The sequence below is a fragment of the Alnus glutinosa genome, chromosome 3 (assembly GCF_958979055.1).
Source record: "Alnus glutinosa chromosome 3, dhAlnGlut1.1, whole genome shotgun sequence".
In the NCBI taxonomy this organism is placed as follows: Eukaryota; Viridiplantae; Streptophyta; class Magnoliopsida; order Fagales; family Betulaceae; genus Alnus; species Alnus glutinosa.
In genome coordinates this window covers 10,740,865-10,812,953 of record NC_084888.1, presented here as the reverse complement: position 1 = coordinate 10,812,953, position 72,089 = coordinate 10,740,865, and the positions used below count along the sequence as shown (strand labels likewise).

Sequence of the window (72,089 nt, the reverse complement as noted above, 5' to 3'; positions counted from 1 at the left end):
AACAACACTAGCCAGTAAATAGCACTGGGAGTCGTCTGTGACGGCGCGTGTAGACCACACGCCTTCACCAGAGGACCCCTCACCATCAGATGAACCACCAAATCTCCCGGGATCCACCGAACGCAAACTAGAGGAGATGAAGAGAAACCATGTGCCGGTGAGGGAGGAGCACTTGCTGGCGCGTGCACACCACGCTCTAGTGTATGGACAGCTGAGGAAAACACACCTGGTTACAACAGAGTCGGAGGATGACGATGAAGACCCTGGAGGGGTGCATGACATTTATAGAACGACGGGAAATCATAGATCTAGCTTCAAAAAACAACCTGAAAACCAAGCTTGACACCTTACCTAGATCAACCCAATAGTAGATTGAAGCCCACAAACTCCAAATCCTCAGATGGATTAGAGAAAATCACCTTCACTTCTTGGTTTCACAGCAAGCCACCGAGAGGAAAGAAAACTAGCAGCCTACGACTCAGTACCTGGCCAAAACAAAACAATAACAGAAAGCAAAGAATAAAATCAAAAAAACAAAAGATAAGATCATTAGCGATGACAAAATGTCACAGTTAAAAGTCTTATTGTCGCCGTTATTGATCAATAGCAACGACGACACGTTGACGCTAATGTGGTTGATCCTAATAATCCAACGCTAATGATCATTAGCGACAACTTCTATGTCAATGCTAATGATCCCTCAACAAAGGCGACATTAGTTGCTGCTACTAATATATTTTAGGGGTAATTACCTTTTCCCCCCATGAACTACCAAAAAATGCGCGATGCCCCCATAAACTACCAACTCGACCAAAATAGAGCATTCAACTACCAAAGATAACCATTTTCCCCCATTCCGTCAGTCACACGCCGTTTTACCCTCATTTTCTTCCTCTTTTCCCCCTATGAACTACCACTATCTTCCTCTTTTCCCCCCATGAACTACCATCATCTTCCAACATGCCCCCATATAAAACGGCACATGACCCGTTGACCGTTTGTTTTAACCCCTTTGACTGATGGAAGGGGGGAAAATGGTTGTCTTTGGTAGTTGAATGCTCTATTTTGGTCGAGTTGGTAGTTCATGGGGGCATTGCGCATTTTTTGGTAGTTCATGGGGGAAAAAGATAATTACCCCTATATTTTATTTAAATTTTTCTCTATTTTATTAAAATAATATTTATTTATTTTAATTTTAATTGAATACCCATCTCCATAAAAGAAACACAAAATTAAACAACCAATCACTCCAAATTCCCATCTTCTTCAAACTTTTCCTACTTTCTCTCTCTTCTATTCAATTGAAGGTGGCAATATTATAGAAATTTGATTTAATATTATTAGTCTAAAGCAATTAACGTTAATATTTACTTTACTTTAATGTTCTTAAACTCTCATTCTTTCCAATACTACCGACCGATATATAATTCTATTCATATTTTGGTAGCCTTTCATTCTACTATTTTGTCTAACAAATGCAGGAGGTGAAGCAGCGTATTTGTGTTTGTCCCCTCTCGCTCCCTTCTAACTCCACCTCTGGATTAACTCTTGAAGATGTTGAATGGAAATAACATGATGTGATCTTTATAATGGAAATCAATGATTGATTGATAAACATGAGCAAGAGCTAGAAAATAGTAAACCCTCATCCATCTATAATTAGACGTTTTCTTCACATTTGTAGGTTAGTTAAACACCTTGAACAACCTCACAATATATTAGTACCGATTGGTAATTTTCTCGTATGCATAAGCTATTAAAAAGAATATTTAAAAAAAAAAAAAAAAAAAAAAAAAAAAAAAAAAAACAGAAAAGAGAGAGAGAGAGAGAGAGCGAGCCACACCCCCACAAATCATCGGCAGTTTTTTTTTTTTTTTTGAACGGGTAAATCTTACCATATCATTGATCGAAATCAAACAAACAACTGATCCCAAACAAAGGAGATCTAGGGACAAGCAAGTTCCCTAAAAATTATACTAGAGATACATGCAGGAATCTCTTCTAACCAACAATAATCAACCTTGCGTTCGGCAGCCTCCTTTACTAACACATGTGCTGCACTATTCAACTTTCTATGAACATGAGCAAATTTAGCATACTGCAAACCATTAAGCTCCTGGATAATACTTTAAATAAAATGGTCAGTCTTTGAAAGGTATGGGGGAATCGATTGAATCTCTGAGATTTCCTGTGTCGCGTCTCCTTTAAGAACAACATCAAAAAAGCCTGCCTCCTTGCAAAACATAACGGCCCAAAGAGCTGCCATGGCTTTTGCAGTCTTTGAATCTGCCACAATTGGTTCCATCACAGTTCTAGCTCCCAAGAATTCTCCCTTGCAATCCCTAGCAAATATCCCCAAGCCAATGCAACAATCCTTACTGTTAATGGATGCATCCCAATTAACCTTAATGGTTTGGGTAGGAGGAGGTTGCCATCTTTGCTGCCTAGCCGTAGTTGATCATTCACCACTCAGAGTTGATTGCAAATCCTGGCTATTACACCTTTTAAATTCCTCCAGTGCCTCTACTGCCTCTGCATAAACTTCATCGGGATGTCTGAATACCCCTTCAAAGACCAAGGAGTTTCTTCTTAGCCAGATTTGTCTAGCCATAACAACCAAAAGTTCAACTTTGTCCTTATTGAACCGTTGCAGAAATTCCTCCAGCAGCAACAAGAAACTGGATCCTTCACTTCTACATTTCTGCAAACACAATTTCTCTCCCCCCACCTCTCCCTTCCCCCCCCCCCCCCCCCCTCATACATCTTGGGCAGCCGGACATGTCCAAAGTGCATGCATTACTGTTTCGAGCTCTCCTTACAACATGGGCATATGGTGTCTTCAATCACTTTCCTCTTGAACAGATTTGCTCTAGTAGGTACCAGGTTATGGCATGCTCGCCATGTAAACATCTTCACTGGATTCGTGACTCTCAAAGACCAGATAGCCTTCCACACCTTTTAGTCCTTATTTTCCTATGAACATTGACCTCCTGTCCTCTCTAGAAGTTCCTTCCCCAGGTGATATGCCTTCATAACAGTGAAGATTCTAGTCATTGTGCCTTGCCAGATCAAACGATCTAGAGGTAGGCTAAGGATCAAAGGAATATTCTCTATTACCTTTAACTTCCTCAACCACAAAAACTTCTCTAAGGACATCACTCTACCAGCCACCTTTAACCTGATCAATCAATTCCGACACCAAGGCATTTGGCGCTAAGCTCATTGGAGGAGACTGGACCGTGTGGGTGATTGGCGTTGGCAACCATCTGTCAACCCAAAGTTTAATTGAATGGCCATCCCCACTCTCCAAATTAGGCCGTGTTTTAGCAACTCCCTTGCATTAAAAATACTCTTCCAGACAAAGGACACCCAAGGACCAATAGAAGTCTCCATGAATGATGAGTTCAGAAAGTACTTAACTTTAAAAATCCTGGCAGTGAGGGAGTTAGGGTTTTGTATTATACGCCACCCTTGCTTGGCTAGAAGAGCTTGGTTGAAGAGAACCAAATCCCTGAAACCAAGACCTCCTGCTAATTTAGACCAACCCATCCTCTCCCAGCTCATCTAGTGTATTTTAGAAGTGTTAGTCATATGGCTCCACCAAAAGCTTTGCATCATAGCATTGATTTCCTTACATAAAGAGATAGGTAGCTGAAAGACACACATGCAGTAGGTTGGAATCGCTGCACCACTACCTTCAACAACACCTCTTACCAGCTTGAGACAAAAAGTTCACCTTCCAATTATTAAGCTTGTTCCACATTTTCTCCTTAATATAATTGAAAGTTTGATTGCGTGATGTTCTCACAAACATGGGCAAACCAAGATAGGAGTCTATTCGATGTGTCTCTGTTAGGCCTGAGAGTCGAATAATTTCTTGCCTTCTTTCCTGACGTGTGTTGCGACTAAAAAAGACGGAAGTCTTTTGTAGATTGATCTTCTGTCAAGAGGCTGCTTCATAGATGCCTAAGATCCTCATTAGCCTTCTCCATTCCACAGAATTTGCTTTACAAAAAAAGCATGATACCGTCGGCGAAGAACAAGTGGCTAATCTTGGGCCCCTTAAGAGAAGTTGTCACACTTGAAATTATGCCTATTTGTTCAGCTTTCATGATTAAGGTACTGAGAGCTTCCACACAAATCAGGAACAAATAAGGGGAGATTGGATCCCCTTGGCTTATCCCCCTGGAAGGCTGGATATTCCCCATTGGACTCCCATTCATAAGCACTGAGTACTGCACCAAGCCAACACATTGCATCACCAAATGTACCCACCGTACATCAAAACCCATTCTGAGCATAACAGCCTCCAAGAACGGCCATTCCACCCAGTCATAAGCTTTGCTCATGTCCAACTTTATGCCCATGTACCCCACTTTGCTCCACATCCTTGTTTGTATAGTATGCATTGTTTCATAGGCTGCAAGGATGTTGTCTGAAGTCCAATTTTATTTTGCCTTCATATTTTGCATGTTGTTTCTATAATATTTTCTAACAAAAAGTAGCCATTGATTCATCTTTTTACAAGCATTTGTTGATTCAAAAGCTAATTTTCACTGCCATGTCATCCCAATTATATAATTGTCGTATAACAGTTTGTTATGTAACATTACTCTTCAAATGATCTTATTGTATAGCAATCTTGAGCATCTGCAAAGATCCGCATTTTTTCATCCTAAGGGTATTGGAAAACCATATATATGGGAGCCTCACGAAGACCAATTACTTTATATTCTCACTATAGATTGAAAGTGCCAACATACAACATAGTAATACATGGATAGAGATTTGCCAAATTTTTGGAAATGGAAAAACATGTTTTACATAAGAAGCAACAAAAGTATCGACCATGGCAGACATACTTAGAGATTGAACTATAATTGTGTAGACGTTGTAACAACTATAGTACTACTTATTAGTATTTCATCATGCTTCTTCAAATCGTTACCTCTTATCCACACAGGTAGTAACATGTACACGTATACATCTCCTTTAACAGCACACAGCTTCCCCATATGTACATTTTACTCACGCAAACATCATTACACCAAGTTGAATTTTTGCAAGGTTCATCCAATGGTCCGCCTACATATGCACATATCTCAACGGCTGCTACTACCATTTGAAGAAATATTAGGATTCTGGAAAATAAACAAAAATTGACAAATAATATAACATGCGAAGCAACAATATGATTTAGAAGTTTTTGCTTTGAATAAAAGTTTTCTTCTTATTAGATCTACTCTCATAAGTGATCTATAGGATAAGGTTAGTCAAGTGTGAAGGGTAATCTCTCACGGCCCAGATAGTTCGATGTGAGGGGTTATCTCTCACGACCGGTTTAAACAAATTTTTCCAAGATATTTGGCTGCCCTTGTCTTAGATCTAGTCTACTCGAAGCAAATAAGCTCTTTAACCATTTTTGTACATGGGTTAGCGAAAGATGAAAGTCATATATAGCACTTTATTGTAAGAATATTGTTTGTATCTATGACTATGTAACCTCATAGCATGTTGCTATAATTTTGCAGAGCTTTATGCTTTGTGGTGTAAGAACTTTATACTCGTGATCTTTGATCAATAAAATACTCAGATCTTTCGTTAAAAAAAAAAAAAAAGAAAAAAAAAACAATATGATTTGAGACAGAATACTTACTTGCATATGTAAGGATGTTGTCTGAAATCAATCTACCTAGGATAAATGCACTCTACGAACATGAAATAATATCTGGCAAGACTACTTGAGTTGGTTAGCCAACACTTTAGAAATCAGTTTGCACATCACATTACACGAATTGGCCTAAAATTGGTTACACTCACAAGATTCTGTACCTTTGGAATAAGGGCTATATATGTAGTGTTAATCTTTTTATCCATCTCACCCATATTAAGGAAGTGAAGGATGGCAGTGCATACCTCAGAGTGGACAGTGGCCCAATTGAATTGGTAGAAACAGGCAGAAAAACCATTTGGACCCGGAGCCTTCTTTGGTGGCATTTGGTGCAAGGCAGAGGTAATTTTCTCTGTGGTGAAATCAACCAATAGTTTTTGGTTCATCTCCAGAGACACCTTCTTGTCAAGGGCTCCTAAGCAATCTTCCATGCCCAGATCCTTTCCCGTAGTGAACAGCTCCGTATAATACGAGACAAAAGCTACTTCAACTTCCGCCTATGTGGTGCACAATCTGTCGTCTATGTGCCTTTAATCTTCAGGATTTGAGACCTTCTCTTCTTCTGGGTTGCACAGGCGTGAAAATATTTTGTATTTCTGTCCCCAAACTGAAGCCAGGTTTCTTTTGGCTCGTTGCTTCCATTTTAAATCTTCTTGCTCAAGAGGGTATGCAATTCCTCTTTAATCAAAGCTTCAACAGCCGAACTATCAAAACTATCATTCGTCTGCATATTATGCAGCTCCTTCATTTTGTCTTGAATCCTCTATCCCACCAAGTTTTGTTGTTTACACACCCATTGTTTCAATACCTGTCTACAACCATTAAGGTTTCCCTGAATGGTTTTCCAAGGACACTCTGTTCCATTTTTTGCATGCCACACTTGCTTGATAAGGCCTTTTTGTTCCTTGTGCTTCGCCCAACTAGCCTCATATCAAAACACCTTACTTTTATTCCATCTCAATTCTTGTGAATTAGTTTATGATCCAAGCTGCTTCGAGCCAAAACTGGCACCTCCACCACATTAAATAGGGAACACCATTCCGCATTTGCCAGTGCCCTGTCTAGCCTTTCTCTAGTATAATCACTGCCTTGTTGCCCATTACACCAAGTGTACTTCGGACCGATATACCACAAATCCGCCAGCTTGCTATCTGCCAAAGCACTTCTAAAATCACTCATTTGGGATACTGGCCAATAGTCTTGTTGGATTTTTATGAGGCTGAGGTGATTTCGTTGAAATCTCCAAAGCACAGCCACAGCTCCAGAGTTATGGTGGCTAAACAGTGAAGCAACGACCAGGCCTCCCTCCTCTTAGCATCATCCAGGTGCCCATAAAAACCCGTAAGTTCAAGGTGGCGCATCATTGCTGCTCTGGACCACTGCATTGATGTGGCGTCTACTGATTTTTTTGTTTTTTTTCTTTGAATTGCCACCGGGGTAGAGTCATTCCACAACAGGATGAGTCCACCACTTTTACCCTTACAATCCACCACAAAAATTGGCAAAACCCAGCTTTATTCGAATAAAATTAGCCCTGCTCTGTAACATCTTGGTTTCAATAAGAAAAACCAAGTTGGGTCTCTTAGCCCTCAGCAGATGGTGAAGGGAACGAACTGTCCTGGGGTTCCCAAGCCCCCGGCAGTTCCAGCTCAACAGAATCATCATTGCGGGCGGGCCTGGACACCAGCCTCCGCCTGAACCCTCTATGCATGAAGGGAGCTATCCTGTGACTTCTTGCCTTTCTTTGCATATTCCTCCATGTCATCCGCTTCCCGCTCCACCTTTTTCTTCCCTTTTGCTCCACCGAGTGAGTCTGTGGACCTCTCCAAACCCTGATCTACACGAACTCTCTTTTTCCAGGTGGTGGTGCCCTCGAACGTTTTCCATTGATTTCTTGGTGTTGTCACAACCAGAGCCTTAGTGTCTGGAAACTTCTGCAGATTCTCCTTAGAAGTTTGACTTGCCTCTTTAGAAGATAAGCCAGTGTGTGGTGGAGAAACCATGTGGCCTTGACTTTCGTGTACTTTAGTTCCAGACTCAACACGTGGGAAGTATGTGTCTGAAGTGGGATCCTTTTCAAGCTGAATATCCTCTCCCTCCTTCAAGTTGTTCCACACCATTCGGTTTAAAACCGAATCCCATTGACCCACATACTTTTGGGGCAATTTTCCTCTTTTAGTCTTGGGCAAATCCTTTAGGTGTAATTCTATTGACTTACCATATAGGGAGGAATCCCTGACTTTGCCACCCCGAAACTCCCGTGCCTTCGTAACTGCATGTCCACCTTTGCCCGCTTCCCCAAAAAAGTTAATATCTCCATTAGTGGAACTTTCCTTTCCCATGTTATTCTCTGCATCCCTAACGGGCAATAATTCGAAATTACTAGAATTTTGCCACACACTTTTAAGGCCAATATTCGTTTCAAGATGTCCCCTATGGTAAATATATTTTGCAATCACTCCCTCCCGTTGGTTATGCTCTAAATCCATAATTGGCGACTCCTCCTGGTGACTAGGGTTTTGCTCCAAACCACCAACAACGCAGCCACCCCGTGAGTCGTCATCCATTGGGCTCCTCGTAGAATGGCTCCATACATTCGTGTAAGACCTCCATGTTAGATGAGCTCCTGCATCTCCATTCTCTTGATCTCGACCTGAGCACAGGTCACCTCTCATCCCTCTACGAAGTGGGAAGATAACCTGTAACCACGGGCCATATGGTTGATCGTTAACCTTTGCAAGACTACGGTGGCTCCCATCTCGATTGCATCCTTGTTGCTCATGTATGATGATCTCGCACCTGTAACAAAGTTTTGGTAGCTTTTCATACTTGAAAGCTATCCATAATGACTGATTTTGGACATGCAATATCCTTCCTCGTGCAAGAGGTTTGGATAAATCTATCCTAATTTTGACCCGAAGATACTCACCCCACCCCGACTCATCATCGTTCTCATCTACTTCCTCCACCACTCCTACATTGGCCCCAATTTTCTGCCCCGTTTCTTTACCCAAGCATGCAAGCGGTAGGTTATACATACGCACCCCAAAGGATGCATGGTCGAACTGCATCGTAGCCGGTGGTGTTAGACCATGAAACTCAGCCAGGGAGATCAGGTTTCCATCAAAAAGCCATGGTCTGCCCTCCATAATTCTTGCCTTATTCCATTCATACTCAAAACTCTGCTATGAACAGATTGCCTCCGATCACTTGAAATGTGACCTCACCCATGGGTGCAAAGCCCTAATCACTGCAGCCTTGAAATACTCCTTCGCCACATTATGTTCCGCCAACAACTACCTAACTAAAGCATACTTTCCCCCTATAATGAACCATTGGTTCGATTTCGGAGATAGCAAGGGACACCCCCGCATTCTCATCCTCGTTGAGTAAAAACTTCCCTCACATCACTGTTAATTCGTTCTCCATCAAGTACCGAGCCTTACTAGATAAGAGATAGGAAAGCTAAGAAACAACCGAAAAGACCAAAGAAAACACAAAACTCCAAGCCCGAACCGAACTAGAGGACAACAGCTTCACCCCTGGTTTCAAAAAGAAAATGCGGAGAGGGAAGAACTTATTAAACTCCTGTTTTAAAAACATCAGCAGTTTTTGTTAAATTGCAATACCCCAAAGTCAACTGAACCCAAGTTACATATATTTTCTCAAATTAGATTCTTAGCCCATTGACTATGGTCCAAAGTTTGACTAAAAATTTCTTATTTTCTCATCAACTATGGTGCTAATTAGCCTACCAGTCAAAGCCCACATACTTTTTCCTTCCGAAAAAAACTGAGCCCATTGCATTAATGACTTTGTTTTGACCCACACACCCGCTACGCTCTAAACTCCCGAACCGGCGACTCCACCAAGACAGACACACACCACCATGAAACCTCACCAGTGCCACCTCAAACTCTGCCTCCACTGTTGCACCACCACCATGACCACCACGAGCCAGCACTACACCATGAAATACACGGAAAAGGTGACCTCCACCTCCCCCACCAGGTGCTCACTCAAGACCGAGGTCACCCCTCTCCGTTCCCCTACCCCACCAACATCCGCGGCTACCCACTCCTCCTCCACCACCACGCCAACCAATCCCGTACATCCACTTCACCACACTCAAACCGAAACCCCTTCTTCGACCTTTCCAGCTACCTTCACTCCCTTGCTGTCCCTCTCACCCCCTCTAAGGCCTGCGAAATCCTAAAGTCTCTAAACCACCCCTCCCTCACCCTCAACTTCTTCCGCCTCTGCCCCTCGCTTTCCCCAAATTTCCAGCACGACTCCTTCACCTACACCCGCCTCATCCTCATCCTCTCCAAGTCCTCCTCCCCGGACCGCTTCGATCTTGTCCTCTCCCTCCTCTCCCAAATGGACCAGTCCAACACGCGCAGCACCATTTCCAATGTCAACATCCTTATCGGCTTCTTTGGCAACTCCTAGGACCTCGACCTCTGCATGTCCTTGATTAAGAAGTGGAACCTCACCATGAACTTTTACACCTACAAGTGTTTGCTCCAGGCGCACCTCCGCTCCCACGATTCCAACAAGGCCTTCCATGTCTTCACTGAAATTCGCCACCAAGGTTACAAAGCATTAGTACAAAATTTGTAGCAATCTCTTATTGTGATACTTATTATATTTCCATGCAAATAAAACACAAATAATTCTGAACATTAGAAAAAAAAATAAATAAATATATAAGAAAAATAAATAATATTTTTAATGAAAATTTATTCCCATAAGTATACATGCTTAATTTTTTTTTTTTTTTTTTTTTTTTTTAGTGCTAGAAGAATATTTGGATTCTAATTATAAAAGTGCATAGAACGCAAAGATACAAAAAACCAACAAAGTGTTTGATTAAATAGAAACCCCAGATTGAGTAAACGTCAAATTCAACCTCCACAAAACAAAACAAAAAGAAAAAAGAAAGCAAAGTCCTTCAAAAAAAATTAAAATAAAATTATGTACTTCAACGCTCCGTTCTTCTCTTGAATGTTGCTGCTAGATGCTCTTGATTGCACAATTCAAAATCTTTCAAACCCTAAAGAGAGAGAGGTAGAAATAACTAATCTAAGAGAGTAATATTACTTTTTAGCTTACTTGTACGGTTTCTTTCTTCAATGTTTTGTTATACGTTGAAGAATTACTAATATGTCTTATTTTTTTAAAATTAATGCAAACAATACCTATATGGTCAATTATGGGTAGTCAATGTAGTATGGCGGTGTTGGACGAACAATTAGGAGATGATCCTATGTCCACAGAATGGGTGGTTGAGAGAGTTAAAGGTTTCTGTAAAGTTGTAGGACTGTCTTGTCCGGGTTTTGAAGATAAGTTCATGGAGTTGTTCAATGACATTGAAGCACATCGGTATTCCAACAAAGTGAGTCATGACAATAATTTGAGTGCTCAATTTGGGAATCGTGGACATCGTGAAGTGAAGAGGCTAGAATGTTCGGTGAATTATGATGGGAAAGGAGGTCAATCATCTAAGATGGCTAGAAAGGGGAGGGTTGGTAATTGTTAATGTTGAAGCCAAAGATATTTTTGTGGAATGTGCGAGGCATGAATGAGCTCGAGAAAAGAATGAAGATTAGGGGGTTGTTGAGGGAATGGAAGGAAGATATTGTGTGCTTACAAGAGACTAAAATGGAGGTAATTAGTAGGGAGGTGGTTCATAGTGTTTAGGGTTGTGTTCATGTGGATTGGGTGTATTTGGGTTCGAGAGGGGCTTTGGGAGGCATCTTGTTAATGTGGGATAGGAGAGTGGTCGAGAAGATTGAAGAGTATGTGGGGCGGTATATGGTAGCATGCGTGTTTCGTAGTGTGTCAGAGAATTTTGATTGGGCATTTGCGGGTGTTTATAGACCGAATGATGATGGTGATAGAAGAGGGCTTTGGGATGAGTTGGCAGGTTTGAGAAATATTTGGGAGATGCCTTGGTGCATGGGGAGGGGGGATTTTAACATCGTTCAGTCTCCAAGCGAAAGAGGGGGGGAAGCGAGGTCATCTCAGGCAATAATGGAGTTTTCTGAGTTTATTTTTGAACAGGGTCTCATCGATATTCCTTTGGTCGGGGGGAGATCCTCGTGGTCTAATTGCCGTGCTTGGTCCAGAATTGATCGATTATTGCCATCTACAGAATGGGAGAGAGGTGTCTCAAAGACGTCTTCCTCGTCTGCTTTCGGATCATTATCCATTGCTGTTGGATTGTGGGGTAGGGAGATGGGGTAGAGGGTCGTTTAAATTTGAAAATATGTGGTTGCAAGTGGAAGGATTTGAGGAGCAGGTGAAGAGGTGGTGGGGATCTTATACTTATGAAGGTACGCCTAGCTTTGTGTTTGCTCGTAAGTTAAAAACATTGAAAATTGACCTGAAAAAATGGAATGAGGAGGAGTTTGGGAATGTAGGGGTACAATAAAAGAAACTGGAAAAGGGTTTGAGTGAGCTAGATTTGATTGCAGAGGAGACACCGTTATTTGAAGAAGAAAATTTTAAGAGAGAAGATTATTCTAGAAACTTAGAGCGGCATATTCTTCTTGAAGAAATGAGTTAGAGATAAAAAAAGAAAAAAGAAAGAGGGTGACAGTAGTACAAAATTCTTCCATCGGCTGGCAAATTCCCATAGAAGACATAATGCGATTGAGACTCTAGTGGTGGATGAACATTTGACTGATGACAAAACAGTTATCCATTATCACATTGTGGATTTTTATAAAAGGTTGTACAATGAGCAATATCAGTGGAGACCAAGGGTAGATGATTTATCTTTTCTTTCCATTGATAAAGATGATAGAATATGGATGGAATGCGAGTTTGAGGAAGATGAAATTTAGGGGGTAATACGGAATTTCAAAGGTGATAAGGCCCCTGGGCCTAATGGTTTTACTATGGCATTTTTTTCAAAAGTGCTGGGAGATCTTGAAGACTGATATTATTGTGGTGTTAAAGGAGTTTCAGAATAGTGGAAAATTCAAGAAGAGCCTTAACGCTACTTTTGTGTTGTTGATTCCAAAGAAAGTCGGAGCAGTGGATATCAAGGATTTTCGACCTATAAGTTTAATAGGTGGAATGTACAAAATCATCTCAAAGGTCCTGACAAATAGGTTAAAGTCAGTGTTGGGGAAGATTGTTTCCCATTCTTAGACTGCATTTATCTAGGGGAGGCAAATTCTGGATTCTACTTTGGTGGCTAATGAATATGTGGATAGTAGGATTAGTTCTGGAACTCCGAGCATTATATGTAAGCTGGATTTGGAGAAGGCATATGATCATGTAAATTGGGAATTTCTACTTTATTTATTGGAGAGATGTGGTTTTGTGGAGAGATGGCATGGCTGAATTGCTCATTGTATTTCTATTGTTTGTTTCTCTATCACTATCAATGGGTCGCCTTCAAGGTTTTTTAGTAGCTCACAGGGTCTTCGACAAGGGGATCCTTTGTCTCCGCTACTATTTGTGTTGGTGATGGAGGCCTTTAGTCGAATGATATCTGCAACAGTGGACAATGGGCGACTATCTAGGTTCTTAGTGGGATCAAGTGCGCAAGATGCTATGATGGTATCTCATCTATTATTTGCAGATGATACATTGATCTTTTGTGATCCTATAGCTGACCAGTTCCAAGATTTGAGATGTTTACTGCTATATTTTGAAAGAGTTTCGGGTCTAAGAGTTAATTTGTCTAAATCTAAGATTGTTCCTGAAAAATTAAATGGACTTCTAATTTTAACAAGTGTGTGTGAACAGTGTGCAACAAAATATTAAATGCGGAATTAAAGGAGATAAATATTTTGTTGACGAAGTGGAAACTTAATTAAGAGAAAAACCACTTCGAGGCAGCCAAACCCAGGATATCCACTATTCAGAAAACAAGACTAGATACAAAGTAGTAACACTCACATACCCCTAATGCAGTGATCGTACCTTGCTCTCTAATGTGTAACCCAACATGAACGCCTCCCAACCAGGTCTTCTACCTGAAGGGGTCTTCAATGGAATCCTTTACCTTAGGGCCAACCCCTAAGATAGACTTCATAGCTGATCAAATCACACAAATGGAAAAGCTAGAGAGCTAGTAGATCTTCAATATCTCTTTAAACACCCTCTCTAAGCTGTAGAGAATTCACCACCGAATTCTATGTTGAAAGCATGTCTCAAGCCTCTTATTTATAGGCTTTGGAAACCCAAAATTGAGTCAAAAACGGATTTTGAGGCACAGGCGTCCGAATGGGAGCTAGGTCCGTCCGGACGGGCCAAGTTTTTCTTCTTCGGAAAGTAATTCTGGAATTTTCTGCAGGGCCGTCTGGACAGGAAAATTTTTCCATGCCGTCCGGACACTCAATTTACAGAAAATTTCGTTATCTTTCCAACGACACCGATTTCGTCCCAATCCGATATTTGAGTAAAACGTTATGTCCAAAACACCGGAGGGTGTCCGGACGGCTTGACCGAGAGTCCGGACGGTCAACTGCAACCGCCTTTCCAAAGTAGCACTGAAAGCTTCCATACAAGGCCGCGTTCAGACGATGTTGCCCTAGCGTCTAAACAGTTGCATTTCGGCTGCACGTAATTACCATAATAAGGCTTGGAGCGTCCGGACCTTGAAGGCTGATGTCCAGACGGTTGAACTGGTGCACGCAATTTCCATATGTGAAGCTTGATCGTCCGGACCATTAAGTCTGGCGTCCAGACGGTTGAACTTTGTATGCACGTCTTGCCTTAAAGAGAACCTTGTCCGGACGGGATCACATCGTCTGGATGGTAGCGGCCGTCTTCCCATAACTGTGTCTTGAGGCAGAAACCCTAATACTTGTCAAACACTGAATGACGTCCGGACGGTATAGCCACGTCGTCCGGACGGATGCACTGGAACACTGGGATCTTCTCCAACTGTGAAGAGCGTCCGGACGATTTGCCATTACGTCTGGACGGATGCAACCTTGAACTGTTCGAAGCTTCTAGACACTGATGGGCATCCGGACGGAAAGTTCTAGTCGTCCGGACGGATGTTGCTGACTGATGAGCGTCCGGACAGAATACCACGTCGTCCGGACGGCTGACAGGGAACAGAAATAAACTTCCTTGAAAACTTTACGGAATCTTCTTGAAGAACATAGCCTAAGAGTAGGATAAAGTAACATCCCTGTGAAAGCAGCAACATTACATAGAAGTGATTTTGTCCAACAGAATGCAGCCAACACAAAAACTAACAAACTCCCCCTTTGGACATTCTAGGACAAAAATCACTTTACCGGTTAAAAATACAATCCCAGTCCAAATCAAAAATTACTCCCCCTTTTTGTCACAAAGGGACAAAGGGTAAAATAGAGTAATGAGAAAAACCACACAACAATTACTCCCCCTCAATGTCTCAGAAGGACAAGGGTAAACGGAGTAATAATATCCACAGACAAAAACTTTATAAAATCCAAAACAATAGGAAAGTAGAGAAACGTTTCAAATGGCCCAAAAAGAGGAATAAAAATCCTCCAAGTACCAAATCCTGCTGATCCACTGAAATCAAGTAACGGAGAGCAAACCGTATAAAAAGCTGGATTTGTACTACTTCAGCTAGCTCAGGAAGCTGGGAACCACGAACTAAAAATCCTTCAATCTCTTGATTTCGTAAAGCCTTAAACTAATTATCCGCAGATTGACATCCTTTAAGTAACTGGTCTGCAAGATAAATGAGGAGAGTCACCACTGAACCTCAAACTGATGCAGATCTGAGGTAATGGTACTGAAGGCTCTGCATGAGCTAGGGGAAAAGCTCATCTTAATTCTGAGACCTTTGGAATTTGAACATCCAACTTCAACAACAATCAGTTTTCCAAAGGATCCATCTATCAAACATTGTGCTGGGAGCCACTGGATGTCATATTCCTAAATCAAAACCAACCAGAAATATCTCCAAAAATACCATTAGATCCTGTTAGTTCCAAAAATAATGTGGTATTTAAGACGGCTGTCAAATGGATGCCAAAGAGAAATATAAGCAATGTAGCTACTCATAAGGCATAAATATATCAAGATCAGCCCAACACATAGACAGAGAAGGATTTTCATGCACACTATCTCAAGAAAATATCCCAACAAATATTCCAATATTCTAAATGCACAAAAACTTAAAAGAATAATGGAAGACACAATGAAGATCATGGGATGAGAAGAGATGTGTAAAGAATGCCAAAATCTCGGGAGAAATCCACGAGAAAAACACACAACATGCCATGAGAAATCAAAAAATGCAAAGATGTGTATATGGCAGAAAAAGGAACGCAAGTCTTAAACTTGTTGAGAACCTGTCCGGACAAGTCACTTAACCATCCGGACGGCTATTGCTAGAACAGCGTATGGCAAGACTGCGCTCGTCCGGATGTAAGAATAGGTCCGTCCGGATGCTTCACACTGAAAAACAGAAGACTAAAGAAAAATTTACAGAATTTTAATTTTTCTCAAGTCAGTTTCAGAACATGCATGTATAATCCACTAATAACACAATCAGGGAGCATCTCAAAACTAAGCAGAGATATAAAAGAGAGTTGAGAGTTCAATCAGCACAAACATTTTCCTGGACATAGAAGATTCAAATAGACAGCTCAGCTCATGCAATGCGTGTGTGTGTGAAGACTTAACCCACAAGGTATGACTATCACAGAAATGACAAAGAGCAACCATATTTTCTAGACAAGAGAGAAAATCTGTGACAAATTAGCCAAAAGTCAAACCTTATAACTTACTAGGGCCTAGCCACCCTCATCTGATACACTCCCCCTAAGATGCAGCACCTAATTGTTTTACTTGTACCATGAAGGACAAAGTAAATTTTTTACTTGCACGTAGAGGGCAAGGCATAATGCAAATCCAGTACATAAGCAGGGATTATACAATTAAAGAACATAAATCATATGTTTTACTGCTTGATTCTTATGGTGCTGCAATCTAGAGGGAATGCCAGAGTTTTTAGGTTCTAGGTTCAACTAGCATGTGGTCAATTTGGCCATCTTATCAAAGACCTCTTCTCTTATCCAAAATTTCTAGAAACACAGTCAAAGAAGGAAAGATGTATCTTTTAGGGGAGTCGTGGATAGTGCACATTTTTCATCGCATGAGAAAATAAGCTATCCTACTTTTGTATATACAGGAAAACACTTGTCAAATTATAGTCAGAGACTCTCAATTATATCTAAGCAAAGTAAATTAATACCCAAAGAATTGAGATACCAGGTGAAAATACATGCAATATCTGATATGCCAAGAGAAAAAAATCCTACAAATTCTGCCCAATTTTTATTTTTTATTTTTATAAAAAAAATAATGCAATATGGAAATGACATCATATGCAAGGCAAGATCAAACCTGATGATGCCAATATAGAAAAATAGTCGCTCGGCCTGCTTTTTCTGTCTTCCCCAACAAGTACCTGCAAAGTCATCTCAAGAGAAACAGGGGGCACAACAAACTGGTTCCTAGATTGCATAGTAAGCACACAAATATAACAAGTAAAAGTGCAAGCAATCGAACCTGATGCCTTAGGATTAGGACCCGAATCCTAGGCATGAACACCTTCTCTTGCTAGGTGCGCTCATTCCCCCTCATGGGGTGAATGGTCTCATCCTTCTTGACCCATACCTACTTCACCTGTGGAGATGGTTTGCGGGTCATGTCCATGTTGGCCATACTGCATAGCATACCTTGTATTAGGCTCAACAACCCTTCATAGCCATGGCTGCCATTGGGCTTCTGTGACTTTCTCTTGTAGCGCCTTGGTTTGTTCTTCTTTGATTTGCCACTCTGATAGGCAGGAACAAACTGCTGCTGATGCCGTGAAGCCTGAAGTGTCGTAGGAGGTAGAGTGCCTGATGTAGCTCTTGTTGGCAGCTTCCTCTGAACCTTCAACTTCTGGAGCTGTGGACATTTGGATCAGATGTGACCGGTGATGCCGCAGTGATGACAGGTCGGCAAGCTTTTTTTGTTTGAATGCTTCTTGACATTCTCTGCAAAATTATGGTTAGCATTCTTACAAATAACATTGCCCTTACCTTTTATATGTCTCCTATGCGGAGGGACATATTTTGATGAGGAATAATCATTAACTTCACTTTTCCTCATAGCATCGTGCTTAATCCAAGGCCTGTGGGATTTCAACAAATAACAATTTGGCCTAATATGACCAATTTTCCCACAATTATGACAAGTAGGAATAAACTTACCTTGTGTTCCTGATTCCTTGGCTTGAGCATCACACAATTATTCAAGCAAGAATTATCCCAACAAGCAATGTCTACTATCACAGGCTTAATAATAGTGGAATCTAATTCAGAATCAGAAGCATGTGAAGTAGAAGTACTCAAATCATCAACAATTAAACCAGGCTTGTTAGGAACATCTGAATGAATACAAAGCATGCTCTTCAAATTATCACTAGAGAATTTTTTCAAGAGATCTTCAGATTCTTTTAATTTATTCTCAAGTTTATTAATAATGTCAAACAGCATGGTATTTTCATATCTCAAAGAGTCAATCAAAGCATGTGATTCAGACAATTTCATAATTAATGACTCTTTCTTGCTTCACCCTTTTAAGCTCTTTATGTGAAATTTTAGAATATTGAGCATTCTTCAATTTATTAAAAACCTTAAAGAGCTTAATATCAAAATCCTCATTAGATAACTGAGAAGAATTCATGATAAAAGGTGTAATAAAAAAATAGAAGTCACAAAGAGATGGGGATCACACTCAGGAAATAAATCCTAAACAGAGTGTACCTGCTCTGATATTAATTGAAAAATTAAATGGACTTCTAATTTTAACAAGTGTGTGTGAACAGTGTGCAACAAAATATTAAATGCGGAATTAAAGGAGACAAATATTTTGTTGACGAAGTGGAAACTCAATTAAGAGAAAAACCCACTCCGGGGCAGCCAAACCCAGGATATCCACTATTCAGAAGACAAGACTAGATACAAAGTAGTAACACTCACATACCCCTGATGCAGTGATCGTACCTTGCTCTCTAACGTGTAACCCAACACGAACGCCTCCCAACTTTTGTTGACGAAGTGGAAACTCAATTAAGAAAAAAACAACTCCGGGGCAGCCAAACCCAAGATATCCACTATTCAGAAGACAAGACTAGATACAAAGTAGTAACACTCACATACCCCTAATGCAGTGATCGTACCTTGCTCTCTAACGTGTAACCCAACACGAACGCCTCCCAACTTTTGTTGACGAAGTGGAAACTCAATTAAGAAAAAAATCACTCCGGGGCAGCTAAACCCAAGATATCCACTATTCAGAAGACAAGACTAGATACAAAGTAGTAACACTCACATACCCCTGATGCAATGATCGTACCTTGCTCTCTAACGTGTAACCCAACAAGAACGCCTCCCAACTTTTGTTGACGAAGTGGAAACTCAATTAAGAAAAAAAAAACTCTGGGGCAACCAAACCCAAGATATCCACTATTCAGAAGACAAGACTAGATACAAAGTAGTAACACTCACATACCCCTGATGCAGTGATCGTACCTTGCTCTCTAACGTGTAACCCAATACGAACGCCTCCCAACTTTTGTTGAAGAAGTGGAAACTCAATTAAGAAAAAAAAAAAAAAAACTCTGGGGTAGCCAAACCCAAGATATTCACTATTCAGAAGACAAGACTAGATACAAAGTAGTAACACTCACATACCCCTGATGTAGTGATCGTACCTTGCTCTCTAACGTGTAACCCAACACGAACGCCTCCCAACCAGGTCTTCTACTTGAAAGGGTCTTTAATGGAATCCTTTACCTTAGGGCCAACCCCTAAGATAGACTTCACAGCTGATCAAATCACACACTGGCAAAGCTAGAGAGCTAGCAGATCTTCAATATCTCCCTAAACACCCTTTCTAAGCTGTAGAGAATTCACCACCGAATTCTGTGATGAAAGCATGCCTCAAGCCTCTTATTTATAGGCTTTGGAAACCCAAAATCGAGTTAAAACCAGATTCTGAGGCACGCGCGTCGGGAGGGAGCTAGGTCCGTCCGGACGGGCCAAGTTTTTCTTGTTTGGAAAGTAATTCTGGAATTTTTTGCAGGGCCGTCCGGACGGGAAAATTTTTCCATCCAAACAGAGGCCGTCCGGATGCTCAATTTACAGAAAATTCCATTAGCTTTCCAACGACGCCGATTTCATCCCAATCCGATATTTGAGTAAAAAGTTATGTCCAAAATACCGGAGGGTGTTCGGACGGCTTGACCGAGCGTCCGAACAGTCAACTACAACCGCCTTTCCAAAGTATCACTGAAAGCTTCCATACAAGGCTGCGTCCGGACGGTTGCACTTCGGCTGTACATAATTACCATAATAAGGATTGGAGCGTTCGGACCTTGAAGGCTGACGTCCGAACGGTTGAACTGGTGCACGCAATTTTCATATATGAAGCTTGATCGTCCGGACCATTAAGTCTGACGTCCGGACGGTTGAACTTTGTATGCACGTCTTGCCTTATAGAGAACCTCGTCCGGACGATAGCGGCCGTCTTCCCATAACTGTGTCTTGAGGTAGAAACCCTAATACTTGTCAAACACTGAATGGCATCCGAGCGGTATAGCCACGTCGTCCGGACGGATGCACTGGAACACTGGGATCTTCTCGAACTCTGAAGAGCGTACGGACGGTTTGCCATTACGTCCGGACGGATGCAACCTTGAACTGTTCGAAGCTTCTAGACATTGATGGGCGTCCGGACAGAAAGTTCTCGTCGTTCGGACGGATGTTGCTAACTGATGAGCATCCGAACGGAATACCACGTCATCCGGACGACTGACAGGGAACCGAAATAAACTTCCTTGAAAACTTCACAGAATCTTCTTGAAGAACATAGCCGAAGAGTAGACTCTGGATAAAGCAGCATCCCTGTGAAAGCAGCAACATTACATAGAGGTGATTTTGTCCAACAGAATGCAGCCAACACAAAAACTAACAGTTCCGGTAGGTGAGGTAAGGGATGTGGAGGAGTTGGCTAGCATTCTTGGGGGCGGTGTGGCATCGCTTCCTTTGAAGTATTTGGGTCTCCCGTTGGGTGCTAAGTATAAGGACTCTCATATGTGGAATAACATTATTGAGAAGATGGAAGATAGATTAGCGGGGTGGAAGAGATTGTATTTATCTAAGGGTGGGAGGTTAACTTTGATTAATAGTACCCTTTCAAGTTTACCTACATATTTTCTGCCTCTCTTCCCTATTCCAGTGGGAGTGGCAAATCGTTTGGAAAAACTTTAGAGAGACTTCCTTTGGGGTGGTGTTGGAGATGAATTTAAATTTCATTTGGTTAATTGGCATACAATTTGTTCGTCAAAGGTTTCAAAGGGATTAAGAGTGAGAAATTTGATTACGTTTAATAGAGTTTTGATGGGTAAATTTTGGAAATGGATGCTCTTTGGAGAAAGGTGGTGGATATCAAATATGGAAGTATGATGGGTGATTGGTGCTCTAAGGAGGTTGGGGGTTCTTTTGGAGTAGGAGTTTGGAAGTGTATTAGGAGGGGTTAGGATGCTTTTGTAGCTCATGTGAGATATGAGGTCAGGGATGGTTCGAAAGTCTTGTTTTGGCATGATGTGTGGTGTGGGGAGGTACCTTTGAAGACTCTTTTTCTAGAGCTGTTTCTTATTGCTAGAGGCAAGGATGCATGGGTGGAGGAGAGTATGCAGAGACAAAATGGCGCAATGTTGTGGAATATTTTGTTTACTCGAACTGTTCATGATTGGGAGGTGGAAGCGGTTAGTAGAATTTTTTTTTTTTTTTTTTTTGAGATACTGTACTCTCTTAAAGTTGGAAGTGAGGGAGAGGATAAAATGTGTTGGATTCTGGAAAGAAATCCTTTGAGGTAAAGTCTTGTTGTAAGGTTTTATCTTTCTTCTTTTTTTCTTTCTTTTTCTTTTTCTTTTTTTATTTTAAGTAACGTATATCCTATAAGGTTTTATCTAGTCCTATATACTCTTCATTTCGGTGGAAAAGTATTTGGAAAGCTGAGGTTCCCCTGAGAGTGGCATTCTTTGTGTGGACTACGATTTTAGGGAAAATCCTAACTCTGGACAATTTACGAAAGAGAAACTTATTGTGATGGAGTGGTGCTATATGTGTAAGACTTCTGGAGAGTCCATTGATCATTTGTTTATGCATTGTATGGTTGCTACAGAGTTGTGGAGGACGATCCTGCAAGTGTTTGGGGTGATATGGGTAATGCTACGATCGGTGAAAGATATGCTGAGGAGTTGGAGGGGGCAAAAGGGCAATCGGACGTTGATTCCGATTTGATGAATGGCTCCATTGTGCTTGATGTGGTGTGTATGGAGGGAACAGAATACACGTTGTTTTGAAGATTGTGAGACTGATTTGATAAACTTGAAAAGGTTGATGATACAAACATTGTTTATGTGGAGAGAGAAATTTCAGTCTATGTCTAAGTGTTCTTATTCTGAATTTTTAGATAAGTGCTCTCTTTTATCTTTGAATTAGGGGTTTCATGTATACTTCCTATGTACTATGGGTTGCGCCCCTCTGTGCCTTTTGAAATATACATTACTTATCAAAAAAATGTTTTTAATTTTAAATTGTCTCTGTATATTTTTGGAGAGTAGTAAATTCTGAAACCATATAATATGGTACATTAAAATTTTGAACTTAATGAAATCCCATATAAATTTTGGAGGAAAAAAAATCTTACCACTTAGAATTAATGCGTGCAATACCTAGCTATTTGGTCGAATATGGGTAGTTAGTGTAGTATGTTTTTAATTTTAAATTGTTTTTTAAAAGAACTCACAACTTAATGCTATAATGGCACTTAATGTTATAATGCGAAAAAGTCATTTTTTTGGTCTCTTGAAGATTCACACCCATGACATTTCATTAAAGCATAATAAATTTATTAAAATCATGACAAAATTGGTTCAACCTTTAAAATTCACTGGTTTTTTTACTTAAAAAGATAGGTACAAAATCGGTTCAACCTTTAAAAATCACTGGTTTTTTTTACTTAAAAACTGGTTTAATATTTAAAAATTATGGGTTCATGCCACGTGTTATAATTCTATACCAACTTTAAATTAGAACTCGGCTATATATATATATGATTTTTAATATCTTTGATCAGATATAGAAAGTTTTGAAATATTGAAGTACTAATATGTCTGTTTCCGATCTATTTGAACTTAATTTTGAGACTCAGACTCCTTTTGCGTCCTACCTTGATTCAGATAAATAACTTCTTGGATGAATGATGTATAATCGAATAGATCACACAACTTTAGTGTTTGGTGCTTTTATATTATTCGGTTTATTTTTGAGTATGTAGCTTAAGTGTTTGTATCATGTTGATGTGATTCCCATTTCTAAATTATTTTCACCTGCATGTGCAGTTTATCTTAGAGCAGCTCTGCAATCTGATCTGCCCATCCAAACCAGAGCCTTTGTATCTGTTGGTTCTTAACAAGGCACACACGCAGGAAGAGTTCATCAGGGGATCAATGACTAAGAATCCTTAATATTCCAGTGCTGAGATTGGTCCATTGATGCATGATGTAACTGATGTTAAGAATAAAATTTGCCATTAGTTGGATCTGTTGGGTCTTGATAGAACATAGGAATTATGGAAGTTGAAACCGTGCTCTTTACCGGGCATTCATTGATCATATATAGAGTTTGATTACAGAGTTTAAGCTAAACACTAACTCTAGTCTAGCAACCGGTTTCTACCTCTAAATACATTCAAACTATAACACTTGGCATCTTTATCTAGTTATGAGACTATTGCATTAGGACTCTATAACATGTCTCGGCTTTTGGATAGAATTAGAGAACTTCTTAATAGAGTCCCGGTTGGACACCTCCACAGAGTGAGCTGCACAAGACTCCTGCTGAGACTTTGAGTCTTGTGCGAGAGGTGTTCTAATACCCTCCCGCAAGCTCAACGGGGGAGATCGCACGTTGAGCTTGAAACAGAGTTGTTGAAACTTGGCCGAAACAAGTGGTTTTGTAAGGACATCAGCAAGCTGATCGGAGCTAGGAACAAACCGAACCACCAATGACTTATCAGCAACGCGATCTCAAACAAAGTGGAAATCAATTTCCACATGCTTGGTACGCGCATGGAATACCGGATTAACGGACATGTAGGTGGCACCAATATTATCACACCAAAGAGTTGGGGGTGAGGAGGTCCGAACACCAAGTTCTTGAAGGAGTGCCTGGATCCATAAGAGTTCAGCTGTGGTGTTTGCAACAGTGGGTTGTTTGCGGGAGCTCCAAGATACCAAATTTGAACCAAGAAAAACACAATATGCACCGGTGGAATGACGATCGTCTGGACATCCAGCCCAATCAGCATCCGAGTAAGCTTGAAGAACATTGGAAGATGAGCGATGAAGAAGAAGTCCATGAGACAGTGTATACTGCAAGTATCTGAGAATTCTTTTAACGGCCTGCCAATGTGGTTTAAGTGGTTGATGCATGAATTGGCACACGCGGTTTACAGCAAAGCTTAAGTCTGGTCTTGTGAGAGATAGATATTGTAGGGAGCCGACTGTACTGCGATAGAGAGACGGATCTTCCATTGGGTCCCCTGAAAAGGCAGAGAGGACGGATGAGGAAGCCATTGGAGAAGTAATAGGCTTTGCTTCATGCATGTTTGTCTTCTTTAAAAGATCCATAATATAGCGCCGTTGAGAGAGAAGAAGACCTGAGTTCAGTTTGTGAACTTCAACACCAAGAAAATAGTGTAAATCACCCAAATCCTTAACTGCAAATTCAGCATTAAGGAGGTGAAGTAAGTCCGGGATGGCAGCTGGATCTGAAGCTGTGATGATGATGTCATCAACGTAAATAAGCAGGAATACGGTGACTGACTGTGTTTTGTAGAGAAAAAAAGATGAGTCGGCCTTGGACCCGACAAAACCAAGTTGGATGAGCTTTGTACTTAACCTGGAAAACCAGGCTCTAGGCGCCTGTTTGAGGCCATATATAGCCTTGTGAAGCTTGCACACATGATGAGGAAAGTTAGGATTGGTAAATCCCGGTGGCTGAACCATATGAACCTCCTCGGACAAAAGACCATGAAGAAAAGCATTTTGTATATCAATCTGTTTCATTGACCAACCAGCAGAATATGCAAGGGACAGCACTGTTCGGATCGTAATGGGCTTAACAACTGGACTATAAGTTTCTCCATAGTCCACACCTGCTTGTTGATGGAATCCTTTGGCTACCAGCCGAGCTTTGTGTCTCTCAATGGAACCATCGGCCTTCCTTTTCAGTTTGAACACCCATTTGCAACCTACTGGATTTTGGGAGCCATGTGGAGGTACAAGAGATCATGTCCGGTTATGTAGAAGAGCATTAAACTCAAGTTGCATTGCATTTCTCCATTCTGGAATATTTACAGCATTTGAGAAACAGGTCGGTTCCTGAGTGGCTGAGGCATGTTGTGTTAATAAACCCCGAGGAGCAGGGTATCGGACAGTGCCATCTGTGAGCTGTCGTGGCTGAACTATATTGTTCATAGACCTGGTATGCATGGGATGTACTCGGGCAGGAGGAGTTTCCTCATAGGAACTGGAACAAGAGCCGTGTGGTTCTGCAAAATTGGAAGAAGAAGGTGGTGGTGCAGGAGGTTGTGGTGAAGATGGAGCGGGTGGAGGGACAAGAATAGAAGGAAAATTAGGAGCTTGAACAGAAGTGGAATTAGGAGGAGTTGCAGAATCTTGAGAAGCATAAGGAAATCGGGATTCATGGAAGATGACATCCCGAGAGATGTAAACTCGGCCAGATTCTATGTGAAGGCATTTATAGCCTTTGTGATGTTGACTGTATCCAAGAAAAACGCATTCTGTGGAGCGTTGGGAGAATTTATGAGTGTTGTAGGGTCTGAGATTTGGAAAACACGCGCACCCAAAAACTTTAAGAAACTTGTAATCAGGGACTTGATGAAATAGTTTTTCAAAGGGGGACTGATTATTGAGCAATGGAGTTGGCATTCGGTTGATGAGATAACAGGAGGTAAGGCAAGCATCCTCCCAGAATTTTTGAGGGAGCGAACTCTCGGCCAGTAGGGCTAGAGTGGTGTCAATTAAGTGGCGATGCTTGCGTTCGGCACACCCTTGCTGTTGGTGTGTATGAGGGCAAGAGATACGATGTGTGATGCCTTGAGATTGAAAATAAGAGTGAAGATTACGATATTCACCCCCCCAGTCCGATTGTACACTGATTATTTTTGTGTTTAAGAGTCGTTCAACCACAACTTGAAATTTAAGGAAGACAGGCTCTGATACCATGATAGAACATAGGAATTATGGAAGTTGAAACCGTGCTCTTTACCGAGCATTCATTGATCATATATAGAGTTTGATTACAGAGTTTAAGCTAAACACTAACTCTAGTCTAGCAACCGGTTTCTACCTCTAAATACATTCAAACTATAACATTTGGCATCTTTATCTAGTTATGAGACTATTGCATTAGGACTCTATAACATGTCTCGGCTTTTGGATAGAATTAGAGAACTTCTTAGTAGAGTCCCGGTTGGACACCTCCACAGAGTGAGCTGCACAAGACTCCTGCTGAGACTTTGAGTCTTGTGCGAGAGGTGTTCTAATAGGTCTTCTTGAAGATGATTATGGCATGGAGTTGCTAGTTGCTGGGAATATCATCTCTCTTGATTTGAGCATTGCTCAAGTTTTATGAGCTAGTATGGAGAGAGTCAAGTCAATCTTCAAGCACTTTGGCTAACACTTCCTTGTTATTTCCTAATGCTGCTACTTCAGCCAAAGATTGTACACCTATGACTGTGACTTACCGTCTTCAGGTTTGTTGATACCATCTTTTAATTTATGATTCTTAGCACAAAGCTTGGTTTATCAACAAGTGTGGTCCCAAAGAACAAAAGAACTCCCTTTTTACCTTTTATCTGTGTAATTAGTTGGCTGTGTATGGTTTCTGCCCATGGAATCAGTGTCTTGAGATCCATCCAATGCATTTGTTCACATCTACCATTTGTGCTTTGTGATTGGCTTATTACTTACTAAAAAAAAAAAATGATCCCGATATTTTTTATGTTCAGGAGCTTTTACTAAATTTATTGCTGAATGTTAAATGTTCGTGTCTGTTTTTGTTCTAGATGTTCTTTAAAATATGGTGATAAATATTTTCTTGTGTTCCTTGTGAGAGGCAAGCAACATTATGATGGTGAAGCAACTGAACCTGTGATTAAAGAATTGGAGGAAGATAGAGAAGAGTCACAAGAACCGGAGGTTGAGTTTGCCATAGCAGCTGCAGTTCTTGATTATGATGGCCTTGAAATTATTTTGGGCATGATCCAGGTGTGTAGGCGGTTTCTTTACTGTCTTAAGTTTACTCTAAAATTATATTATCTTGAAATGATTAAAATTCTATTATGTTAAAATTCAACAATATGTTAACAAGGTCATTGTTGTTTGGGCACGCTATGGAATTTTTGGCTGGAGAAAATGGCAGAAGATTCTTACATAAATTATTGCATTATTACTGCCCATAGCAATGTTGGTTGGTTAAAATTTTTGTTTTATTTTTTTTTTTTTTTAAGAAGGCTGGATAATGTGGAACTAAAGAGAAGGCTCTAAGGTGCATGGACATTGTATAAGCATTTAACCTCTAATAGATAATTATTTATCTATGAAATGAAATGTCAGTCAAAATGGTATCACAAAGTAAATCCACCATAGTGTTCGTTTTGTAAATTTTTGCCAATTGTAAGTGGAAAATAGTTTGTATTATCTTAAATGAAGTAGAGGTTCTTTTCTTAGTAATAAGAATTTCCAAGACGAACTATTATGGAAGATTTATTGAAACCATTGAATTCGGAATATGGTAAAGTAGCCCCTGGTTGGGGAACTACTACTCCTTTGATGGGTATCACAATCGCTCTATTTGTGATATTCCTTATCTATTATTTTGAAGATTTATAATTCTTCCATTTTAGTGGACGGAATTTCAATGAATTTGATTCACAAGAACTACTAAATAGCTTTTCAATACAAAACAAAGTTAAGTATTTAGGTCGTATTTAGCCCATTCTATTTTTTGGTAGTATTTTACTGTCTGGGAGGTGCAATTTGCATGACTTTCTGATAGGAATATAGACTCAATACTTACCAAAAAGAACATAAATAAATTCCAGTCAACAAATTTCCTAGGTTGTTTTTTTTTTTTTTTTTTTGAATTGTATTCTTTCCAGTTTTGTGTTACTGCCATGTTATAAACACATATTCACATATATTAATATAGCATGTCTGCACTCGGTTAGATGAATGTTTATTCTGTGCTTCTAGTCATTCTCTTATCAGATTCCAAGAGCAACTTCTTGCGATTTGACCTGCCCATATTGTAGCTTGTAAAAGTGGATTAAATATCTTCCTTCACAATTTTGTTCCACTTCAGTTGCCTTTATTTGAAGAAATGTTCAGCATTTGCAAGATGATTTTAAGTCCAATCAAGAGTAGTTGGTTGCAGTTCTTAATCTGCTCATGCTTTGTTGCAAAATAAGAGAGAACAGGCGTGCTGCGTTGAGACTAGGAGCTTTAGGTCTACTTCTTGAAACAGCAAGGCGCGCCTTCTCTGTGGAGGACATGGAGCCAGCTGAAGGAATTCTTTTGATTGTGGAAAGTCTGACGTTGGAAGCAAACGAAAGCGACAACATTAGCATTTCACAGAGTGCTCTTACTGTCACTAGCGAAGAAACTGGCACAGGTGAACAGGCCAAGAAAATAGTTCTCATGTTCCTGGAAAGGCTGTCACATCCTTTAGGCCTTAAGAAATCAAACAAACAGCAGAGGAACACTGAGATGGTTGCACGAATCCTGCTCTACTTGACATATGGTGAACCTGCTGCAATGGATGCACTTGTCCAGCATTTTAGCCCTTACTTGCAAGACTGGGGTGAATTTGACCGGTTTCAGAAACAACACCAAGACAATCCTAAAGATGAGAGCCCTGCTCAGCAAGCTGCCAAGCAGAGGTTTACCCTCGAAAATTTTGTTAGAGTTTCAGAGTCGCTTAAGACAAGCTCCTGTGGAGGGAGACTAAAGGACATTATCCTAGAAAAGGGTATTACTGGTATTGCAATCAGACATCTGACCAATAGTTTTGCAGTTGCAGGGCAGGCCGGCTTTAAATCCAGCGCAGAATGGGCAATGGGTTTAAAACTGCCTTCCGTACCACTTATATTGTCTATGCTGAAGGGCTTGTCCATGGGGCATTTTAATGCAAAATGCAGTTACCAACTTCCCCCATTTTGATACAACACTTATGCCTGCTCCATCCCGGTGAGTGAAGGGGTGAGACTTTAAAAATCATGTCTAGTTTCAGTCTTAATGAAATGAAATTGTTTTCCCCCAAAAAAACTGTCCTCAATTGAATAAATTTTCACTTACTCTAGATTGATTTGGTCTATGTAATTATGACCAAAATAAATGTCCTAAATTAATCACCAAATACATTTGAATTTTTTTTTTTTTTTTTTTTTTTCTTTCCATGAATCTAACATATGAACAACATCTTCAGCAAGCAATATACATGATGAGTCGATGACCAGTAATCAAAATTTCCACCAATTGCCTCATTACCCACATTTCTGACAAACATCTTTGCTACATTATATATGAATCAATATAAAACCATTCACTTCATCCACCCAAAAGGAGAAGGGGAAAAAAAACGAAACAGAGAATAAAAATATCTTGAGCTACGCTCAGGTCATCGCATCATAGTCGTCCAACTGATCATTGTACTGCAGCACCTTTCTCTTGATCTTGGATGAATCTACCCACGTAACGAAGTCTTCCATATTCCTCGTTACAAGGAATGCTGGGTCGGTAACCATCTCTGGACCCACTCGTATATGTCCCTGCTCAATGTATGTGACAGCTTCTTTCAAGTGTTCACAAAACTTCAACCGCACCAAAACAGTTGACAGCCTACGTCTGCAAGGAGGACAAATGCACAGAATAAATGTCACCTCTCTATACCAATGAAGGAAGAGGCTTTGCACCGACATGAAAAGAATTTTTTTTTTTAAGATTTGGTAAATATTCATTGTGGTGCATAAAATATGCGGCGTTTTGCTTCTTTGAGAGAGTTGTCCTGTTAGAGCACTGTAAGAAAGAGATTCATTTGTGAAGGTTTTGCTTTACCTACAGAAGGATGACACGGTTATGCGTTCACAAACTTTTAGAGCATCAATATTTTGCTTCGATGGTATTACACCCATGTTGTACCTGTCATTGACAAAAACACACATGAGTAAAAATATAATAACTCTTCAACAATGAATGACAGTTGAAATGACAACAGTATTACCGGCCAAATAAGGATTTAGTTCTCACTGCCCTCTTACATACCATACCCTTGGAACAAACACAAAAATAGTCTAAAAGACCCGAAATATTCGTATGGGAGTTCAATAACTTTTTCGTTTTTTAAGATTGATAAGGTTATACACTAACACAGTGGGTTTTGAACCCACAACCACACCCTCCATTCTCTTCTTACGGGGAAAGAGTCTTCATTTTGGCTAGAGCTCATTTGCAGATTAGAGTTCAATATAAAATCCTTAATCTAGCCACATGGCTATGGAATCACATCCTGATCTCTCATCTATAGACAATGGCTGTCAGTCCCTAAGAGCTTCTAGGCTAAATATGCCATAAATCAACGCACATCAGTTTTAAAGACCCCAGTTCCATTGCCTCAAAAACTGTGATGATGTAAAGAAGGTATTTTAAAAATTGGAGGAAAATCTTGCTTAGACAGCTCAAGAAACCTGAATTAGAAGCAGGAAGATCAAGATTCCTAAAAACATTGAGGGTAGGTGACCATTCTGCCTTATGATCTGAAGCTGCATGGTGCAGAAAATGTATGAAAAATCCCCGAAGGATGAAGAACAAAAGTTGATCGCGCAGCTTAAGAGATGCTTTCATAGATGTTGAGTAAGTAGCCTTTCAACAGAGAATTTTTAAATAAGCAGTTCTAGACACATTCCCTTCAACTAAACACAAATAAATTGCAAGTACATTTGCACTAACTGATCACAAGAATAGGATTTGCAAACTTTTACTCTGCAAATTGGGGATCCACAGACCCCCAACCTAGTGGACAAACTCTTTGACCATTAAAAAATTTCCCAGGTGATAATTACAAGTATTTATATAAACACGGGATGTTGAAGCACATATAACTATTTAAAATCAACAACTTCACAACTGTTCTTCTTCTTTTCTTTTCTTTTTTTTGTGAACAAATTACGTCAACAAATTCACACTGATTAGGCTAATCAACTGCTCAAAGTTATAAGTGGGAAACATATGAAACTTCTTTCCGGGTAACTTACCCAATGATGTAGGCTACAAGATGCAAACCTATATATCAAAATGATCCAAAAATATGGTTTAATGTTGATATGGGGCCAAATCAGCACATTCCAATGGCTTATATACTTACTAATAACTCATACTTGATTATCTACTCAGATCAGATAGTTGATGGTTTGGCTTTAGTTAAGTTCTCTTAAGTTCTATTGTCAGGGGTAATGTGGTTATTTTTATGTTTATTGGGGTGGGCTGTACCAGCGGCCCAAGAGTCTTATTTTATATTTTGGATTCGCTACTACCATGCAAGTTCCCCCACATTAAAGGTTGCATGCAGAGCAATGTAATGAAACAGGAACATTGTGACAAGCACTGTGACAAAGAAGCATAACAAAATAGTTTCTCTCCATAATTCTAAAGTAAGTGAAAGTATCACATTTGGAGGTTGTTCAGCAACAAATTATACAGCCTCTGAGAATGGACATCTATATCAAATTAGGGAACTATGGTGGTCTAGTTGTTTGCAATTCTTCAATGCAAAGCTGAACATCGGTTCCCTAACCATGGTTACCTTGAGAAAAAGTTAGTTTTCTAAAGCTGCCCACAAGGTGACCGACATTCTATCATGAATATGTTATTTGGAAGCAAAATAACCAATATGATGGGGTGAAATTCTTGGGCACCCAACTAGGTAAAATAAGCCAAAACATGGCTGTCAAAGCCAGCACCCATTTGAGTTCATCTTTCTTTTCCTTTTTCACCAAATCTTTGTTATAATTCGACTATATATAGTACATATGTGCCTACTATTGAAGAATTGCTCTATGTCATATTCAAAAACAATTCAGGTAACCAAAATTCAAGCCAATCTACATACTAGTTGAGCTCATCTAAACATTATTATCAACTAGATTTTTTTAAACAAATAAAAAATCGTATAGACTAAAAAGGCCATATCGGCATCTGCTCTCTTAGTTTTCAACTCAACCACGATCAAATTTCTCACCTCCAGCGACATTATTTAAGCATGGAGTAAACCTCGTCTTAGACAAAACTTAAAATCTTAAAAATTATCAACATTCCTATTATCATTTTCTTTTCTTGGTTCTTTTTCCCTTACTGGTAGAGTTAGAGAAAAAAAAAAAAAAAGTGGAAGCGAACAAACTCACAGCTTTTCAAGCAGCATATCAGTCATTTCAATCCGAAAAGGGTCTTTCGAGTCCATCCTCATCAAAATGCTCACTAGCTTCTGCACCATCCGGCACAAACCCGCATACCTATTCCCAAAAACAAAAATTAAAGAACTAGCTGAAAACCATAAAATAAGCTAAGAACAATTTGTGGGTTTTGAATAGAAAAATGAGAACATCAAAAAAGAAAGGAGGGTACTTCTTGTAATCGTCACGGCCAGTGACATGGTAGCGTTGCATAACAAAGGCCTCTCTGTGACCATGTTCTTTCTTCCACTCCAAAAAATCAACCTTCTTCAGCAGCTTCTTCTCATGAAATTTTAGCTTCCTCATGCTTACCAACACACACAATTTTTTCTAAATTAGGAGGTAAATGCGTTAGATGTCAAAACCCTAAAACACCTTTTTGTTTTTCTGAGAGGGTTTCGTTTTTTTTTTTTTTTTTTTTTACTGTTTGATGTGGGGTTGAGATTGAGGCCCATGGGCCATGGCAGCCCGGTGCAAGAATTTAAGTTATGTCTTCAATTTTCTACTGGGTTTGGACCTGGCCGGTTCTACTGATTGGGCTCGAATAAGCATGTGAATTACAATATCACCTAATTGAATATGACGCTACGAAAACTGAAAACATGTATGAGTGCATTACATGTTTATTTCTTAAAGCAATCTACGAGCCAATTTTGGACCAGGCCCAACACATCCAAATTTTTTAATTTTGAAAAAGAATGCTGCAAAGGTCATCGGGTTTAATATTGTGAGTTTTAAAGTACTCACAAGCGTACGAATCGTTTACAATATAGTGTGTGTGTAAGTACGAGGTCGAATCCACAGGAAATTGTGTTGCAAAAATTAATATTTAAACTAGTTCTATTTTAACCTAGTTCTAAATTTTTTGGGTTTTAAAATAATAAACTAAAATAAAAGTTGAGATAGAACAAATGATAAAATGCACTAAAGTTTTAGAATCTACCTAACCAAATTAAACAACACATTCTTGTATTTTATTTATACGCCCGATAAACATTTAAATTTCATTCATTATTCAAGTTCCGTAATAATATATGTTAAATCATCCATCTTTTAATCAAATAAATCAATATATTCATCAATTGAAACACATTAAATATATAACATTTTAACAAATAAACATTCAATCTAAAGACATAAATCAATAAAATGAATGGAACTTGAATAATAATTCAATAAACATCAGATTATATAAATAGCATAACAAGAATGTGTGTGTTATCAATTGTGAGGTTTTATCCTCAACTAAGGTTAAGAATTTTAACCTCTCATGACTACAAATACCAAAAAATTTTGAATTAAAAGCATAAATATTAAAGACTTACAAAGAAAAAACAAATGCAAGAAGAAAAACGTCCCTGTAGCGCCTCCTTCCTTACGTCTCTGTAGCGTCTCCTTCTTTACGGTTTCATAAAGTCTCTCTTTTATATTCAACTACTAGGGTTAGAAAAAGTCTTGAAAAGATGCCTCTACCCTTTTGTAAAAAAAACCCTTGCTCCAATTCACATGCATGGCTGCTAGAAAAATACATTGAACTCTTCAAACGGCGCCGTACATACTCTAAAGACTAATGTGCCTCCATGTTCATGTGTTTCATTTTTTTCTTTTTTTCCCAAAGGTGCCGCTAGGAGTGTACAAGCGGTTATAATCGGCGGTTATTAGCTAAAACCGCAAACCGCCTAGGCTGTTACTGCTTTTTACCAACCACAATCGCTAACCGCCTAGGCGGGTTAACAGTTATATAATCGCTTTTAATTTGGTGTTGGTTTTGGATCCGATTTTGGCCCAATTTTTGGGCCAGTTTTTGCCACTTTTGGGTCGGTTTTTGTCACTTTTAGGCCGGTTTTTGTGTAGGTTTTAAATCCAAATACAAATCAAAGACCCAAACATTACATCCGAAACATAACAAATCTAAATAACCAAATACAAACAAATCTAAAACCCAAACATTACAAATCTAAAAAATAAATCAAAACATTACAAATCAACAAAAACAGAACAAGGCTGAAAATGATGTCCACACGAGACCCGGATCAACAAAAACATTTCTTTCAGATAAATTAACAAGTTAACAACAAATCACACCAATTACAACCAAAATGCTAAAAGATCCAATCTCACATACCAAAATCAAAACATATCATGCCAAGGAAAATATGAAAAATAAAAAACAAACCCAACGATTTTGTAATTTTTAGAACCTTATCTACATACCCAACAAATCAAACTCACAAAAAAAAAACAAAAAAAAAAAACAAAAAAAACAAAAAAAAACAAATTGAAATACAAAAAGAATAAACTTTTAACAAATGACAAACTTGATATGAAACAGTATGACGAAGGCCCATTGTCAAATGGCAAAACAGAGTATTCGCAAATTAAAAAGTCAATCAGACAAATAGGATAGTTTCAGACTCTCAGAGAGTTATTTTTCACGATATACGAAGAGAAAGCAAGAGAAATAGTGGAGAAGCTTACCAACTACAGAGTAACAGTGGCGGAGACTAGATGAGTGGAGAGGTCTAAACGGTGTTGGGGAGTGGAGAGGTCCGAACGGCTGGGCGAAAGGCGGGAAGAGGGAAACGATTCTAAAGGTTGAAATGAAGTGTGAAATGAAAAGTGAAAACCCACCTAAATGATGGTTATATAAAATGTCAACAACGGCGTCGTTTTGGGCATTCAGCAATGCTCAAAACGACGCCATATCTCCAAGCCTCCCAGGTTTTTATTTTAATTTTTTTTTACACATATTTTTTGATAAGTAATATAGAGTTTTATTAAAAGTGTAAGGCGCTCCTAAGTACACCGACAATATACAAAGAAAGCACCTAACTAGAAAGAGAACAAACAAGCCCAAAAGAACACCCAAGAAGCAGCCCACAAATTAAACCCAACTAAACCCACAAGGAAATATACCCAAAACCCGAGAACAAAACACCTCAAGACCCACAAAGGCTCCCTCTAGCCTTTGGACGTTTGGCGAGCCATCATCTCACCCATGATAGCCAAGAACTTCTCACGGCGACCCGCATCCTTCGCCTGCTCAACGGGCAACCCGTCCCAAAACTCAAGAACCTTCACCCGAGCACGATTGCTCAAAGCGGAAGGGGCTGTCGCAATATTGGCACATTTCTTACCAGAAGGAGCTGCAAAGATGTTCTTGGCAGACTTCTTCTCTTCTACTTTTACTTTCTGCCTTGATTGATCAAGTGCCACAGCAGTAGCACCTGATCTGGTCGGCTGAGGGACAGAACTCAGAGAAGCTGCCAGAGCCACCGAAAGCAGCAATTCCGGTATTGACGAGGGGGGAGAACGGAACGACTTGGAGGCAGGTTCCCAGTTTGGAGCCACCTGCAAACTGCTTGACTCTCCCCCAGAAGAAGATAGAATTGAAACCGCCCCAAAAATCGTCAGCGACTTGGACTCTGACCGAGGAGGACACCCTAGAAAGACTGACGATGCCTGACCCGCACCTTCTATGTGTTTCGACAGGAAAGAAGCAATGGGTATGGGTTTCGGCAAAAATCAACCCAGCTTAACCCCTCTACGCTTAGAGCCCATACCTGACCTAGCAGACCGGCCCAATAACTTCCCAACAGCCCGGCCCAAAACCCTATTAAAACTGACATACAACTTGATCCACGCCAGGAGATTTGAATTCAAATGAGCTGGTTTTATGCCTCAAGCAAAGTGAGTAACATGTGTCTCCTTCTTACCCAGCGTTCGGTGAAGCAATCCCAAGTTCATTGGAACAAACGGATAGTCTCGGGAACGCATTGACATCTCCGTCGACCCATGAGGTTGTTTCTTTAGCTCAAAACAATTCACTGTCACACGCCCATCATCAACCTCCCTACATCACGACTCTAGGAATAGATCCGACCCATGAAGATCGACATGCGAAACCCATAACCCATAATCAAACCCATACTTGACGCAAGAAACCACATCCCCTTGAACCACAGCCACATAGGATGGAGGAGAACTGCCCATTTGATTGGAAGACCCACCCAAATAGTCCGAAGAAGACGCCTTAGAGCCCAGCATTCGGTCTTTAGGGCCCAGGAAGGAGATCAACTTCCACATCTCATCCGCAACCAAAGCCCAACCTCCACCTTTGTGGCCTTTGGGGAGCCAAATAGTCCCTTTCTGACCACCCTCAGCGAAAACAACCACCTCAATGTAGCTGCTGGACTTGTTCTCACCCCCTCCCAGAAGCCTTCAGAGCCTCTTCTATGGTAGCCAGCAGCCATACAGAAGCTTGAACGCCCAAAAAAATGACCTCGCAGAACCCCTTTCTCCTCTCTTCCAAACAGAGATCTGACCCTTTTGACTTCATCGAGAAAGAAAAGTATTTGGCTTCAACAGAGAAGCTCTGTTCCATCCTTAGCAAGCTTAAAGAGCTAGGAGAGCAAAAACTCTAGACTTGCATTACCTACAAGACAGAAACCAACCTCACTACAACTCTCATTATGTAAAGTGTTTACCAGGAGGTTGCGTGCGCTCTCTTTATATATATATAAGTGATTAGCGGTTATTTACCACTTTTCTCAAACTCTATAACTGCTAACCGCCTCCGCCTAGGTGGTTAGCAGTTATTTATAACCGCTTTTGAAAATGGTTAGCGGTTTTGAAGCGATTATAACAACTCCGTTTGTACACCTCTAGGTGCCGCACCACACTGAATCAAAAGGGCCTTTGCTTTCTGCATATTGTCCACAATTTGTGATGACTCATCACCAAATAGTGCCTTCCAAAAATAGACCCGGATTGCCAATGAGGAGCTTCTTTTTTGTTTTTCTTTTTTTTTGTTTTTCTTTTATGGTGTGGGGGGGGGGGGGGGGGGGGGAATGTCAATCAGCTCTTATATTTTTTTTTAAAAAAAAAAAAAATTGATTCAATAATTGATTTGTAGTGCCATATCAGCAAAGTGAGATTAAATTGTGGTTTGTAGCATTTCCCAACTTTCATTATCAAAATTAAGAGAGAGCGTGATGCTCTATTGATGCTGTACAAAACTAAGATTGTTCTGACAGTATATGATAGTAACAAAAATTAAGAATTCAAGTCTATAAAGAGAACTCAGAAAGAGAGAAAATAACAATTAAAAAAGAGAAATACTCTAGTTGCCTCAAAGAAAAACAAAGAATAACTCTAAAATAATACTAAAATTTTATTGATACTCAAAAACTGAATTGAAAAATAAGACACACCATAGGTCTTTATATAAGCTAGGTTTAAGTACTTTTCAAGCAAAATACTTGGAGAAAAAATAAAGAAATAAAAATACAAAAATAACCCTAAACTTGGAGACAGCCAAATATTTGTAGACAAAGAAAAAATATATTATTCCAAAAATAATTATCAAACCTTGTGTATGATTCTTGTCATTCTTGTGTTGATCTTCTCTGTTAATATATTTCAATTCAGTTAGTCTCCCCGGATTGAAAAGAATTCGTTTTTGAATAATTTGAATCATATTTGTTTCAATTTTTTGAATGTCCAATCAATCACTTCCATCTCATACTTCTCAATACCAAAACAACTTGATATCAAAAGAGAAAAAAACAACTTACAACTCATCACAAAATGACTCTAAATAGTAGATCTGAAGTTTTTCATACCAATTTGAGATAAATTAATCTTCACAAGCTCTTGATTTATTGTCATAAATTTACTCTCCGTAATTTTTTTTTTAAATGATCAATTCTTTCTTGACCACACAAAAATAAATTTTCCTCCAAATGATCAATTCTTTTTTATAAGGAAAATTTGACATAAATTTTCGATCCCAAGAAAATCAACATAATTAATTTTCTCAAAAACCCATTGAGATATTTCACTATTTGGACTTTTGTCAAACACACAGCGAATATGGTTTTTGATTTGTTCTTATTAAGAACCATTCTGCTGTGCATTTTCCTAGGTCAAGAAGAATGGAGTTTATGCTGGGATGAAAGGCATCAAATTGCTCTTGATATTTCACATGGGATTGAATACCTTCATGAAGGGGTATGTTGAATATTAAGGTTTTTTTCTTAAAAAAAAAAAAAATTATGATGCAAAATTTTTTGTTTAATCCATCCATATAAATAGACTTTCTTTTCTTTTTTATGATGCAATTTTTTTTTTTTTTTTTTTTTTTTTTTTTTTAAATCCATTCATATGAAAAGTCTTGAACAGGCAGTCCCACCCGTCATACATCATGATTTGAAGTCTTCTAATATATTGTTAGACCGATCAATGAGAGCCAAGTTAAGAAAGTATACAAGAACTTTGTACTAAATCCATTTGTATCTGAAATTTGTTATAGTACTCTAAGATTAGATTTTATATGCATGTTTCCATATGTAGTTGTTTTGCTTTGTTTTCCTGAAGAACTACATCCTCAATGCCCCCCCTTCCCAACTCCCAAGTCTTTGGGTTGCACAAGGTGACAATTTTAAGAGGCATAAATTGCTGCTCAGGCATACATAAATAAGGAAAACAAGAAGTAGAAAAACAGTAATAAAGAGAAGCGATTTTCCTTTTTTTGTCCTGAGAATGGCAGATGCATGCTATTATATATGCTAGGATATTATGTTTGTTTTTTATACTATACCTTTTCGATTTATAATTATGTGGCTACTTTCATTTTTATAGGTTGCTGATTTTGGGTTGACAAAGGAAGAGGTCTTTGATGGCCAGAATTCTGGCCTTAAAGGCACATATGGCTACATAGAGCCAGTTTACGTATCAACAAACAAGTTCACAATGAAGAGTGACATCTACAGTTTTGGCATTATCATCTTCGAGCTCATCACAGCCATCCATCCATAACAAAACTTGATGGAATATGTAAATCTTGTGAGTTGTTTGCCCTTTGAAATTCTCCTTTGTTTATAATATTTTGCATTACCAAACTTTCTAGCCTGTAAACCTTTAACCATTTCAATAATTTCTTTTCAAGGCCTCAATGAGTCTCGATGGTGTTGATGAAATACTTGATAAGGAACTTGTTGGAGAATGCAGCCTTGACGAAGTAAGAGGGCTTGCTGGTATTGCTCAAAAATGCCTGCACAAATTTCCAAAAAAGTGACCTTCCATAGAAGAAATTTCACAAGCTATATTGAAGATAAAACAGAGACACCTCGCTAAAGTAGATACAATGTCTTTCGGAGGCAGAGATTTTTCACGAACGGTGAGCTGAATAGAGGATCAACAACTGGAGTCAGCTTAAGTAAGAAAGTGAGTGAATGACCACAAAATCTCTTTCTTTCTTTCTTTTTTTTTTTTTTTTTTTTTCTCTCTCTCTCTCTATCTTTCATATATATATCTTGTTTTTTTCCCCTTTGTATTCCTGGAGTAATACTTATGCTAGAAATACACATGTCAAAAGGTAAATGAATGAATGAGCTTCCATGGCTCATACAGGTCAATATCTATCCTGATGTTAGGGTTTATTTATCCAAGTCTTCTTAATCCCACTATGCCCAAAATGAACTGTAGATACCAAGAGGGTTGCACTATATAGCTTAAACATACATATATGCTTATGCAATAGGAAGCCTCATGGATGCCATGCTATATAATAGACCGGATATTTGTTTTCCAGTTGGCATGATCAGCCGGTATCAATCAAATCTTGGACCACTGCATTGGGTAGCGGTTAAGCATATACTCAAGTAGAGATAAAGGATCATTGGGCCTTAGGGATAAAACCCAAGTCCATACTTAGAAGTTGGTAGCAATGGAACCCTAGCCCTAGACGCATGGGGAGGATATTCTCTCCCCATGGCTGCGTGATGCAGGGGCAAGGGGAGCAATTTCTCCCCTTGGCGGTGCATCCTAGTAATCTAGTATGTAGGGATTGGAATTGTAGTTCAACTATGACTCCAGTCTTATTTCTGCTATAGTTCTAGTTTATCTTCTAACCCTATCATGATTGTAAATCTAAGTCTATAAATAGAGGGTCATAGTGATATATTATTTAACTGATTCATTTCATCAAAGTTGCGAGTCCACACTCATGGTCATATTTAGATATCAAAGAGAAGATATCGAGGTTGAGTTAAGAACATGAAGAACACGTTTTTCATTCTTCAACATGCAAGGAGCAACTCAACCAAAATCAAATAGCCCTAAGAGCCTAAAAGATGCTGAATTCGATTATAAGTACCATGAATTTGTATATTTGTTTATCTTAAAGCCAAAATTTTCTTAGGATTAACGTTCGGCTGTGCATATTTTGATTAGCACATGATCTCTAATAGAAGAGAGCTAGCTGCACATGTCACTTGACACGCACACGCATCACGTAATACGTGTAAGGGCAATGGGATTTGGGCGCTATGAGGCACACTTTTCACTTTGCATGTGTGCATCGAATTTTTGAAAATACAAGTTGACTAAGACTAGTCTCATTCGACCGAGCTGATGCATCACAATCTCCATACAAAAACCCGAGTGCTATCGTAGAAGTCTTGAGAGAAGCTTGTTCAACTGAGAGAGCTCATTCGACTGAAACTAAGGTTAGGTCGACCAAGCTAGCCATTTCAGGTGTGATTTTTTAAAAAATCTAAATGTTTTCTAGCTATTGGAAGGAATTAATATGCGATTTATGGTGTCTATTAAAGTGGATTTGGTGGTTAAAAGTCAAGACCATTGGATCAAATGATTTTGGACCATTAGATGTGTCCAAAATCACTATAAATATGACCCTTTAGCCATATGCAAAGGCACAATCTCATAACTTATTTTTTTTTCTTCTATACATCTATTTTGTCCTATTCTTTCTCTAAAGGTGTTTCTTGTTACTCTAGAAAGTGTTATTCTATTTACCCAAAAAAAGAAGAAGAGAGAAAGTGTTATTCTAAGAATAACATTTTGGGCTTCATTGTATCGTGGGAACTATTTTTGTCAAATCCCTTGGTACATAAAAAGTGGACAAATACGCTCTAAAGATATTGTCATTGCGATCAAGCCTTCGAGTCCAATTTTATTTTCCTTCATATTTTGCATGTTATTTCTATAATATTTTCTAACAAAAAGTAGCCATTGATTCATCTTTTTACAAGCATTTGTCGATTCAAAAGCTAATTTTCACTACTATGTCATCTCAATTATATAATTATTGTATAACAGTCTATTAAATAATATTACTTTTTAAAGGATCTTATTGTTTAGCAATCTTAAACATATGCAAAGATCCGCACTTTTTCATCCTAAGAGTATTGGAAAACTATATATAAACCTGAAGCCCCACAAAGTCCAATTACTCTATATTCTCACTGTAGATTGAAAGTGCAAACATTCAACATAGTAATAGATGGATAGAGATTTGCCAAGTTTTCGGAAATGGAAAAACATGTTTTACACAAGAAGCAACAAAAGTATCGATCTTAGAAGAGATACTTAGAGATCGAACCGTATTTGTGTAGATGTTGTAACAACTCTAGTTCTAATTATTAGTATTTTATTATGCTTCTTCAAATTGTTACCTCTCATCCACACAAGTAATAACATATACACGCATACATCTCCTTTAATGGCACGCAGCTTCCCCATTGATACATTTGACTCACGAAAACATTGTTACACCATGTTGAATTTTTGCAAGGTCTATCCAATGGTCCGCCTACATATGGGCATATCTCAACGGCTGCTAGCATTTGAACTTTGAAGACATTATTGAAAATTAGGATTCTGGAAAATAACAAAAATTGACAAATAATATAACATGCGAAGCAACAATATGAGCGATCTAAGAGAGAATACTTACTTGCATCTGTAAGAATGATGAACACAAAGCAAATAATGATAATTATAGTAGAAAACTTCTGAAATTGAAAAGTCATGGCTTCTTTTTCTTATATTTATGCTAATTTTATGGGGATAATTAAAGAGTATTTATATATAGCATGAGGACATGGCTTTATTTAAATTATTTTAGCAAGCTACAAGTGCATGTTCATGATCCATATTGGTCTTCCATTGGTAATAAAGTAAGAAATTAAGAACGCTTCATTTGCTTATTGAGCGTCAAACCTATATCACTAATCAAGTTTAGTGGGTGAGTTAGAATTGGAATTTATGGGTGGCAACCGACAAGATTAAACAATAGAGATGAAAAAAATTAATTAAAATATTAAAAAATATAACTAACATGCACAAATTTTTCTCAAAACCATTTTCATTTAAAAATCATTTACGTTAAAAGAAGCGTAACCTAAAATTTTCATGTACGTCCACCAAACACCAGAAAGTGTGTTAAACATATTTTTGACAATATTTTCTTTTAACGTAGTCTACAAAAAAAAAAAAAAAAAAAAGAAAAGAAAAAGAAAGAGAGATAAAGTTGAAAAAAATAATAACTTGAGATTTTTTGTGGTAAATATTGTACCTACAAAAAATAAGATCAATACTCATTAGCAACGACAAAATGTCATAGTTAAAAGTCTTATTGTCGCTGCTATTGATCAATTGCGGCGACGACACGTTGACACTAATGTGGTTGATCCTAATAATCCAACGCTATTGATCATTAGTGCACTGACTTCTATGTTAATGTTAATGATCTCTCAACATGCAGTGACAACATTAGTCGCTGCTACTAGTATTTTTTGTTGATGCTATAAGAGTTTTGAATCAAAACAATGTCGCTACTAATAGTCCATCATTAGGGGTATGTGACCCAATGGTCGCAGCTATATATTGATATATCATTAGCAAAGAATTTTGAAATTTGATACCATTTTTTTTTTTGGAAGTACATTTTTATATCAATTAGTAAAATGTTGAGGTGGGATAAGGATAATGGTCTTAGATAAATTCAAGCCTTTTTGGTTTCTTGAGCACTCCCAATAGCTTAGCTATTTTCAATGTAAAATAGCTAATCAAAATCGATTTTTACTACTTCAATTAACCAATTTCCAAAACCTATACATAATTTTATCTAAATTTTTCTCTATTTTATTAAGATAATATTTGTTTATTTACTTTAATTAAAAACCCATTTCCAATATAAAAAAAAAAAAAAAAAAAAAAAAAAAAAAAAAAAAACACCAAATTAAACAACCAATCACTCCGAATTCCCATCTTCTTCGGACTTTTTCTACTTTCTCTCTCTTATATTCAATTGGAGGTGGCAATATTATATAATTTAATTTAATATGGTTAGTCTAGAGCAATCAACGTTAATATTTACTTTACCTTAATATTCTTAAACTCTTATTCTTTCCAATATTACCCACCAATATATAATTCTATTCATATTTTGGTAGCCTTTCATGCTACTATTTTGTCTAACAAATGCAGGAGGTAAAGCGGTGTGTTTGTATTTGTCCCCCCTCACCCCCTTCTAACTCCGCCGCTAATGTCTAGATTAACTCTTGAAGATGTTGAATGTGATCTTTATAATGGAAATCAATGATTGACTGATAAACATGCGCAAGAGTTGGAAAATAGTAAATCCTCATCCATCTATAATCAGACCTTTTCTTCACATTTGTAGCTTAGTTAAACACCTTGAACAACCTCACAGTATATTAGTACTGATTGGTAATTTTCTCGTATGCATAAGCTATTAAAAAGAAGAATAAATTAAAAAAAAAAAAAAAAAAAAAAAAAAAAAAGGCAAATCATCGGCAATTTTTTTATTTTTTTTTTGGAACGGGTAAATCTTACCATATCATTGATCAAAATCAAATAAACAATTGATCCCAAACAGATGAGATCTAGGGACAAGCAATTTCCTTAAAAATTATGCTAGAGATACACGCAAAAATCTCTTCTAACCAACATTAATCAACCTTGCGTTCGACAGCCTCCTTTACTAACACAGGTCCTGCACTATTCAACTCTCTATGAACATGAGCAAATTCAGCATACCGCAAACCACTAAGCTCCTGGATAACACTTTCAATAAAATGGCCAGTGTTTGAAAGGTACGGAGGAATCGATTGAATATGTGAGATTACTTGTATCGCGTCTCCTTCAAGAACAACATAAAAAAAACCTTCCTCCTTGCAAAACTTAACAGCCCAAAGAACTGCCATGGCTTCTGCAGTCTTCGTATTTGCAACAATTGGTTGCATCACAGTTCTAGCTCCCAAGAATTCTTCCTTGCAATCCCTAGCTACAATCCCCAAGGCGATGCAACAATCCTTACTGTTAATGGATGCATCCTAGTTAACCTTAATGATTCCGGTAGGAGAAGGTTGCCATCTTTGCTGCCTAGCCGTAGTTGATCATTCACCACTCAGAATTGACTGCAAATCTTGGCTATTACACCTCTTAAATTCCTCCAGTGCCCCTGCTGCCTCGACAAAAACTTCATTGGGATGTCTGAACACCCCTTCAAAGACTAGGGAGTTTCTTCTTAGCCATATTCGTCTAGCCATAACTACCAAAAGTTCTACTTGGTCCTTATCCATCCATCAATAATAAGACGTTTTCTTCACATTTGTAGCTTTGTTAAACAACTTGAACAACCTCACAGTATATTAGTACTGGTTGGTAATTTGCTCATATGAATAAGCTATTAATTAAAGATATATGATATATTGCCACCTCAAGACACAATTCTTGGCAATTTTTATTTTATTTTATTTTTTTAGAAAAAATCCTAAAGCTAGCTAAGAGACTACCTTGTCACATGGATAAGGTGGTCAAGAGTTGTGTCTTAAGGTGGCAAAAGATGTATCTCTTAATTAAAAAAGCAGCAGCAGAAATCATGGGCAATTTTTGTTGGACCCAAAAGTCAACTAAACCCAAATTATTCTCAAATTAAGTTCTTAGCCCATTGACTATGGTCCAAAGCTCGACTAAAAATTTCTATTTTCTTATCCAGCCAGTCAAAGCCCACATAACATTTTCGGAACACTGAGCCCATTGCATGAACGACGTTGTTTTGACTAACACCCACTACGCTCTTCTTAAAACTCCTGAACCGGCGACTCCACCAAGACAGACACACACCACCATGAAACCACACCAGCACCACCTCAGACTCCGACTCCACTGTCGCACCACCGCCGTGACCACCACGAGCCGGCACTACGCCACGAAATACACGGCGAAGGTGACCTCCACCTCCCCCACCGGGCTCTCACTCACGGCCGAGGTCACCCCACTCCGTTCCCCCTACCCCACCGACATCCGCGGCTACCCACTCCCCCGCCGCGACGTCATCTGCAAGGCGACTCAAATCCTCCTCCACCACCACGCCAACCAATCACGTCCATCCACTTCACCACGCTCAAACCCAAACCCCTTCCTCGACCTTTCCAACTACCTCCACTCCCTCGCTCTCCCTCTCACCCCCTCCGAGGCCTCCGAAATCCTGAAATCTCTAAACCACCCCTCCCTCGCCCTCAACTTCTTTCGCCTCTGCCCCTCGCTTTCCCCAAATTTCCAGCACGACTCCTTCACCTACACCCGCCTCATCCTCATCCTCTCCAAGTCCTCCTCCCCCCCGGACCGCTTCGATCTCGTCCGCTCCCTCCTCTCCCAGATGGACCAGTCCAACACGCGTGGCACCATCTCCACCGTCAACATCCTTATCGGCTTCTTCGGCAACTCCCAGGACCTCGACCTCTGCATGTCCTTGATCAAGAAGTGGAACCTCACCATGAACTCTTACACCTACAAGTGTTTGCTCCAGGCGTACCTCCGCTCCCACGATTCCGACAAGGCCTTCCATGTGTTCACCGAAATGCGCCGCCGAGGTTACAAATTGGACATTTTTGCTTACAACATGTTGTTGGATGCTCTGGCCAAAGACGAAAAGGTCTGCGTCACTATATTCCCACTTGTTTTATCTTTTATACATATTTGGTTAAGGTTTTGCCGCAATTTTGAAAGGGCTAATATAATTTGCACTGGAAGAATGCATAATGCGTAATTGGGCTAATATGATTTGCCAATATAATGTGCCCACATGATGCAATAGAAGTGACTGTCATAAAAATGAATGTCTTCCAATAACATACAAAGAAAATGAATAAGTGTCAACAAAGATTGGAGTTATATCAATGGTGGGCTTCCTGTTTTTGTCCGAAGTAACTTTTATCAGCTACTTTGTGCCTTACATTTGAGTTCCCTGGATCCTGATTATCTGATCTGCAGAATTGTGACAGGTTGACCAGGCTTACAGGGTTTTTGAAAACATGAAAAGGAAGCATTGTGAGCCTGATGAGTTTACATACACAATTATGATCAGAATGAATGGAAAGATTGGTAAAGCTGTTGAGTCATTGGCACTCTTTCAGGAAATGCTAGCAAAGGGCTTCGCTCCAAATTTAATTGCTTATAATACCATGATCGAGGCACTTGCTAAGGGTCGGATGGTTGACAAGGCCATTCTTCTCTTCTCTAAAATGGTACAGAATGATTGCCGGCCGAATGAATTCACATACAGTGTAGTTTTGAATGTTCTGGCTGCAGAAGGGCAGCTTGGTAGACTAGACGAGGTCGTGGAAGTATCAAAGAAGTACATGAATAAGTCGATATATGCATATCTTGTAAGGACTCTAAGCAAGCTGGGCCATGCAAGTGAAGCTCACCGGGTGTTTTGCAACATGTGGAACTTCCATGATAAGGGGGATAGGGATGCTTATCTCTCCATGTTAGAGAGTTTATGCAATGCAGGCAAGACAACAGAGGCTATAGACCTGCTGGGTAAGATTCATGAAAAGGGAATAACTTCTGATACAATCATGTATAACACCGTTTTCTCAGCCCTTGGCAAGCTGAAGCAAATCTCCCATCTTCATGATCTTTATGAGAAGATGAAACAAGATGGTCCTTCACCAGACATATTTACGTATAATATTCTCATCTCCAGCTTTGGTCGGGCCGGAAAGGTTGATGAGGCAATTAAAATATTTGAAGAGCTTGAGAATAGCAATTGTAAAGCCGACATAATCTCTTATAATTCCTTGATCAATTGCCTTGGGAAGAATGGTGATGTTGATGAAGCTCACATGAGGTTTAAGGAAATGCAAGAGAAAGGATTGAATCCTGATGTTGTCACATATAGCACGCTCATCGAGTGCTTCGGTAAGACGGATAAAGTTGAGATGGGCTGCAGGTTGTTTGATGAGATGCTTGCTGAGGGATGCTGCCCTAACATTGTAACATACAACATCTTACTCGACTGTCTTGAGAGGTGTGGGAGAACTGCTGAAGCAGTGGATCTGTATGCAAAACTTAAGCAGCAGGGTTTAACGCCAGATTCAATTACATATGCAGTGCTTGAACGTTTGCAAGGTGGTTCACATAGGAAATTCAGACTTCGCAGGCAAAGTCCGATTACTGGTTGGGTTGTTAGCCCTTTGAGGTGATGAAGTTGAAGATGGGTTTAACGCCAGATTCAATTACATATGCAGTGCTTGAACGTTTACAAGGTGGTTCACATAGGAAATTCAGACTTCGCAGGCAAAGTCCGATTACTGGTTGGGTTGTTAGCCCTTTGAGGTGATGAAGCTGAAGATGGGGATTGCTGAAGAAACAAATTACATATTTTTAATCACTTCCTTTTGGGGGAAAGTGTATATGGAGTTTTTGATGATATTCCCGTAAGAGGGACCAACATTGGATGATGACCATTTTTTATGTTCTACTATTTATGGTGGCTGTTCTTGTTACACTTACCACAAAGATGATGCGACTTCAGGAAGGCAATCCGGTTTTTGCATCTATTCAAGTTATGGGGTTCTACTTCTTTTCTCTTGTTACTAAACGAAAGGAGCAGCAGCTTTTTATCATCGGTTTTTTTATGGATGTTAAGTTAACAGGTCGCTTTTCAACATGACAGCGGCTGTGTCAGGTAAGCACGTTTACTGTTACTCTAATGTGATATAGTGAAGATTGCTGATTCATTACGTGCAACATTACGTACTTCATTGGATCACGATTGAGGTGGTTATTACAGATATGAAGCTCCAAACAGTTCTCTCTCTATCCAATTAGTTCATGCAGTAAAATATAGCTGTTACTGTTGTTTATGACTTGTAATCAAGGAGTAATGCTATAAGGTGGGCTAGAGTCCTCCTTGTCTCTTTCCAAATATCACGTGACTTTTAAAATTATCATTTAATTTAAAATGATCATTATTGAATTTTGATCAAATAGTAATTTTCAAGCCACGTAACATGTAAGAGAACACAATGAAGACTCTTGTCCTCTTTATAGTGTTACTCGTAATCTAATCTGGCATAATGTTGTTGCCTGACGATTGTATTTGCACCGCAGCTCCCGCCAAAATAAAGGTATTTTCAGAATATTTTGGTCAAATTTGATTTTACATTCAACATAACGATCGAGAGTGACAGATGGAGCTAAGTTGCAACACATTGGTAGTTTGAACATCCAAAGCATGACACTGTCAGTTCGTGGTGCTTTATCAAAAATTGTTGTTAGTTTAGGGGGCTAAATAATATTTAATCCAAATAATAAAGTATTGTGTAATTATTAATTGGGGGCCTTAGGCAACTTCCTAAAGGTTGAGCCGACACTCATAATGATCTATCTTGATTATAGAGGTGAAGACTTCTGATTAATATGCTGGTATAGTTACAATGCCCTAAACAGTCCATGCGAGTTGTTATTTTATATAACTATCATCAATATAAATAATTTGAATTCACAACAAGTTATAACAATGACTTTTAATCCCGAGTGGAATATGAACTCAAATCTGAAGTGGTGATCATTTTGATACATTTAGGAGTGAGATCTTTCACGGTCAAAATTTCAGTGTGCTGGGAGATCACATGTAGATGATGGGAGCAAAGCGACATGAAATATCTCATTGATATAAATTTAATAGAAATTAATAATTTTGAAGATCGGCTGGAGTATTTTAGTAAGGAGATGCTAAAATTGAATATGCTAACTGAAATAACATTTTCAGAGTACAAGAATAATTATGAAATTACATCGGGTACTCAAGGATTAAGAGATAGTGAATTACAATGACAGTTTATTTATGACTTTGTTTTGACCGGATAATTTAATGTAGGTGTCAATTGCAATTGGAAGATGTCATTGTGAGTTTTGAATAATCAAAAATAAATACTAGAATGCAATTACAATTTTTTAGTGGAATAAATTGTACTTAATAGTAACATAAGACAAATTATGAGATAGTCTCCTACGCTTATTAAAGCTAGCGTTATTTTCCATTTAGATATCTTCTCAAACTGATTGTTATTCCTTATTGGACTTGACCTACTTACACAAGGAAACACATTAGTGGCCGTGTATTATAGTAGGGAGCAATTATGTTTTTCAAGTCCTTCTTTGACAAGAAACTTAGTAATAGATTGACTGGGAAATACAAAGCCTATTTAAAAGGTGCTTGTGTAGGGATTAGAGCCCACACTTTCTTCGTCTCATTATCATAATTGAGGAGAAGACTTAGAGGTCTCTAAACCCTAGTTCTACATGCGTGGATTGAATGAGAAGTAGGAGAATTCAAATCAGCCCACCAAGCCTAGCCAATTTCAGGTAAGGCCTTTATGTTCGTGCAAATTTTTGTTTCATGTAGTCTTTTTCTATGTTTTCATGATGCTTGTTCTTGGGTGTTTCTTCTGTATCTTTGAGATATATTCTTCACAATTGGTATCAGAGTGTGACTTCATTAAAATCATAACAAAAATTGCAGGGGGCTACTAGAATTCTTTCCAACAACTGTAACAGGTTTATGTGTAGTTGGACATGGGCTGCCAGTAGTTGGATTGGTTACTGCAATTGGGCTGAGCAATTGGGCTGACTGTTACAATTTAGTTAGTTAGTTAGTTTGGGCTGAGGAGAATGGTATAAAAGGTTGCTTCCTGTAATAGAATACTCATGAAAATTGTTATGATCTTGTATTAGCTTAGTGATTAGTTCTTGAATAGCTTAGCGATTAGATTAGTGATAATGGGAGGTCCGATCTACCTCGAATCAGATCATACTTGTAATTCTCCATTTCCATTGATTTTCAATACGACCTTCATCCATTGAATCCATTGTTCTTTATAGAAAATTACAAGAAATATCCTTAAGTAACACTCGGGTGTGTTACAACAACCCTTGACTTGAATCCTTTGATTCTTGACACTTTGGGCTGTCTATAATCATGTTAGGACATGGTTTTGATCATCCGAAGGGGCTGATTGCATGCTTGATTGATGTTTACATTGTTTGCATCAATACAATTTTGCTGGAAAAAACTGTTTCTTTGATCGATATATCATGCTTAGAATAGTATTGACGTGTTAAGAAAATTACATTTATGTTTTAGAATCGTTCTATATATGTTTTCTAATTGTTCTTCAAGTTGCAACGTTGCTAGAAATGTTTTCCAGCAACATGCAATGATGTTTGATTTAATCATGTTTGTTTTTCATGTCCAAGCCTGGTTTCCATCCCACTTAGATAAACTATATCAGTATTTGTATTTCCTTTCCATAATTCTCTATCCTTATAAATGGCAGCCCATTCGGATTCTTCTCCCCTGCCAGAGGTCTCAGACAAGGTGACCCCTCTCACATTTCCTTTTTATTATTGGCTTTGAAGTTATCTTTAGACTGCTCACAAAGAGGAATCCCTTGGTAATCTCATAGGGGTTAAAATAATCTGAAATTGCCCTCCCCTTAACTACCTGCCTTTTATTGATGACTTGATCATCTTTGCCCAAGCTACCTTGGTTGAAGCCACTTCCATAAAGCTTGGTTTGGATACCTATTGTAAGTGGTCTTGTCAGGCCGTCAACACTAATAAATCATCTATCCTTTTCAACAAGAATACAACACCCTCAACCATGCTTGCCCATACAGAACATCAACACCTTTAAGTCCACCCCCTTGATTCCAAGTATCTCGGCCTTCTTATGCCTTTTGGTAAATTCAAAAAGGCTGCCTTCAATGACATTCTCGAGAAGGTTCAAGGTAAAATTGAAGGTTGAAAAGCCAAAACTTTCTCACAGGCTGGTAGGACTATTTTGATTCTGGCAATGGCCTCAGCTATCCCATCCTATGCCATGAGTACCTTTTTGCTGCCTTCCTGCCTCAGCAGCAAATTGGACAAGCTGTTTAAAGACTTCTGGTAGGGCTTTCCTGATGGTAACTCTAGGAACTTATCCCTTGAGTCCTGGAGTTTCATGTGTCTTCCTAGATCTCAAGGTGGTTTTGGGTTCAGACAAATGAGAGATGTCAGCCTGGCCCTCATCTCTAAACTTGGCAGGAAGATCCTATCCAATCATGATAGCATGTGGGTATCTCAGCTAAGGGCTAAAATACATCAAATATGTTAACTTCTCTCCTCTCAAATAAAGTCAGGTTCTTGGCTTTGAAATTGTACTGTACTATTGTTCTTACTAAAAATTTAGATGCTGCTGGTGCTTGTCATATCCCCCACAAAGACTCCACCTTCCCATTTGGTCCTCCCCCTATATTCCTACATATCCTTCCTTCAAACCCTCACCTAGGAACAACAGTAACTTATCACATCCCTCCCTCACCATCTCGGACTAATTAACCCAACAACCTCTCTTGGAGAGCCTCCTTATCCACTTCCTGTTTGAATCTCCTTGTGCCTATGAAATTACAAAAACATACATCTTCCCTAATCTCACTAATTCCCTCCTTTCGACCCCCTCTACCTCAGGTGATTTTTCCACCAAATCTACCTACATTCCTTTGAAGCCTCAAACCTCCCCCCTGCATCCCTACCTATCCTCCTTCAAACCCTCACCTAGGAACAACAGTAACTTATCACATCCCTTCCTCACCATCTCGGACTAATTAACCCCAACAACCTCTCTTGGAGAACCTCCTTATCCACTCCATGTTTGAATCTCCTTGTGCCTATGAAATTCTAAAAACATGCATCTTCCCTAATTTCGCTAATTCCCTCCTTCCTAGCTCCACCTGAAAAGCCATATGGCATCTGAATCTAAATGATAGGCTAAAGCTCTTTATTTGGAAAGTGGCTTCGAACATTATCCCCAGCAAAGCTAGAATCTCCCTCTCCATCCCTTCCTCTTTCACTTATCTTCTTTGCCCTTTGTGTAAATCATAAATTGATTATGTGCATCATCTCTTCTTCAATTGTATTTTTGCTCTAATGGTCTGGAGGAACTCCTTCTGGCCATTCGACTCTCTTGCTTTTAATTTTTCTAACGTTGCAGATTAGATCAATATCATCCTAAACTCGTGCAAGTCATTTGGCATCCCTTTGGGAAAGGTTCACTTTCTCCAAATCTTTGCCACAATGGCATGTTATATCTTTTTGTTCAACAGGAACAAAGCCCAAGACAAATGTCTCATCCCGAATGCTTTTACTATCTCAAACAACATCAAGAAAGTGGATCTGGATCCTCTCCAGTTGAGAGGAACTAGAGGAACTGGAGATGAGTCAGTTTGTTATACAAGATGGTATTTTTATAATTTCACATAGTGTAAAATTACAAAAATACCCTCCTATATAACTAACTGGCTCCTCTCTGGTTGAAACTCAACTGGAGAGGATCCTGTTTCCAAGAAAGTTTCCATGGAGCATCACTCAGCTTGGAAAGCTAAAACCTCAACTCCTTTGGAAAAATGGTAGCCCCTACTAATCATTTCAATATCAATTTTGGCATTGCCATCAGAGACTCCTCTACCCAAGGAGCAATATGCCGGAACACTGCAGGGCACATCATTAAAGTTATATCTCTCATTAGCCTTCTTTGTGACCCAACCTTTAGGGAATCTTTAGCTGCCCTCTTGGCTGCTAGATTGGCAGTTTCCCTTGCCCTCAAGCAATTTATCATGGAAGGTGATTCCTTGACTGCGGCTCCCGCTCTTCACCATCGGAACATAACTAAAGACCAGAGGATCTCTTCCACCATCTCAGAGATACTTGCCTCCATCCCGGCTTCCTCCTCTTAGAAAGCCCTCAAGATTAACAAAAGTGTCAACTTCTGTGCTCACAATACCTCTAGGCCACAACTATAAATTTTTCTTACAGCATTCTCTTTGCTCCCTTTTACCCTCCATCCCTATTTATAGCGAAAAGGACCCTCCCTCCTTCCCCCCTTAATTTTTATCTCAATGTACTTACAAAAAAGAAAAAAGCCCTTAACTAGGTTAAATTACAATTATATAATTTTTTATTTTTTAATAGGTGATTATATAATTCCTTAAGCAAGAACAAGTTTTCGCACACAAGGCACGGTGACACTTTCATTTGCAGCATATGCCTATTTTTTTTTCTTGGCGCTCCTCATTTTTCAAAGAATAATACTATACTTCACACTCATATTATAATACTACTTCATACTGAATGACGTGACATGAGGTGAATGGAAGTAGAAAATTTTGTTTATTTTAAGTGATCATTCAGCCCATGTCTCGTCAATTGATGTGAGGTGTGTGATAAAATGAGTGCAAATAATGGATTTATACTCTCACAAATAGAGCTTATTTAAGGCCTTTTAATTAACATTATGGTATTAGAGAGAGAGAGAGAGAGAGAGAGCTCGTCTACTATCTGAACATTTAAACTCTTGAAGTAGGTTAAACTAAAGATCCTTTTCTGAATGAACAAGCAACTATACAACACACCAACTTTTTTTTTAAAAAAAAGAATGAGTAGAACTATATATTGACAAAAAGAATCAACTGTACATCAAGAGTTTTACCAACCAATACAACAAAACATAGATAAACCAGAGAAAAACTCTAGGAAAACCCACGCTGCACTCAAGGACCTAAACCAGCACACCCCCAAAAAAAAACCCTGCCAACAAAGGAACAAACTAAATCAGAATACAGACATCAATGTTCCATTTGTGACAAAGGATAACATTCTCTATAGTCTTTGGGAACTTGCCCTTTACAGATATTCTACACCGGACTTTCCAAAAAATTTGCTTCAAAACCTGTTCTTCAGTGAGAGGCTGCCCACCAAATTTTAACTCATTTCGGGCTTGCCATAAACAATACACAGCAAAACTCAAAATTAGTCTACAAATTGTCCCCAACAAGCTTTTATTCTTCCACTTTCGGCAACCTTCATCAATCAGATCACTCCAACAGGTAGATAGATTCAACAAAACACATCGCTGCAACTAGGGGTGTAAATGAGCCGATCCTGAGCAAGTAGTGGTTGTTCGGGATTGGCTCGTTTGAGATTTTCAAGAGCTCGAGCTCGTGACGAGCCCTGTTTCTATGCTCGAGCTCGGCTCGCCAAGGGATGAACCCTGTGCAAGATTGAGCTCGAGCTTGATCATATTGGCCGATCTCGAGCTATAGCAATCGGCTCGAGCTCAGCTCAAATAAGCTGAAAAGGCTTGCATGACTAGCTCCACGCCCTCGGCGCTTGAAATCTCTCTCCAACACGTTACACCCCACTCTGGAGCATCTCAACGTCGAAGACGACAGTGCATGGAACAACTGAGAACGGCGGCTTTGCATGATGTTTTGGGAAGACAGAAGAAAATGAAGAAAAATGCCCATGTGTGATAAAAGAAAAATGAAGAAATGAAGAACATTATTGATTCTTGAATTAATGAGAAAAGAAAATTACATGTAGCATACCTTTGACATATGATTTAAGCCAACAAAAAAAAATATGAAAAAAGAAGAAGACCAAATCATCGTTGCATAAGGCAAAAATGTTAGGGGGGAAGAGAAATGGTTACTTCAAGTTTGAGAGCCTTTTGGGGAGAAAAGTAGGGCTGGCAAAATGGGTACCCAACACTACTCGTTAAGACCTGCGACCCGTTAAAGCTAGACCCAAACACGACCCGTTTATGTTTACAGGTTGGGGCTCCAGACACGACACGAACACGATAATTTCACGGGTCACCCGACACGACCTGTGAAACCCGTTTAACATAATGGGTCAAATCGGGTTGACGCGACCCGATACGACCCGTTTAGATTAAAAGTGCTTTTTTCTTCTTCTTCTTCTTCTTCTTTTTTTTTTTTTTTTTTTTTTTTAAAAAAAAAAATTCTAAATAATAATAATAACCTTTTCCCTACAACTCTGGAAACTCAAATTTCTACTACTAATCCGTCATTCCTCCAAGACTAAAATTCACATAGCATTTCTCATGAATTAAATTAAAATTGAGTCCAAAAGAATTTTTGATAATTAGGTAAATCGAACATAAGCAAACTCTTTGAAGAGATTCAAAAAAGAAAAAAGGAAAAAGAATGAAAGTAAAATTTAGATCCTAGGTTAGAAAAAGAATACCTGAAAGCTAAAGCTATACGATTCATCAATCTCTTCTGCCATTATCAGCCAAAATTAAGCACCAAACACTCCCTAACCACCACTCATCAAAATAACAACTCGTCAATAAATCTTATCAAGCTTTATTTACATAGTCAAACTACTACAAATTTCAAGAAGTAATACTATAATTGACCAGTAGAAAGGAGAGAGAGAGAGAGAGAGAGAGAGAGAGAGATTATAGTGGAGTACCTTAAACACGCATTTTAGGCTTCAAACTTCAAATCTACGAATAAAACAGTTCATTGTAATAAATGGAGGTAAAGCTTGCGATCCAATGAATTCCGAAGGAATCTTGAGCAAGCGTGTTTTAGAGTGAAAGCACAGTAGTCTGTCTTTGTTGCTCTGTACGAAAGCAGTGAGATCTTGACGAGAGGCTTTTATCTCACTCTCACTCTGCTTTTACTACTCCAAACCAGTTTTATAGATCCTGACCCGTTTGACCCGATGCGACATCGGCGGAAGAGAGAGAGAGAGAGAGAGAGAGAGAGAGAGAGAGAGAGAGAGAGAGAGCGGTAGAGAGGCGAGGAGAGCAGAGACGTCGGCAGTCGCCAATCGGCACCGAGTGGAGACTCCGGAGAGTAGAGACTTGAGAGATTGAGAGAGAGAGAGCGTTGAGCGGGTCTAGTTTTCGATTAGGCCTCGCAGGAGGAAGAAGAAGAAGGGGCGGCGTGGCGAGGTTGAAGGAAAAACCAAAAAAGAAACAAGTTTTAAAAAAAAAAGGAGTTAAATGTTAATCGTGTCTGGCGGGTCACCCGTGACCCAACCCGCTAGACCGAGATAAACGGGTCGACTCGTTTATGACCCAAACTCGTTTAAAGTAGACTCAAATTCGCTAATTTCGTATTGTGTTCGTGTCGAATTGTCGAGTCTTGTCAAAATTACCGGCCCTAAAAAAAAAAAGAGGTGAAGGGGCGTGATTTTTTGGAAGAGAAAACTTCTGCCTTTTGGAGAAGAGAAAACATATGCGTGTATAATTCCAAGGTGGTCTGAATGTAACTCATGTGTCCAGGAGCTTTCAAACTTCTGATAACTTCTGCATGTATCAAATATCAAGGAATGGCTTTCAAGTCTCATGTGCATATCAAGGAAATATAGGTAACGTGTAGTGGTAAATATGAAATAATGCCATAATGGTTACCAGCATAGACATATAGGAACTAGGAAGGTAACGTGTGGTGGTAATTGGTAAATATGAGGTAATGGTTGCCAGCGGATATTCTTTATATATATATGTATAAATTCTTTTCAAAAATTATTTTTAAGAAGAGTAAACTGATTTTTATAATAAATATATTCGGTAAAATCTAAATGAAATAGATTGGAAAAAAAAAATAAAAAAAATTGGACAACAAGTGGGCCAAACAAATTGCAAATTTCTAGTAGCCTTTAGCTGTCATTAATTACGTGTGAGAATCAATCCATTTATAACATATAGTTATATACTTATAAAATAAATTATTCAATATACATAATTTATAATATATTACATTATAGCATTTATTTATATGCTTTTGCATAAATTAACTATTGGTAGTTGTTAATTAATTTATGCTTAAAAAATAACATACTATATACTGTGGTTCACATAATTCATTTGTATAAAAAAATTATAATTCTGCTTAATCATGTATAAAAAAACAAAAAAAGTTATACTTTGTTGATATAATTGGATGCTTAATAATAATTATATGAAAAATCATAGCCTAATAACCTTTAAAATATGAATTTGGCTATAAATTATAATTAAGTTATAATAAATAACTCAAAAATAATTAACCTATTGACTTAACAAAAAAAAAAAACAAAACAAAAAATAACTTATTGAACGAGATAAAAATATACTTACATATTTAATATAGATGTAATTATTGTATCTTATCATATTAGTATTATCATATAATCTCCAATAAAAAATATTATCATTTGATCTTGGATTTTAAATCATGTGATCTAATGATTTTTAACTATCTAATGATAAAAATTTGTAACAATAGTCAATATAAATATTAACTAGCACAAATTAAGTTAATAACATTAACAATGACAATTATTATATGATCATATGGTCTTGTGTATCTAATGATAATACTTAGATGATATGATTTAATGATTATATGATACAATGTTAGATCATATGATCTAAATTCTAATGATAATACTTAATTTATGATTATAATTAACACATTGCAGATTCTAATCTTAATCACTTAATTTATAATTCTATGAATCACATTATTATTATATATGAATAATGTGGTTACGTGAATTGTTATTATATCATAGAACTAATGTGAATTGATACTTATGTATGTCATCTATATACCCAATTATTGTATCTGGTTAAAAATTATTAGATACTTAGAATTTTAAATCATATTTAATCATTGCATTAGTATTAATTTGTATACTTATATAACATTATGTATAATTTATATTTGTACTTAATTTTTTTTTTTTTTTTTTTTTTTTTGTGTACATATATATGGATTACGAATCATATCATATGATCTATGAGATTATCTATGATAAGTATAATCATTACAAGTCAAATTATCTTAATTCCTAAGTATCTTATGATAATAGTAACATATGATTTAACAATTTGTATAATTTTAGATCTTGGATCACGTGATATAATGATTCATGAGTATTTAATGATACTATTTAGATGATATGATCATATTCATGTGATATAGTGATTATATGATCATATGGCACAATGTTAAATTATTATATAATCATATAGTCTTGTTATATTATATGAATAATATGATTAAGTATCTGAATTGTCAATAGATAATATGGTTAAATATTAATATTATTTAGTACTTTTACTATTTAATATACATATAAGTAATTAATTATTCCTACTTAATATATATTGATCATTTTTATTTGTTACTTAAATTATGCTTTTATATATATATAACAAATAACAATAGTCAATAATAAATAATATATTGTATAACTTATTTTTATTAACATATATACATATCAATAAATATATACGAGTCTAGCTCTAAAGATAATACTTATAACATATAATAAAGTGATTACATGTCATATGCTATAATGTTATATTACAATATGATCATATAGTCCTATTATATTACGTGAATAATATGATTAAGTATCTTGACTATCATTATATCATATGACTAATAATTAAGTATTAATATTATTTCTTTTCAAAAACAAAAGTATTGATATTATTTACTTTTACTATTTTATATACATATAACCAATTAATACATATTGATTAATGACCATTATTATTTGTTACTTAATTTATGCTTATATATAGTATATTGTTTATTAATATACTATATTATATATATATATATACGAGTCGAGCCTTAATAAACGAGTCGATCCTTATACGAGCGAGTTCATGAGCTTTAATCGAGTCGAGCCGAGTTTATACGAGTTTGCATCGTTTAATAATTGAGCTTAATTTCGTGTTTACGAGTAGCTCATTTAATAATCGATTCAAGTACGAGTCGAGTTTATTCGAGCCGATCTCGAGTAAGCTCACGAATAGTTTAGATCGTTTACACCCCTAATTGCAAGCAAGTTTTTCAAAGACGAGAGCTAAAACCAAAAAAAAAAAGAAAAAAAAAAAGAGGTGATCTCGGCTCTCAATTCGAGCCATGCAAAAACAACACACAGCAACAATATTCCTCCAAAGGAAACTCATGCTGCGGATCCACTCTCCGTAAGGCAACAAATTCACACAAAGCAACTCATTCAACAGTACCCAACGGCTAGCTTCCCTCAAGAAGGAAACTCAATCAACACGCACACAAACGGCTAGCCCATTCCAAGAAGGCAACAAAATCAATCCCAACGGCCGGCCGGCCACAAATGACCCAACAACGAAATGACCACAAATCAAGTTTTATGTAATTCATTTTTCCCTTGTAAAGCTAGCACTACCACACCGTGTATAAATTAATTACCACGAAATCAATAGAACAAATCGTGCAAACCAAAATCATTTCTTACCGGTTTCTACATTCCTTCTATTATTCTTTATTATTTGTCAGGTGTTTATAGAATCCATTAACCAATAAATGACGGTTCTTTTTCCATACAAGGCACGAGGCACGATGTCACTTTCGTTCATCCAACTCTTTTGGTTTTTTCTTCGGCTCACTGAAGCTCTACATGCTAACCTTTAAACAAGAGATAAGAGGGCCCGCCGGGAGCAATGGACGGTTGGACCCCCAGTATCCCAATATTAAAAACGTGGGCTGATTGATGACTTGAGCTACATCCTACTCTATGCATGGCTTCAAATTAAAGTACGTACCGAAAAAAGAAAAAAAGAAAAGAAAAAAAGAACATAAAAAAGAATTGTGTGGCCTGCTAGCTACAGAGTAAGCCTCTAACTTCCATATCCAGCTAGCAGAGGTCTAATTATAAGGTTATATGATAGCATATATAGCTGCATAAAAAGCAAATAACGTTAGCTAAGATACTAGGCATATATATGCTGCAAACCAAAGTGACATCGTGGCTCGTGCCTTGTGTAGTAAAAGAATTGCCATTTATTGCATAAACATCTCGAATTTTCATGCTCTCAACATAGTTTAATTTATTGGACCGCTTTCCCTCAGGATATGTTCACATTGTTAGATCTTCCACTAGACAATAGTAAAGATCGCCCTTAATTTGTAGACTCATTGTGGCCTAGCCTTGTGTCGTTTTGACAGGCCGTGTATCTTTTCTTTCATTTGTGTTTGCTTCGATCTGTTTCTGTTGTTTTGGTTTCTAATTAAACTCGTTTATTAAAAAAAAAATTCTATAAACAGTACGGGACAAAAAATAAATAATTATAGTGAAAAGTACACGTACCCTCCTCAAACTACCACTTTATTGTCAATGTGTCCCACAAACTACATATTGTGTTAATGCCCCCACTTAAACTATAAAAAAATGTCAATGTCTCCCTAAAGCTGGCAAAAAGACAAAAATAATCCAAAAAAAGTTTCAATAAGACAAATATATCTTAATAAATTCGAAAAAAAAAAAAGAAGAAAAAACTAAAACTAAAACTGATTTTTTTTTTTTTTAAAAAAAAAAAACAACAAAAAATAATTAAAAAAAACTGAGAAAATGAAAATTCAAGGGGTGCCCCAAACTGAAATTATATGAAAAAAAATATAAAAAATAAATTTCGGTTGTTTTGTTTTTAAGAATTTTATAATTTTATGGAGGGTATTTATGTCATTGTAGGGCACATCGACGTTGTTTGATAGTTTATGGGGTACATTGACATAATTGGTAATTTGGAGACACATTGACAATTAAATTATAGTTTAAGAGAGAATATGTACTTTTCCCATAATTATATAACTATAATTCAATTACGACTTCGATGGTGAATGAGAAACATGTGCTATATTCATTCACAGTCAGCCAAGAGACATAACATGTCCCTTCAAAAACAAAAAAGCAAGAGACATAACATGTGCGCGCTTCCACTTTGTTCATTTTTAATTTTACCTTCAACTTTAGAACTTACATGTTTCATTCAATATCCTCTTACAATTACTTGGCAAAAGAAAAAAGAGAAAGTTAAAAGGACATTTCCTTAGGTAATAATGTGTCACATAATAAATCATTCTTAGGAGACTACCACTATATAAGAAAACTATTATAAACAAGTACCCATTGAAATAAGATTACCTGTTTGTGTTGATCACTAGCTTAATAATGAATCAGCTTTCCCTTGGATAAGAAGAAAATCATAATCCTACAAAATCGAGTTTATCTTGAGTTTAATCTTATAGATTGTGTCCATGTTTTTTTTTGAAAAGTAAAAGGGAGTCCCAAGTCTTAGAAATTGTTCTGCCAGCATTCGATCCCATCGATCGCTTCTTCCCTCCTCCGATCCGCCTTCTGTATTTATCTGCAGTGGAAAAGATCTCCGCCTTCTGTATTTATCTGCAGAGGATCGGAAAAGATCTGTGTTTGTTCCTGATGTTGTTTTCTATATTGTACTTGAACAAAAAAAAAAAAAAAAATTATGTAATTTCTCACCCAATATATATTGTCGTGTACTTTGATTGACAGAATAAGGACATATGCGAAATGTGTCTATAATTGAAGTTGGTGTACAAAAAGTGCTGATGAACTGACGATGGTACTGTTGCAACGTGAGATACATTATGCATGCGGCAGATATTTTTGCGTTTCGTTCATACCCGAAACTCGTAAGGCATCAGAGCGTTGAAGAAAAGCAAGTTAGGGCTGTGGATTCAATTCATGCTAATAAACTAGAAAATAAATTAGAAAAAGGAGGGAATTGCAAACACTCCTTTTCTCGCGCAAAGTGCCACCAATAAGAAAGAAATAATCTAGAATATATGAAATTTAGAAAGTGAAAAAGCATACCTAGCCCCTAGGGACACTAATGTCCTTAAGGACAGGGAAACTATTGTAATTGAAACTCAAAAGATTATGGGATCCTATCTGGTATGGAATGGACACCGTAAACTGCAACAAAATAATAGTTTGAAGGGGTTAAATATTATTTTTTGAAGTTTGATAGGGTTAATTAATGAGGTGTTTTAAAAAAAAAAAAAAATTGCTTTTCTTTTTTATCAAAATTTTATCAGTTGGTGGCATGCGTGTTGATCAAAGGTGGATACTATCTGTCCTTGTATTGTTTTTTATCGACAGAGTTCGGTTGCTTTTTCACTATTTTTCAGAGTTCCGTTACTTTTTATACCAACTAACAGCAAGCACAGTCATGATCGCTCATCACAAGAAGATAAAGTTTTGATCAACACATCAATCCGAGCCATGCAATTGATGAAGTCCTGCTCTATGCCAATTATTTGCAACATATATATATATATATATTCATTTTTTTTTTTTTTTTGACGGAATCTCATCTCAGCTTTATTACGAAAAATCAAAGAAAACTTGATCCTAAATACAACAGGATCTAGGGAAGAACTTGTTCCCTACAAACAATATGTGAAATACAAATTAAAAAGGAATATCCTCGAGCCAACTCGCACCTATCTTCCTTACAATCCAAAGCATGTTTTGCCATCACGTGTGCTGCCATATTAGCCTCGATCTCTGTGAACATGGATAAACACTGTTGACCACAGATTATGAATCTCTTGACAAATGCTCTCAACAAAATGACCACTCTAGATTTGAGAGATGAGGTGCATTACCTTCAAACACCACCTCAAAGAATTAATCCAGCCTCCTTACTGCCCAGAGAGCTGCCATTGCTTCTGTCGTTTTGGGGTCTACCACCACATGCTGCACCACACATTTTGCTCCCAAAAAACACCCCTGACTATCCCGTGCAACTATCCCCAAGCCAATGTAGCCTCCCTTAGAGTTTAAAGCTGCATCCCAGTTTACTTTCACTACCCCATACGAAGGAGGTTGCCAAGTCTGTTGTCTAGAAGTATGAGAGGTCCCTTTTGCTTATGTTACCATCATCTCCTCTTTCCTGTTACAACTTTTGAAATTATATTAAATTTTAGTAACTCATTTCTAAAATACTTTATCCCAAGATTTAAAATAATCAATTCCCATTAAATTTATCTCAATGAAATGTTTTATATGTTTTAATCAAAGAGTGATTATGGATTCCATATTGAGGAGTAGTGTTACAACAATGCTACATGATCACCTAACACACCGAAATTAATTTTAACCACGAGAGATACCACTTTTAAATGCATCAAGTGACATCCACCTCACATTTGAGTTTACATTCCTCTCAGATTTAAACATCAATGCTATAAGTAATTGTGAGTTTAAATTATTCAATTGACAATAGTTTATAGAATAACAACTCACATGGTCTAGTTCATTTATTGCATTGTAACTACACTAAAGTATCAATCAGAAGTCTCCACTTCCATGATCAAGATATACCATATATGATTGATATATTATAGTCTTATCAAATTGAATGCCGAGTTCCATTATTGACTATGAACTTTTATAAGTCACAATCTACTATGGCTTACATCTGTTATGTGATAATCCTATTAGCAAACCTAAACCGTATTCAAAGTAACTTAAGGACTACACATGCATAGGCCTATTGTTCTTAATAAATATCAGAAAATAAACAACTTTATTAATAAACCAAAAATGTGAAATTGGCTTTTAGTGCATTTTCCTTAACAAGAATCTCTTTTAATTGTTTTTTGGTTGCACATATTTACGTTTTAAGGCATGTAATTCATGGTTCATCTCATTTTGCATTGAGTCCTCCTTTGGTTCAATTCCCATTCATTAAGCATTATTTGTCAAACATGTAAGGCATTTCGTGCACCCACTTGGTTCCAGATTCATTCAATGTGCACTTGGAATATCCTCTTGGGCTATATGTCTTGACAAGCATAAAATTATTTGAGTTTTTAAGTTTCATAAAATAGTGCATGTTACATGCATGATTAGTTCATCACCATCCCTTTCATGGATAAATTGCTTGTCATGACTTCACATGCAACGTTTAGAATATTATTTGTGTCTATGTCATGATATTTACTAGTAGTTACGACAATGTTCTATTGCATTTTACACATATATGCATTCATGCGTCTTGTCATTCATTGTGTTCATATTAGAAGAGTTATATTTGGATATCTTGCCTGCTGCAAGTGCTTTGTTTCATCCCTTGGTTTTCAATTAGGCATCTTAGCACATGTTGCACGGATGTTGGACAATATTGCATCTGATTAATTAAGTGCGTCAGGTGGTTCATTTTTACACTTCGTGTAAGCATTATATTGTCTTTATGAATATACATTGCCTCACACTTAGTCTTCCTAGTTTGGCTGCATTTGTCCTCATGTTTTCACTCACTTTGACATCCAATAAGATACACAGATCTATAATGCATGTTTTCACGTGCTTTGGTTTACACTTGTACACGTATATAGATGTTCTTATACTAATTAAGAATATGTGAAATATGAGTACTGTAACACCCCACTTAAAGATTAGGATTAAGGACGCCTTAATATTGGCTATGAATGTTTGATTTATTCCTAAGTCCCAAGAGGGGGAGAAACTGAGAATATTTCCTATGCAATAACGATCGATCATCCTCTTGGAACGATCGAACGATGTTGTTCAGCCCATAACGATCGAACATTGCTCTTAAATGATCAATTGGTACGGTCCTGAGAAGAAGGATTGATCGTTGCTTTAAAATGATTGAACGATGATAGTTTGCATGCAAATAAGAATTCTCCATTTCGACATGAGCTTGTAGAAGAGAGCCTATTTAAGGTTCTAGGTCGAATCCTAAACCCCATTTTGTCACTCTTCAACCACCAAAGTCGAGTAGAAGCAAGAATTGTTTAGAGGGTTTTGAGTCTCTACCTTCAAGAGAGATAAACCCTACAATAAAAGCTTGGTTCTTTTCGTGTTATATGCTCGTTTAATCCCCATTGTAGTTTTTGTTAGTGTGTGTTTTCGTGTCTGTAAGTGTTGTTGTTGCTAGAGAGTCTTAGATTAATTAGTGATGGTTTGATGATGATATCTTGCCTATTGGGGAGACTTGGACCTTCTTGTTTACCTTACTTTGTGCCTCTTACTATTTAAGGTATTAACATGTAGATCCTTGTGTTTCAGAGTTTGTTTTTAAAGTGGCCAGCATTGTGTTTTGGAAGAAACGTTAGATATTTCATGAAAAATGTTCGAACTTTGGTGTTAGGTCCCTGTCTTGAGGTCTAGTTTGTGCTTAGAATGGTGTTAGGTAGTATGTTTGGGTCTTGGGACATGCTAGATAGGTTAAATCTAGGACCTTTATGGAGTTTCAGAGTCTGATCTTCCCAGAGAATGATAAAATGTACCGAGCAACGATCGAACGTTGCTAACGATTGAACGTTCCTAGTAACAATCGAACATTTAGCTGGTAGAATGTCTAGAAGTCCAAGTTTTAGGTTTTTAAGTGCGTTATAGCCTAAATGTGTGACTAATAGTAGACCTATTAGCCTACAAGGTATTATAGGATTCGAGGATGTTTAACAAGAAGACTTTTGCGACTAAGGTGAGTGAAACTCGCGTAAAAACTATTATCAAGCTTTATGGCATGTCTATTTTTTTTTTTTTTTTTTTTTTTTTTTTAATCAAACTTAGATGCTTTATAATCACATGAAATATTTTGTGAAAAATAAATGATTTCTAATTTCTAACAAGTGTGTGCAATAGTGTGCAACAAAATATCGAAATGCGGAAATAAATGAGACATATATTTTGTTGACGAAATGGAAACTCAGTTAAGAGAAAAACCACTCCGGAACAGCCAAACCTAGGATATCCACTATTTAGAAGACAAGATTAGTTGCAAAGAAGTAGCACTCACATAATCTTATGCAATGGTCGTACCTTGAACTCTGACGTATAACCCAACACAAACGCCTCCCAACCAAGTCACCTACTTGAAGGGGTCTTCAATGGAATCCTTTACTTTAGGGCTAACCTCTAAGATAGACTTCAATTCAGCACAGCAACAACATTTGACAATGGCTTCAAAGAGAACATTTCAGCACAATAATCTTCACAATAAACTCTATAAGCACTACGGAATTCAATACTGAATTCTTACAATTCTCAAACCTAGGGACCTCTATTTATAGGCTACAGGTTCAAATGAGCGTCTGGCTTGAAATACCTAGACGTCATCTGGACGGTAGACATAAGGTGTTCGGACGGACAACTGAGCGACTGGCTTTCCAAATTTTGCAGAAGTTCTTTCCTGAATTGAGCCGCGTCTGAACGGTGTAGCCCTGTTGTCCGAACGGTCGCACTTTAGCTTCACGCAATTTTCATTTCAAGGCTTCGCGGGTCCGAATCATAGGATTTGTCGTTCGGACGATTGATCTGATGCACGCAATTTCCATATATGAAGCTCGAGCATCCGGACCATGAGGACTAACGTCCAGACGTCTTGATATTGAATGCACGACTTGCCTTATGAATGAGCGCGTCTGGACGGAAATCCACATCGTCTGGACGGAAATCCACATCGTCCGGACGAGTGCAACTATCTACCCATATCTGTGTTTTGGAAAGAAATCCCATAGATGATCGAACACTGAGTGGCGTCCGGACGCGCTGCTGAAACGTCCAGACGGATGCAAGCTGGGACAGTTCGAAGCTTCTCGACACAGGGGAAGGTCCGGACGGAAAGTTCTCGTCGACCGGACAGATGATGCTTGGACAGTTGAGCGACTAGACGGAATATCACATCGTTCGGATGGCTGCAAGGGATCCGACTTTACTGGCTTGTAAACTGTGCAGAATCTTCTAGAAGAACTCTGAATAACTGAATCCCTGTTAAAAAGCACCATTACATAGAAGTGATTTTGTCCAACAGAATGAAGCCAATTACACACCAACAAATTCCCCCTTTGGCCATTCTGGGACAAAAATCACTTGATTGGTTAAAACTACAATCCTGGTCCAAATCAAAATTACTCCCCTTTTTTGTCACAAAGGGACAAAGGGTAAAACAGAGTAATAAGAAATGCCACACAACGATTACTCCCCTTAAATGTCTTAGAAAGATAAGGGTAAACAGAGTAATAATATCTAGGAATTAAAAATGTTTTACAAAATATCCCAAAATAGAATAACATAATTTCTCAAACAAAATAAAGGCCAAGCACACAAAAAAATCAAGTAGCCTCTACCATAGGAGCATCGTCCTCATTATCGCTGCTGGATGGATGATGGTGCTTGAGGCATTCCTGGAGATCTGGCTGATTTTGCTCCACACGGAGGTTAATAGAGTGACCTCCTGCTACATAAAAGTAAAGCCTTGCTGCAATGAAGAAATTGCCAGTTGCATGGAGCTCATACCCCCATGTATTGCCAATGCCTCCAAAATCTGAGCATAGCTGGCATCCTGTTGAGAAGGTGGCGGATCAGTTTGAGACGAGGATGCCATATTAGGTACTGTTACATGAATAGGAGGGGGTGGTGGCACATCATCCTAATCATCACGCCTCAACTGGGTGTTAGACTTCATCAGCGCCTGCTTGCTGATGGGATCCTGAATCTTCATCTTCGGCTCTCCAGCTACATCGATGTCTGACTGTAAAATAATTTGAGTGAGCAGGCAGCCAAAAGGGAGGCCGGTATTGCCCTCATCACGAGCCTCCAGCATAACCCCCAAAATATGCTTGCATAGGCAGAAAGGCAAGCGAAGACATATAGCATAGACAAACTGGCTAGCGGTTGTGCTGAACAATCTTGGCAAGCATGCGATGTGGGGCAGTCAGGGCACCGATCCTGATGGTAGTAACATGCTCCTCTCCCTGAGTGACAACATGGAAGAATTCTCTGAGATCATCTAGAGAAGGAATCAATTCTACCTCATTGTATGGGCTGGCTGAAATCTGGAGTATTGGCACCTCGATGAACTGACTAATGATCTGAGGATCAACAGTGATAATATGCCCGTCCACAGTGGACTAAAGAACCACTCACGGCCATCATCCTGAACAACCTCGAGATTGGCATAAAACAATTTGACCAGCCTGGTGAGCACAACACAGGCGCAGTTGTGAAGATATCCCTAGTGGTAGGTCTGGATGATATCGTGGATGCTGTTTAGAGGAGCCACCATAATGTCTCCACGAACCACATTCCTCTCGGTAATGACTGGTCTATCCATGATTTTGGCTCTAAGGGCTGTCATATCTTCTTTTGTCCTCCGTCGGGCTCTGCATTGTGGACTGTCGGCAGACATATTTATGCAAAAATAACCAAAAAGATTTGCCAAAAATAATCTCAAAAATGGTTAGAATCTTATTAGTTCCGAAAGAAAATCTGGCATTATAACGACAATAAAATGGACTTTCCAAAAAAAAAAAAATACAATCAGCCAATATCACAATACAGTCTAAAATAATGCCAAAACAAATGATCCCAACACATCAGATATCACAAATATGCATTTTATAATTTCAAAAACATTCCCCAAAAGATAAGATATTCCAACAGTTAACACAATACTAAAAGGAATAACAAGAACTAAAAAAGTACCTGGCAAGAAGAGAAGAATGCACAAATGGACAAAATAGGCCAAGAAAATGCTAAAAACTGCAAGAAAACACGCACTAGAAGACAAAAAGTACAAAAAATTTTCCTGTAGACAGAAAATTTAAATAGATTACTCAACTCATGCAATGCATGTGTGTGTGAAGACTTTCTCAATAATGTATGAAGTTCACTAATATGACAAAAAGCAACCACATTTTCTAGACAAGAGAGAAAATCAATGAAAGATCAGTCAAAAGTCAAACCTTATTATTTACTAGGGCCTAGCAACCTTGATCTGATACACTCCCCTTAAGATGCAACACCTAATTATTTTCCTTGTACCATGAAGGCAATGTAAAATTTTTACTTGCCCCATGAAGGACAAGATATAGAGCTAATTCAGCACAGAAGCAGTAAATACAAGCATATACCTCAGAAAAGAATAATTGCTTGGTTCTTTGTGTTGCAACCTAGAGAGAATGCTAGAATTTTTAGGCTCTAGGTTCAACTAGCACGTTGGTCAATTTGACCATCTTATCAGAAACATCTCTCTTATTCAGAATTTCCAGAAGTAAGAAGTCAGAGAGGAAAAGATGTACCTTAGGGGAGCCTTGGAAAGTGCACATTTTCATCACATGAGGAAAGTAACTATCTAGCTTTTACATACACAGGAAAAACTTGGCAGATATATAGTCATAAACTTTCAATCATATCTAAGCACAGTTAATTAATGCACATTGAATTGAGATATCAAGCAAAAATACAAACAATATCTGACATGCCAAGCAAAGAAAAAATAAAATTCACTGCATTTTCTCCCCATTTTTTTTTAAAAATAAAAACATGCTATATGGAAACAACATCATAGAACTAGCATGCAAGGCAAGATCAAACCTGTGAGGGATCAAGATTGCCAATACAGAAAAACAGTCGCCCGACATGCTTTTTCTGTCTTCACCAAATAGTACCTATAAATTCTCTCAAGAGAAATAGGGGCAAATAACAGTGGTTCCAAGATTGCACAGCAAGTACAAGATATAGCAAGTAAAAGATCAAGCAATCAAAGATGATGCCTTAGGATTAGGAACCAAATCCTAAGCATGAATACCTTCACCTACTAGGTGAGTCCATTCTCCCTCATGGGGTGAATGTCTTTCTTCTTCCTGACCCAAACCTGCCTTCCTATGGGTGGTTGTTGGCAGGATTTCATATGATGATCCATCCACTGCATCATGCTCTGCATCCAAATAGGTAGCTCCCTGCAGTATTGATCATCCTTCACCTTCTGTGGCTTTTTGATGTGCTTAGTCTTTGATTTGCCATTTTGCTTAGTAGGAACAAATCTCTATTGAGGCCGCTAATACTGAGGAGCCTGGTGCCGTGGGGCATGATATTGAGGAGCCTGATGCTTTGGAGCTTGATTCCATGGAGTCTGATAAGGAGCTTGATGCCAGGGAGTCTGATACTGGGTCAGAGGTCTTGTGCCGTAATTTGCTTGTCTAGGCATTTCTTTCTTGACCTTTGCTCTCTGAGCTTTGAGGAGGGAGCACTGGGGTCGAACATGCCCACTTAGTCTGCAGTGATGGCATATGAGAGAGCTTCTAATGGTCTGTAACTTCTGAGTAGCAGGAACATCTCCATTGATTTTATCCTTCCTTTTATCTTCAACTGTGGGTGGAGGCTCGGGGACTGTAGGTTTAACAAAGACAGTCTTGAAAGTAGAGGGAATATCAGAAGGAGGAGTTACATACCCGAGACCAGATTTGTTAGTTGGGCTTTTCTGGATTGATAGCATGTGAGTCAGCTTTTCATCGGTGACCCTTTCTAATTGGAGCTGTGTCTATAGCAGCTTCTCCTCTAGCCCCTGTACGTTGAGCAGCAATGAACTCTTCTCAGTTTGTAAGAGGAAAAAGATGGGCTGCTTGCGACCTTCCCTCAGCTTTTTGAGCTCTACATAGAGGGTTTTATAAGCCTCCTTGAGTTCTTCCCCATCATCACTGTGCTCTGAGTAAGAATCTTCCTCTTCTACATGCGGAACCACAAAGGCTAGAAATTTCTCTTACTCAGGAGCTTCTTCTTCTTCGGACTCATAATTGAGAGTCACATTATATGCCTTCCCTTTTCTCTACTCAAGGTTCCCATAGTCAGCCCGTATATGTCCAAACCCTGAACATTCAAAACATCTTGGGCCTCTGGGATCTTTCTTCTCATCTTCCTCATGTTCAGCTTCTCTTGGGGCCTTCTTCATTTTTTCAAAAAACTTCTTCTTGAACCCCTCATTTTTCATTAATCTTCAGAAATTTTTGGCCAGCATAGCCACAACTTTTTTTTCATCCTCAAAGTCGTCTCCAGATGAGACTTCTACCTTCTTCTTGGAAGCTTTCAAGGCAATAGTCTTCAGCTTTTTGACTGGGGGAAGAGACAGTTCATAAGTTTGAAGAGATCCCACCAACTCTTCAATCTTTATTTCTTCAAAGTCTTTGCTTTCTTCAATAGTAGTTACCTTGATTCTGAAACGCTCAGGCAAAGATCTTAGAATTTTACAGATGAGTTTTACATCTGAGACAGTTTTCCCAAGACTCACCATTGAGTTTCTTAGGTCGCTCATTTTGGAGTAAAATTCTCCGAATGTCTCATCCTCCAACATCTTAATTTCTTCAAATCTAGAAATCAACATATGAAGTTTGGCAGATTTAACAAGTTTAGTGCCTTCATATGTTGTTTCTAAGATTTGCCACGCTTCTTGAGCGGATTCACTATTTGAAATTCTTGTGAATTCAGAAGGTGAAAGCGCTTGTCATAGAGCATGGATGGCTTTATCATTAGAAAGTCGTGCGTTTTTCTCAGGGACAAGTTTGAAAGTTGTATCCGCTGGCTTAGTCCAACTAGTTTCAACAATACTCCAACAGTCAATAGATTTTAAAAAGAACCGCATACGAGCTTTCCAATAGCCATAGTTCGTACCATCAATGGCAGGAACAATATTAAGACTTTAAGACATTATAACAGCTAGAAGTCAAAGAGGAAAGATAACACTCAACAATTGAATCTAAGCAGAGTGTACCAAGCTCTGATACCAATTGAAAAATAAATAACTTCTAATTTCTAACAAGTGTGTGCAATAGTGTGCAACAAAATATCGAAATGCAGAAATAAAGGAGACAAATATTTTTGTTGACGAAGTGGAAACTCAGTTAAGAGAAAAACCATTCCGGGGCAACCAAACCCAAGCTATCCACTATTCACAAGACAAGACTAGTTACAAAGCAGTAACACTCACGTAACCTTATGTAATGGTCGTACCTTGAACTCTGACGTCTAACCCAACACGAACGCCTCCCAACCAAGTCACCTACTTGAAGGGCTCTTCAATGAAATCCTTTACCTTAGGGCCAACCCCTAAAATAGACTTCAATTCAGCACAGCAATAGCACTTGACAATGGCTTTAGAGAGAACATTTCAGCATAATAATCCTCACGATAAACTCTCTAAGCATTACGG

At 38.3% G+C, this 72,089-nt stretch overlaps 2 protein-coding genes and 1 pseudogene across 2 annotated transcripts; 2 read left to right on the top strand and 1 right to left on the bottom strand.

The window, feature by feature from the left end:
* Window positions 1-29,305: 29,305 nt before the first annotated feature.
* Window positions 29,306-32,658, bottom strand: LOC133864027 (uncharacterized). The gene is made up of 4 exons (XM_062300213.1): window positions 32,466-32,658; window positions 32,246-32,353; window positions 29,904-29,987; window positions 29,306-29,693 (listed from the first exon to the last, which is right to left on the bottom strand). The coding sequence occupies exons 1-4, from the start codon at window positions 32,597-32,599 to the stop codon at window positions 29,462-29,464; spliced, it is 558 nt and encodes a 185-aa protein (XP_062156197.1). The 5' UTR covers window positions 32,600-32,658; the 3' UTR covers window positions 29,306-29,461.
* A 3,430-nt stretch (window positions 32,659-36,088) lies between these two features.
* Window positions 36,089-39,512, top strand: LOC133863153 (calcium/calmodulin-regulated receptor-like kinase 2; annotated as a pseudogene).
* A 5,642-nt stretch (window positions 39,513-45,154) lies between these two features.
* On the top strand, window positions 45,155-48,623 carry LOC133864457 (pentatricopeptide repeat-containing protein At1g51965, mitochondrial). Its single transcript, XM_062300799.1, has 2 exons — window positions 45,155-46,061; window positions 46,411-48,623. Exons 1-2 carry the CDS (start codon window positions 45,168-45,170, stop codon window positions 47,614-47,616), a joined length of 2,100 nt encoding a protein of 699 aa, XP_062156783.1. The 5' UTR covers window positions 45,155-45,167; the 3' UTR covers window positions 47,617-48,623.
* Window positions 48,624-72,089: the final 23,466 nt, after the last annotated feature.

What these genes read in the sequence shown, in the direction of transcription:
- LOC133864457 (XM_062300799.1), top strand. Translation starts at nt 45,168, where the DNA reads ATGAACGACGTTGTTTTGACTAACACCCACTACGCTCTTCTTAAAACT. An exon ending in CTCTGGCCAAAGACGAAAAG is followed by an intron (nt 46,062 to 46,410) that starts GTCTGCGTCACT and finishes GAATTGTGACAG; the next exon opens with GTTGACCAGGCTTACAGGGT.
- LOC133864027 (XM_062300213.1), bottom strand. Translation starts at nt 32,599, where the DNA reads ATGAGGAAGCTAAAATTTCATGAGAAGAAGCTGCTGAAGAAGGTTGAT. An exon ending in GGCCGTGACGATTACAAGAA is followed by an intron (nt 32,354 to 32,465) that starts GTACCCTCCTTT and finishes TTTTGGGAATAG; the next exon opens with GTATGCGGGTTTGTGCCGGA. An exon ending in ACCGTGTCATCCTTCTGTAG is followed by an intron (nt 29,694 to 29,903) that starts GTAAAGCAAAAC and finishes TCCTCCTTGCAG; the next exon opens with ACGTAGGCTGTCAACTGTTT.